The sequence below is a fragment of the Pseudorasbora parva genome, chromosome 17, assembly GCF_024679245.1.
Source record: "Pseudorasbora parva isolate DD20220531a chromosome 17, ASM2467924v1, whole genome shotgun sequence".
In the NCBI taxonomy this organism is placed as follows: Eukaryota; Metazoa; Chordata; class Actinopteri; order Cypriniformes; family Gobionidae; genus Pseudorasbora; species Pseudorasbora parva.
The window spans coordinates 27,240,577-27,312,665 of record NC_090188.1 but is presented as its reverse complement, the minus strand read 5'-3'; the positions used below and the strand labels follow the sequence as shown (position 1 = coordinate 27,312,665).

At 38.4% G+C, this 72,089-nt stretch overlaps 5 protein-coding genes across 10 annotated transcripts in view; 3 read left to right on the top strand and 2 right to left on the bottom strand.

Moving 5' to 3' along the window:
• Positions 1-2,545, top strand: part of LOC137045121 (uncharacterized) — a 7,812-nt gene extending 5,267 nt beyond the window's left edge. For 3 of the 6 annotated variants that reach the window (XR_010898696.1, XR_010898694.1, XR_010898693.1), the window contains 2 exons: positions 1-1,990; positions 2,227-2,545. The exon at positions 1-1,990 is cut by the window's left edge and continues 4,562 nt beyond it. Coding sequence is in view for 1 of the 6 variants with exons in the window: in XM_067421619.1 (XP_067277720.1) it covers positions 1-1,462 (1,462 nt within the window). In the remaining 5 variants the exon portion in view is untranslated. Of the gene's footprint in view, positions 2,085-2,226 lie in introns of those variants that run through there. The other 3 variants (XR_010898697.1, XR_010898695.1, XM_067421619.1) reach the window with 3 other exon arrangements.
• Positions 2,546-18,884: 16,339 nt separating this feature from the next.
• zgc:153911 (uncharacterized protein LOC768172 homolog) lies at positions 18,885-21,659 on the top strand. The gene is made up of 4 exons (XM_067421195.1): positions 18,885-19,097; positions 19,979-20,323; positions 20,411-20,695; positions 20,787-21,659. The coding sequence occupies exons 1-4, from the start codon at positions 19,043-19,045 to the stop codon at positions 20,951-20,953; spliced, it is 852 nt and encodes a 283-aa protein (XP_067277296.1). The 5' UTR covers positions 18,885-19,042; the 3' UTR covers positions 20,954-21,659.
• A 531-nt stretch (positions 21,660-22,190) lies between these two features.
• Positions 22,191-36,250, bottom strand: si:ch211-67f13.7 (uncharacterized protein LOC565426 homolog). Its single transcript, XM_067421108.1, has 8 exons — positions 35,196-36,250; positions 35,001-35,113; positions 28,756-28,856; positions 27,887-28,046; positions 27,688-27,805; positions 27,482-27,567; positions 27,200-27,288; positions 22,191-23,373 (listed from the first exon to the last, which is right to left on the bottom strand). The coding sequence occupies exons 1-8, from the start codon at positions 35,661-35,663 to the stop codon at positions 22,616-22,618; spliced, it is 1,893 nt and encodes a 630-aa protein (XP_067277209.1). The 5' UTR covers positions 35,664-36,250; the 3' UTR covers positions 22,191-22,615.
• Positions 36,251-36,346: 96 nt separating this feature from the next.
• On the bottom strand, positions 36,347-53,969 carry mfsd2aa (MFSD2 lysolipid transporter A, lysophospholipid a). The gene is made up of 14 exons (XM_067421941.1): positions 53,722-53,969; positions 51,228-51,365; positions 49,800-49,924; positions 42,409-42,532; positions 41,896-41,974; positions 41,631-41,800; positions 41,462-41,552; positions 41,193-41,314; positions 40,701-40,784; positions 40,344-40,427; positions 40,133-40,245; positions 38,014-38,157; positions 37,721-37,900; positions 36,347-37,591 (listed from the first exon to the last, which is right to left on the bottom strand). Exons 1-14 carry the CDS (start codon positions 53,809-53,811, stop codon positions 37,537-37,539), a joined length of 1,599 nt encoding a protein of 532 aa, XP_067278042.1. The 5' UTR covers positions 53,812-53,969; the 3' UTR covers positions 36,347-37,536.
• Positions 53,970-63,855: 9,886 nt separating this feature from the next.
• On the top strand, positions 63,856-67,554 carry mycla (MYCL proto-oncogene, bHLH transcription factor a). Its single transcript, XM_067420907.1, has 3 exons — positions 63,856-64,200; positions 64,847-65,433; positions 66,490-67,554. Exons 2-3 carry the CDS (start codon positions 64,872-64,874, stop codon positions 67,050-67,052), a joined length of 1,125 nt encoding a protein of 374 aa, XP_067277008.1. The 5' UTR covers positions 63,856-64,200; positions 64,847-64,871; the 3' UTR covers positions 67,053-67,554.
• Positions 67,555-72,089: the final 4,535 nt, after the last annotated feature.

The following is a 72,089-nucleotide window of genomic DNA, read 5'->3' as shown; positions in this document are numbered from 1 at the left end:
TTTGATCAGGCAAAGATGCTACTGGCCAGGAATGGGAGTGGAGATAGAGAAGTACTGCCAGCACTGCCAACGTTGTATACTTTCTAAAGCCGTTCAGCCAGGAGTGAAGACATATCAAGGTGTTCTTCTTGCCAGTCAGCCATTGGAGGTTCTTGCGATTGATTTTACTCTTTTAGAACCTGCTACCGACCGGCGAGAAAACGTGCTAATCATGACTGATGTCTTTTCCAAGTATACACAGGCAGTGCCTACTAAAGATCAAAGTGCTGTTACTGTAGCAAGAACCCTGGCTGAGAGCTGGTTTTATCGGTTTGGAGTGCCTAAACGAATACATTCTGATCAGGGGAGAAATTTTGAAAGTGCCCTTATTCGACAGCTCTGCAGCCTTTACGGGATTGAAAAATCCAGGACCACAACATATCATCCACAGGGCAACGGACAGTGTGAGCGATTCAATCGGACACTTCACGATCTGCTTCGTTCCCTCCCTCCAGAGAAAAAAAGGGTGTGGCCCAAGTATATTTCCCAGTTGGTTTGGGCATATAATACTACAACTCATCGTTCTACTGGCCATTCACCATACTCATTGATGTTCGGAGTGTCCCCTCGACTTCCTGTTGACTCCCTTTTGGGTATAGATCTTTCTGAAGCTGACAAGGAGGTAATTAACTCCTGGGAAGAGTGGGTTCAGCAGCACCAAGAGAGGCTCCGGGTGACTCATAATTTAGCACGAAAAAATCTTGAAGAGGCTGCAGAATATCGACAACAACAACATAATAATCAGGTACAGGATCTTGGTTTGAGCAAAGGGCAACTAGTCTATTTGAAAGATCATCGCCATCAAGGTCGCCATAAGATTCAAGATGTATGGTCATCACTACTGTACCAAGTGGTTAACGTGCCAGACAAACCTGGTGCCCCATATACCGTTACACCAGCTGATGGCACTGGTAATATGCGGCGGGTTAATAGGTCTGAGATGAGGGCAGCTCGGCTTGGAAATCAGCCTGGTGAACCAATAATACCTCAGCCTTGTCTGCAGTCTGGTATACAAGAAGGTGAACTTAATAGTGAAGAGGAGTATTGTTCGGCATGGCCTGTTAAAGAAAGGTCTATTCTGTCTGTGGATAGTTTTTTAGAGGGAGCATACCATGTGTTAACACCAGGTAAAGGAGGCCAGGAAGCAGACTCTGATATTCTGGGACATGTCAGTCCTGTCAGTGATGGATTGGAGCAAGGTGTGTTGCAATCTCATGCCCCTTTAGCCAGTGGTCAGCAGGAGAGGTTACAACTTCACGATGAGATGCTGACCGTTCGACGCACTTCAAGGCCAACAGCTGGTCAACATTCAAATCCTCACCGTCTGCCACATTCCGCAGTGACAAGCATTTCTGTTGGGGCGATAGGGGCTGCTGCTTTTACAGATCTAACTCAAGCCACTCATTTTAGACCCTGGCTATAAATTATCCCTTGCCGTCGGGGCGACGACATCTTTTGGGAGGGGTGAATGTGGGAGGAGACTAGCCAGTAATGAGTTTCAGGTGCAGGTGCTTTGTCACATGATTAAGGAAGCATAAATAGTAGTTGCAGAGACACATGGCGAGAGGTTTGTTTCGGAAGTTGTGCTTGACGTACAGCCTCCTTTTCATTGAGGTATGTTGAATTAACTGTGTGGTTTGTTTGTATTAAATGCTTGCATTCTGATTGTGCTATTTTTATTTTCAAATAATCCCCTTTTAGGCTGACTTGAAGTTTTACACTCTGTCTGGGAACACTTATTGCTGCAGTACTTTCAATAGGCTGATGGCCACGTTGGAACTGTGAATAACTGGTAAATGTAAACCGATCAGTTATGAGTTGATGCAATTAATACACAAGAGTCTTTTTGTTGATGTCAATGTGTTTTTTTTCGTTTATAGTATCATTGTATCATGTGTGGGGATTGAGCGCTGAGATTGGATAACTGTGCTGCAGTTGTACTTTCGCTAAAGTATGTTTTGTTTAGTTTGTTATTGTGTTTTTTTGCATTGACTTGTATTAATGTGTATTTGTTTTTCTGTTAAAGGGGCAGACCAGCCACTGTTTCTTGTATATTTAAGTTTCCCTTTTGAGTTACATTTACATTGAGTTTCCCATTTGATTTACTATATGTCTACTTTGATCATACTAATAATTGTTTTTATTTGTTGTTGTTTGTGTGGTATTGCCCTCCTCTTTCTGTTACAGTGCTACTGGCTTTGTACAGGGCCGGGCCTGCATCGACACCTAACCTCCCTTGGTGTGGCTGATCTGGGTGGTGTGTGGCACTGTGTGGTGTGCATTAGAAGGTTGGCACTATAATTGGTGATTTAATTTGTGGTTATTTATTTGCAGTGCATGCTGTGGGTTTCTTTCGTCTTCTTCCCCCGTCTCTTTCAGGTGATAGGTGGTGTAAAAGAGCAGGCCCGACCCTCCTTGCATTCTAGAGGAGCGCCATTTCCTGATTCTATGAATCCTATTGCTGATGCATTTTTAATTGGTTTTTAACCTTCTTGATATGGCTGTGTTGTACTAATAAAATTGTGATTATTGACAAACTACATTTGTTGCTTATAATCCCATTACTTTTGGAAGGCTCCCCCTGCCTTAAATAAGGAGGTGGCGTAGTCAGTTTCATATTTACTACACTACAGGTACTTATTTAAATGCATTTTTTTAAACAGACTGAGAGTCCATGCTTTTATTGTGTTTGGTTGTTTTGTTCATTTATTGTGGTTATTTAAAATGTTTTCCATTTTTAGTGTTAAATAGTCTTTAGAAATTAAAGTTTATTGATCTTTGAAAAGGTGTAGCTTCATTATTATGCCATTAGCATTATTTTAGATGAAAATGGTCTCAGAATGACAATATTATCGTTTATCGCAATAATTTCTTGGCCAATTTATCGTCCAGCAAAATTATCGTCCAGCAAAATTTGATATCGTGACAGGCCTATTTATTGTGTGTATTCATTACAAGAAGAAGAAGAAGAAAATAACAAATTTTCTTTGTTGTCCTTTGTTGTGTTGCGGGCTTTATGGTCACACAGGAACTGCTGAGGCTGAGCGTAAATTTTAGCAGCGCAACTCGACGTCAAGTAAGATAAATATATGCTGCTAAACTAAACATTCCTGTTTGACAGCTGCTGCTCAAAGTCAGAAATGTTAAACAAAAGAAAAACAATTTTAGGCACATGAATAAACTTTTGTCTAATTTCGCCATTTTTAACTGAAAATATGCCTATGTGATTCATAATGTAGGCCCAAACGAACAAGAAATATTAACAAAGCCATTTTCATCAGATTAGGCAAAAGATTAATAATGAATGTGTATATATTGTAAATTAATATAATTCTATTTGTAACATTCAGTAAATAAAAAAACTCAGCCTGTATTGGGCATTAGTAATGAATGTGTTCATATTGTGAATTTAATAAACTTAAAACTTTAATAAACAGTAAATTAACGTGTCTAAGAAAATTATTCATGAAACATATAAATATCAGTATGTTAATATGTAAGCCATATGTTTACTTTATTCACTGACAAAAACCAAACAAAATATCAGTCAAAGCTCCGCGTTATGAGGGGAAGAGACAGGGCAAGATAAAAACAGAGAAAAAGAGAGATGTGGACATGGTTTTCAAGCTATTGTTATCTATTTTTTTGGCCTTTAGAACATCTTAAAATGCACATATGTAGATCATAGAAATCAAAATTTCCGCGGGGCAGCATGCCCCCGATCCACCCTAACACCTGCCTGCCATTATTGGGTATGATTAATGTACAGTATGGCCATGCAGTAAGGTGTTAATATTTGCTTTATAACTAATAATAAACAGCCAATATCTTCTGGGTATGCATGTTTGAAAGCTATTAGTTAATAGCGCAATTTGAACCCTAAACTAAATAGTGTTACCATTTTTTCTACAGGCCTACCCTCACTGGGGGCTGAGCCCCCCTAAAATGAAAATCCTAGAAACGTCCCTGGGTTATTGTTCAGCATTGTATTTGATATCTTAGTGTAATGGCAAAATAATTAACTCCATCGCTTCACTGAATAAGAGACAAACATTAGCCAATTATAATTATAAAGGTTTATTTAATAAAAAAGTTTCTTGCAAGAAAGAGGCACGGTTGATGCAACCACAAGGCCACACCAAGCGTACACTGAAGTCATAACAGAAGTCACAATCTCTTATACTGTTGGCAGCATCCTTCCCTCTTCAGTACATTTCCATACAGGCCGTTGTTTAAGTCAGGATGCCACGTAGCCCATGTATAGCTCATAGTACACATATGTCATGTCCTGCATATCTCACACCATGGGAAGGTAAACATATGGCTATACCAAGATTTGCATTTTGCCACGACACTCCCCCCTTTTTATCACATGTTGATAAACAAAGAAAAAAAAATGTAAATCATGGTAAACACTTTAAAAGTTAAATGTTAAAAATCAAACTAAATCTAAACTTAAAGATTAATGCTAAATTTTATAAATGTAGAAATAAAATCAGACTTGAGCAAATGCTCTTATATTATTAAATTAATACTGATTAAATGAATTAAACTAAAAAAGTTAAAGATTAAATTGTATTTAAAATCAAACTAGTATTAAACTTAAAAGTTAAAGATTAAATGTTATTTAACTAAAATCAACCTAATTCAAAACTAAAGATTAAACATGATAATAAAACGACAATAAAAATTACAATAAAATATAAAAATTGAAATAAAATACAATCAATAATTCAAGCAAATTCAAGTCACATCACACTTATACCATTCATCTCTGATTTTCTCATAAGTGGTCACCCTCTCGAATTTGTGAAGGAAGTTAGAAAATATGCAAAAGGCTGTTTTTGCGAGATATAGTCTCTATTTTCATAGCAAGCATAGTATAGTCTAAAGTCAGAAGAAAAAGTTAATCCAAGTAATTCCCTAATCCTTAGGGTTCTCGTCATTAGGCCTATCTAAGTAGTCAGTCATATCATAAAATTCGTCCATCCATTTTCATATTCATCATTTACCGTCACTTTAGCCATTTGAGGTGATACTATTTATGTCACCAGTCTTCTTACCAGTCCTACTACACATTGAAAAACACATGGTAAACACATCAATATCAAACAATTACAGCCATGATTGGCAATACAGTGTATCCTAGCATCCCTCTAGGCTTGCTATCCGCCCAAACCATGTGTCATCAGCTTCCACAGGTTCCTTCACTGCCATTCTCATGTGATCAATAACGTTTGTGATGTTACTGCTGTAATCTGGAATGTGAAAACAACATGACAGTCCCAACATTTTTCAAACTCCCACTTTTTCTGCTGTTCACATCTAACCTAATTCACTTCCTCATTCACCATTGTTGAAACATATTTAGTGCTGTTAGCTATTGCTAGTACAGTCCACGCCAACCCATTCCTTTAGTTTATAGTCACTGCTGTTCCCTTTTGGAGTGTGTGGGCTACTTTTGAGCACACACCAAGGATGCTCGGATCTCTTATCACTAGCTCTTGAAATTGTCTCTGGTTTTCGACTTTTCACAGAAGCAGTAGCTTGATATCTTTCAATAGGCTCTAACTTGAATGTTGGCTCTCTCAATACCACTCTTGGCAGATGTTCCTGCTCCTCTATCGATCATGGCAGGTGATGTTTATGTTTGACCTCTGCCAGCACCGACATGTGCTTCCTGTTGCTCTCCTCTCGGCTCCTCCTCCTCGGTCACCGCTGGGACCTTTCTGCAATGGCTTGCTCTCTCTGCGACCTTGATGGCAGTGTGTGTCGTCAACAGCACCACGAAAGGTCCTAGCCACCTTTTCACCTTCCAGCTACTCCTCAGTGTCGAATCACCACAGAATCACCCAGTTCGATATTGTATAGAGGAATTTCTGCTGGCTTTCCCTGAGTCGCCTTTACCTGCACACAGATGTTAGATAACACAGACACAGACACAACACATTTCCTTTCAATAGTTCAACAAACACACTCTCACACAGATCATTGGTTGGAAGCTGTTGTTTACCCCCTTTCATGCCCATCAAAAGTGGTTCTCCAAAGACTATTTCAAACGGACTTAAATTTGCTTTGGGCCTTTTTCTCATTCTCATGTACATTAACACAATTGGTAGGGCCTTAACCCATGTGAGTCTAGTGTCCTCACAGCATTTTGCCAATTTGTTCTTTATTTTTGCGCTTTCTCGCTCTACGGCTCCTCCTTAGGCCGAATGGTAACTGCAGTGTGTTCTCATGTCTATTCCTAAAAACTGACCCACTTGTTTGATTTCCTCATTCACGAAATGTGTTCCGTTATCTGAACTGATCTTTTTTGGAATTCCCCACCTGGGAATGATTTCAGTCAGCAAGGCCTTTGCCACTGCTGCTGCGTCTTGTTTAAAGGTTGGGAATACCTACCCATTTTGACCACATGTCAACCATCACCAGGCAGTATTTCTTACCATCACATGGACTCAACTCAATGAAATCCATCATGAGGTACTCGAATGGCTCTTCTACCGGTGGGTGTGATGCCTAAGGCATTTTTACTCCCCTTGCCACATTGTATGCGTTACAAATCACGCATCTGTTACAAAAATTCGCAGCGTACGTTGTAAACCCCTTTGTGAACCACATGTCTTTCATTTGCAATATCATCCCCCCTTTGGCTGCATGGTCTTTCCCATGTAGCCACTTAGCATAATGATGAAAGAAATTTCGAGGTAAACAAGGCTTGCCATCTTCACTCAACCACACATCATCACAGTTGTTTTTCCGCTGTCGTGCCGAAAATCTGCATTCTCTGTAAGGAGGACAAAGCATTTGTGTTTATTTCAGATACCAAAAGACACTCTGGTTCTTTTGGCTTTGTTGCCGCCGCGGCCTTCGCGGCGTCTACTCTCACATTGCCTGTTGATATAAAATCTTTGTTGTTAGTATGCGCTGCGCATTTACAGATAGCAAGTTGCTTTGGCAAGAGGATAGCATCTAGAAGAGAAGAGACAAGAGAAGCATTCAGAATTGGACCTCCATCAGATTTCAGAAATTTCCAGTTTCCACAACGCCCCAAAATCGCATAACGCGAATCTGTGTAAATCGATACACATTTCTCTTCCATTAATTTGCACACTTCAATCAGAGCGACAAGCTCTGCCGCTTGAGCAGAACAATTGTGTGGCAAGCTGCCCGAACGCAAAGTGTCAAAGTCGGTTGTTACCTCGTAACCCACTTTGCTTAAACCTGTTTGTGCATCTCTGTAAGCAGAGCCATCCACAAAGAGGACATTGTCACAATTTTCGAGAGGTGTGTCCAAAAGGTCAGGACTCGGGGTACACACCTGTTCAAGCGCTGTTATGCATCAGTGGTGCTCCTCGCCATCCTCCTCCATTGGCAGGAGTGTGGCGGGGTTCAGCACTGTGCAACGTTTCACGGTGATGTTTGGCATGTCAAGCATAATCGTGTGATACCTCAACCATCGTGTTGCTGACAAATGGTATGTCTTCTGTTCTTGCAGTATCAAAGTCACCGAATGTGGAACCATTAGTGTTATGCCAGAGTACCCCACAAATTCTCTAGAGGCCATCATGGCCTGCTCAGCTGCTGCCACCGCCGAATTACTGCCTGCAAGTCTTGTACAAACCGCAATTCAGTTGGCTGACCTGTGTCCCTAATCTTTTCCCCAAGAAAGATAGGAGTTCGCACCGGTCAGGTGTCACATGGCACAATAATGCCTTCTTTCAACAGTGATTCAAACACTGGTTCAATACCCAAAATTGCCTCAATTTTCAACATCAAATTTGTCTTTTTCACGTGTGTGTTTGTCAGTTGTGGTTACAATTCGCTTTACTTCAATTTCATGCTCACAGTCAGAATTAAAACCCCCCAATTTCTCACTGTATCTCAAAGTGTCATTGACCTTCCTCCAGTCACACATTCCCCTGCTATCAAATAGAGAGGAAGCATGCATTTCTGACAAGCTCATTCCAATACATTTGATCAACGTTCAAAAGGTCTTTTTCTACCTCAACCCATTTGTTTTCATAAAATTGATCCCTCTTTGTTACGATATGTGATGTGCAATGTAAATCATCAGGCATCATAAAATCTGTCTCATCAGACTGCATTTTATTTTGCCCCAATTCACAAATAGTTTACCCCACTCAGGTTCAGTTATGTGCCATTTGTAAACTTATTTTGGTTCTGTTTTCAGAAAAATTTGTTCACCCTCTCTTACCAGCACACAAGAAGGGTCTGCTATCATTTCCAAATTTAATTTGCACTTGATATACATCCTCAATCATTTATGATCTAAATTTTTTAATGTTGAAAAACTTTTCATCAAAACTATGTAATTATCCATTCATTACATTCAATCAGCTCTTTACACAATTATTTTTCAAATCACTCTTCAACCCCATGTTATTTGCAAAACGTTCAAAATCTATTTATTAAGATTTCCTTTAAAGTACCCTTTATCTTTCAACGGCTCATCCATTAAACCTCTTTAGGTGTATGCTCCAAATTACCAAAATCTTTAACCTCTTGATTCCTGTCATCTGAGAGTGATACTAGACCAACTTAGCACTTAAACCAATTTTCTTTTAATTTTACCAAGAACTTACAAATTTATATGGTCTTTATAAAGTATTCAAATTTGTCATTATTAATCTTTGTGGCTCTTTCTCTTGTCCCATTATTCCTCTATCAAATACTCAGTCTGTGACTGCACCTTGTGATCATTCTTGTTTAGGTATCACTTATCTCTTCTGCTCTGCACAAACCAAAATATTATTGTCCTCATATTAAAATCCCAGTCACACAGAAAGCCTAACAGCCCTATTTTCTTTTACATTCATTTTAATTCTCTATATTAATCAAATGTCTTTCTTCCCTTCTGAGGAAGCATACAAATAAAACTTTTTAGCGGTTCTATTCTCTCGTTCGCCCTCCATTATTTCAGAATTGTGATGGACACTCTGGATAATTTCAATAGTGGCTTCAGCCAATCTGTCACTTTGTCTCTGCTTCAAGTCTATAACTTTTACTAATCCAGGATATAATTCAACATCATAAATGACAAAAGTAGTCATAACTACCCTTAACAGACAGAGCTGGATATCAATCCACTTAAAGCTCATCCCAATGTTCGTCTGGATCATCTTTTTATCTGATTCACTGACAATAATTAGCTTCTTTTCAAGTTTTTTTCGTTTAACTTAATTATCTGTAGTGCTAAAACACTACACTCAATCAGGACACATAAATATGAACTGCTCACTCTCAAAATTTGCTTTTACTTGGTCTCTTAACCAGTTTCAAATTCACTATTCAGTTGTCTTTAGAAAGGTCAGCCGAGTTGTTTTAACAGGTCAGCTGATGCCATTGTTTTTGTTTTGTCTCAGGTTTTAACAGTCACTGTGCCATCTCTGCCTCCACAACCAGCCTCTCTCTCTCTCACTCTCTGTCTCTTACACAGATAATCTTTTCAACAGCCCCTGAGACTTTTACTCAGAACAAACTGTTATATTAAATTCTATTAAATATTCTTTCAAGTTATGTTTAGTTTAAATACCTTTTCTTTTCCAGACCTTCTCTCTAAACTTCAAAAGGCGTCCTCATCTCAAAGCCATCACCATGTCTCCAAATTATCCTCTGCATATCTAATGACCTGCAGGATTTAAAACTATGATAGAGACATATTAGTTCAATATCACACAGTTTTACTGATCTTATTAATACATTTTTGTTCTGGTCTCCACAAAAGTTAATGACAATCACCTCATGGTCTCAGCTGGCTCTTGAATGACCTTTACCATCATAACCTTCACTCAGGGTCTTCCCTGGCATTCACAAACAGTGCGGTACTTGAGTGAGCGGTATGGAGGAGCCATTATTAGGGCAGGCCCCGCTGTGTCCTGTCTGGACTCTCGGCCCCTACAAACACAGCGTACCCCCTTACTGATGCTGCTGGCCTCACAGTCATCGGTTCAACTCTCATACACACCTCACATAAAAACACCTCCCTTCTTGGAAGTGCCCAATGCCGGTGACCCCCATGTCTTAGGTCGTCCCCCGCTGGCCAAAAGAGGATCTTACCCGTCTTCGGCGAATCACCCTCATTCACATTGGTCATCGCTTGAGATCTTTGACCCTAAAAATGGATCAGATGTTTTTCTGGAGCCTTGGGGGAAAGTGCATTCAAGAGTCACCAGAGCCATTTAGTCTGCTGACTATAGGTAGAACATGGAGACAGGTTAATCATAACACTACTTAATCACTAAAATCCATTGTACCTCTTCAAACCTGCAACATAGCAGTGCTTAGAATCATGCTCAGTGCATCTAGCCATAACAATTTAAAGTTCTGTGACCAAGGCCATCAGTTCTGTACATGGTGGTGGCTAAGAGTAGACATGGAAGTTACTGGTCATATAACACATTAGTCTCAAATTTCAGTTAATTTTAAAGTCTATATTTGAAAAACATCACATTGTTTCATCATGAAGATTCATCATTGCCCTCTCAATGGCAATCGTTCATTTTTACCAAATCATTGTCTCTATGATTTTTTTTTTTTTTTTTTTAACTGCTGCCCTGTGCCTTTATCTTGTGACACTGGCCCAAATATCAGCTTTGAGCTGATTTGGAATCAGAGGGAGAGAGACTCTGAGGCCTTCAGGGCTGGCACACTGCATTCTCATAAACACACTAGCTCTTGAAATATCTGGCTAGGAATTAAAAATTGTTTTCAAATTAAAACATCCTTTTCCTTTTAATTTTCTCCTTAGACTAAAATCTAATTTTTATTTTTACATGAATCTATCAATTTCCACTCCAGATTGAGTCTCTGTTCCTCAAGTTAGGCCACAGCACCAGTCAGAAATGAAATGGTGGGGGCAGATTCAGATAAGCGAATTGTTTTATCAGCTCAGCACAAGCTTATCTTTTGAAACCAAAACTTCAGCTTCTCTGGTTTCCAACATATTACTATAGTTATTTCAACAACAACCAGTATTCCAACAAGCATTATCAGAGTTTTGCAAAAGTGAGAAGAGCAAGAACATATTTATTATCCTTTTTTTGTTTGTCATTTAAACTCTCTACAAAATCAGATTCTTACAATATGTTTTATCATCTTTAATTTTACCTCATGATTAAAATTAAATTGACCACAGCTCCTTCCTTCCCAAAAATAATTACATTTATTAACCTTATTGTTATTTCATTATTTTCTTAGACAGAGTGTAAATCTCATCTCTGTTTCTTTCGCTTTACTAAGTTTCATTACAGATTTTAGTCTGGTGGCTTCATTTGCCACATTTTCAACACCTTATGGGTGCATGTACACAGTTACGTGTGAAATGGTCCTGCTGACCACAATAAAACCCTCTCTGTACTTCAGGAACCTTGCATTTTTCGGTCTGGTTTCTGGTCTTTAAGGCGGTGCCTAAAGCGGCGATTGCTCGGACAGTCAGAGAAGAGAGCTCTGGTCCAATAAAACATACAATGCCTTGCCATTAATTGTATCTTACATCTGCCTTTTCCCCAAAAACAAATATCACATTTGGTTTTCCAAATATACAATTCTTCAGTTACTGGTATTTTCCCTCCGGGGTTAAATGACACCCCAGCCATTTTAAAATCCACGAATAAGCTTTAACATCTAAAATTTGAATTTCTCTTGTTCTCAATTTTTTTATAGCCTGTTAGGTTGCTGTTTACTTTTCTTTAAACAGAATTAAAACATTGCTGCCCATTTCCTTCATACGTTGCTTATTTCTTTAAACTGTGGGCTTCAGAGCAGAGCTGCTTACAGCATTTGCTCTCTATAGTCTCAATCTTTTACCGGACTGATCACATTACTGATTTACTGATCATGTCATTCAAATTGTTAGCTCTAATTTAGTTAACACAAATTGTTATCCATAGCTTAATCAAAGTTCATACTCACCAGCGATCTTTAAACAGCTGTGGCTTCAGTGTGACAAGACAACGCTTTCACTTTTACCTGTTATCTGCTTCACATAGCATATTTCACTTTTCTCACACACATTTCCCACAACAGCTCTTCGATTTATCTCCCCTCTTCAACAGACTCTCAGTCTGGTGACACACAGCATTCCCTCTTCTGGGAATCATAATCAAATTATTTTACTTCCTTATACCTTGCATGCATTTTTTCCATATTATTTCTCATTTGCCAAAATACCGGTGCATATTCTGCTAGCTTGCTTTGAGATTTCCCCATATTGATAGTCTGTCTCTGTGATCTTTCACGTGCACGCTATTAATCTGTAGAACGTCTCTCACAGATCTGATCCTTCACCCAGGACAGACGGGTCGGACGCTTTTCCAAGCGCCCTCTATGTGATCTCAATTTCTTCCGGATGTCTTAACCCCTTAGTATCTTCCTCGGATATTAATTCTCAAAAACTCGTTCCAAGTTTAATCTTCAAATATCAATCCTCCCCAACTAACGTAGTCTCAATCCTCATGGAAATATCTTTACCACTGGCATGATTTAAATTTCTCCCGAATTTCTTAACCACTTGTGTGGTCTCAATTCTCCCAGAACATTTCAATCACCCACGTAACCTCAATTCTCCCAAAACTTCTTGATCACGTTCCATGATCTCAGTTTTCCCAGAATATCTTAGTCACGATGATCACAGAGTCAGGCTCTCACTATGGTTTTCTCTTTTACCATTAAGGTTTCCTCAAATCTTTTAACCCAAATTCTCAAATTAAACCAAGTTCTCAAATTAAACTCCCATTTAAACACATTAAAATTGCCCTGAATTTTAAGTTTGTCTCTTACCAGAAGCTTCCCGTTGCCACCTCGGGTTCGTTTTCTCTGATTCCAGTGGTCGGAACCTCCGGACCCCCCTGAGCGGTCGGCCCTTCTCCCTCAATCCTGTCGGGGTAAGGCTGTGACTCTAACGTCCAGGATGATCAGTCACCGTCCGCTCACGGGGTCCAGACTGCACATCCAAGGAATCCCACTTCTGACACCAAATTGTAATGGCAAAATAATTAACTCCATCGCTTCACTGAATAAGAGACAAACATTAGCCAATTATAATTATAAAGGTTTATTTAATAAAAAAGTTTCTTGCAAGAAAGAGGCACGGTTGATGCAACCACAAGGCCACACCAAGCGTACACTGAAGTCATAACAGAAGTCACAATCTCTTATACTGTTGGCAGCATCCTTCCCTCTTCAGTACATTTCCATACAGGCCGTTGTTTAAGTCAGGATGCCACGTAGCCCATGTATAGCTCATAGTACACATATGTCATGTCCTGCATATGGGAAGGTAAACATATGGCTATACCAAGATTTGCATTTTGCCACGACATTAGCAAATTAAAAGCAAGAGATGCGATAAATTATATCAGTCCAAAAAAAAAAAATGGTATTACGACATTTCTGTCCCCCTCACTCCTGAAAAGATGGCTACGCCCCTGAGGTGAAGTATAATGTTGCGTTACATTATTTATTTAATAAAACACTGAGAGCAGAAAGTACATTGCTCATTCTTCGGACCAGTTCAATTACGCCACATCGCTGCCTGACCTTGATGGTTTTGGAATAAAATGGCCTAACATTACGTGATCCCGAAAAGAACCGGAAAAAGTCCTTCTGTTTGGAGGTAAGTAATATGTAATGTCACTAAACGTGAATAAAAAGTTGAATGAACATGCACCTGACCTTATCTTATATATTCTGTCAACTGTCCCAGATTATGTGTAAGCGGTCATCAGACGCAAGTGTAATGAGCAGCTCACCAGAAAATTGAATATAATGTGTAATTTATATTTATGTATAGAGATGGTCAGTGGAATTAGTTCAATTATATGTTTTCCAACATCTTCCAGCGTTAATCTAATGATAGTAAGTTAATTTTGTTTAGCTTTGCTGAAACCATGTGAAACCATTTATAAAAATCGTTGGGCTTGTTTAATGAAATGTCTCTTAGTTATGTGTGTTAGATTTGATTTAATTTATTGTAATGTCCTTGAAAACAAATGCATTCAACATTGGGAAAGTAAGTCAGTAAGTAATTCATTAAAATGTAATGTAGCACATTTAAAATACTGTATTGTGTGACATGTAATTCAAAGTATATTGTACAATGTATAGCTAAGTAATAACACATTGTATTATTATTAACTACAAAGTAAGTATATTTTTAGTCATTTGAATGAGTCAAGGTAAATAAAATATATATTATATTCATAGTATATTGCTTGTGTGTTCTGAATATACTGTTAATTAATTTGTAATTTATTAAAACACAAATAAAGTATGCTATAACACAAAGTGTATAATAAAAAAATAAAGTGTACTATAACACGAATAAAGTATACTTATAATACAAATAAAATATACTTAACACAAATAAAATAAACTTATAATACAAATAAAGCACATTTAATATCACTAAGCATGCAATTAGTCACTATACTTAAAGTGTACTAAGTATTCCTAAAATTTGTTTAGCACACAAAAGTAAATACACTTAAAATTGTGCTTTAACACAATTTAATTACAACTTAAATATACTTAGTACAAAATTAGTTGTGTCAAAATAGCACACTTCAAGTTAACTAGTCATTAACACACTTCAAGTATAGCCTACTGAAAATGAGTCTGGCCGCAAGGATAGTATACTTTTTTTTCACTAGGGTATCTATGGATGAAACTCTCTCCAAAATTATTCATTGTTTCTGTTATTATGCTTGATCTGTATATAACGTAGTTTCTCATAAAACTACTTTATTTTGCTGCCGTTTATTGCTGTAAATCATGTTACTTTCTACCGGGTGTTTGTTAGATCACAACACTGGTCTATTGCATTGTTCTTCACACACAGTAACTGAAATGTTAAACTGTTAAAATAAATGGCTTATAAGAATAGGCCTGTATAGATAGGCCTACACTACGCGTCTATATCTTTTGAACTTCTCAATGCGGACGGAGGCACGGAGCGCAGCGCAGCACGGTGAGCGATAGTCCCCCCCCCCCCAAGATGGTAGGGGAAGGTACCGCCTTTTAATAAATATACTTGTTTTTCATGAATATATTTTGTGTAACAGCTACACTTATTCACTTTTGTGGTTTCCTTTATTTTTACCCCACTAAATGTTTAGATTTTATACAATTATTGTGCACTCATGAACTTTTGCTGCTGAATTATCCAGTAATCTAATTTATTCACCATCTATAGTAGGCTATTTTTGTCATAGATTGTGAATTTATATATTTTTTTATTTGTAGTTTTTCTTTATAATGAAGTCTGTATAAGTTGATTGTGATTAACACACAAAAAGTGATTTTCAATTCAACATAGAATTTTTAAACAAAACTGCATTGGTATCGGATCAGTTTAGTATCGGTATCGACAGATACTCAGAATTTTTAATATCGGGATAAGTTCTGAAAAAATGGTCCCTCCAGGATTTCGCGGACCTTTTTTGTAATTGTTGCAGCCTATAAAATGGCTGATGTCGCGGCCACTTTTCTTAAAAGTTGTGATGAAAGATGCAACGTTTTTTGGCATTTGTTTTTCTAGGTTAAAACGGTTTTGGTTTACAAAGTAAAAAAGCCCAAAGTGCACCCCAAAGGACTTACCATGTCCCACAGAAAACACTGTTCACCACCTGCTCTATTGTAGTCCAGCCTTTACAGAGACAAATGTAAGCTACTCACTTTGTAACACACATTATAATGCTCGCCTATAGCTGTTAGCATGGAACACCCTCATCATTTATTTGAATCATTAAATCATTACAAATTAAAAAGGATATTGATAAGGAGAACAAAACTTACCTTTAGTAACCTCATAAAAAGGCAAAACAAAAGCTTTAAATACACAGCAAAACAGAACAAACTAAGCTTTATTTTTAAACAAGATCTGCACCAGCAAACATGTAAATGTCCATTATAAACAATAAAGTTTAATCGAAAGCAAATAATGTCTGATTATATAATAATCAAATTGAAAACAGAGATGTATGACGATAAGTCTACAGCCAACACAGATTTAGAAAACACTTGCAATTAAGTTTGCTTAATTAAGTTTACCTCTTTATTTTTTTCAGACATACAGTATATATGGCTATTATTAGCATACTTTTGCAGAAAAAAAGCTATATTCCACCATGCACCCAGTATTTCAACAGAAATATAAATATGAGATTAGTCGACTAATTGCTTAAATTAATGACTACTAGTTGGCTAGAAAAATCTTTAGTCTATGGCAATTCTAATCTATACATTTACTAATTAGTAATTATAGCTCTTTAAGTTAAATTAGTTGAGTTAACAATTAGTTTAAAAGGATTAAACTAGTCTGCCACAATCCGGCAAAGTGCTTTATTTTTCTTTTTATTTGTAATAAACACCTCTTTGAGACATAACGACACACCCACGAATTATATATATCTGTTCAGTCATGTGCATAGTTTAATTGTAGGTGCACTTTATTTTATTTAAACCTCATCACATACATTTAAAATTAATCCATAATTGAGATTTAAATTGTGAGTTTAAAGTTATGAAGCAACAGGATTGATGATTTAAATGTAAACCTGCTTATTATTAAAACCAGTTTAAAGTTTGGTGCAACAGAATTATCAGATAAACCTTGATTTAATCTAGATTTAAGATTAAACCTTGGTGGTGCAACCCACCAAGAGATCCTTTCACTGGAACTAAGGGGCCAAGCCCAGACACTGGACAAAAACCCAATGCCATAATCCCCCTCCACCAAACTTTACACTTGGCAGTGGCACAATGCAGTCAGGCAAGTACTGTTCTCCTGGCAACTGCCAACCCAGACTCATGATTCTGAGGGGGTGGCCCAGTACTTTTGGCATTTTAGTGTATTTTCTGTGTAGCTGGCACTATTGTTCATTTCTGGCAGGCATAGCCTTTTGCATGTGATTTAGGTGGATGTTAGTACGTTTTATAGAGGAAAAGCTGTACCTTTTCCAAAAAGTATTGGTTATAGTGATGGCAGTGCATCAGAAAATAGGTCATTGTAAGAAATTTAAAGTTGAAGATCGAGAAGGCTGTGAGGGTGTCTATTGGCCTCACTACACTGACAAGCAGGGATGATCCAAAAATGACTAAGCAGGTCAAAAAATGTGGCAATAATTGATTTAGAATTACAATATTTTTAGAATTAGAAAAAATGCTTTTTGAAACATTAAAACAAGCAGCATTAAGCAGACATAAACTCTGAGGGCATAATTTGCTTTATTTTAATTTTGTTTTAGTAATAAACATCTCTCTGAGACCTGACCACACACCCACTGTTTCTATCTCTGTTCAATCATCTGCAGAGTTTCATTGTAATAATACATTTTATTTATAACGCACTTTTTATTCCATAGAATCTCAAAGTGCAACAAAGGGAAAAAATAACAAAAATAATTGTGGTGCGCTTTATTTTATTTAAACCTCCTCACAAGTTTAAAAATTAATCCATAATTGACATTTAAATCTGAGTTTAAAATTATGGAGCAACATGATTTAAAGTAATCTATTATAAATATAAATGAAATTCAGGATCAAAATGATGATTTAAATGTACCTGCTTATTTTTAAACAAGGTTTAAAGTTTGGTGCAACAGATTTATATATACTGATTGTTATAGAAAAATTGTCTAAAAACGAGCTGCCTTCATTACGTGGCAACAAGTTAACACTTGCCACAGATACGTATCTATGTTATGTAAACAATCATGTGACGTATGACGTTATGGTTTCCGTGACGTCCTTACGCAAATACCGACGATCGGCTGTTCAGCGTGTTGCTGGTTGCTATGGAGTGGATCTGAAACTAGTTTGTCCAACTCCTTAAACGATTTATTTCTTTTTTATTTTATTTTATTTTATTTTATTAAACAGTAGGCTATAAGAACAACACACAACCGTTTTATTATTTTTGTAGTGTTATTTGTTTACCTGTAGTAGGCCTAATGCTCGTCCCATGTATGTATCATATTTTAGATGAAGTTCTGTTCTTTGTGAACTGCATTCAATACATTCTTGTAGTCCAATCCTGTATTTAGTTCGTGGCTCTTGACTTGTGTGTGTGTACCCTTATGTTGGCTATAGCCTTGTGGAGGACACAGAATGAAACCTCTTTTAAACCAACAATAGGACTAACGGGTAAATTAAGTGGTTCGTGATATTTCAAAGGTTTGCAAATCTGCACCTTCACATCACCATAATATGTCCCCCTTTAATTGCCTACAAAAAAATCCGTGCATGTGTGAAAGAGCTATAGGCTATATCGAGAGTTAAATGGTTCTCCCAAAAATGAAAATTCTGTCATTTTGGAACACAAATTCAGATCTTTTTTAGATGAAATCCAAGCGCTTCCTGACTCCTCTATAGAGAGATATTTAATGAATACTTTCAAAGTCCAGAAGGTAGCCTATTGATTGTTAATATAGTCAATGGAACTTAGTGGTTCAGCCTTAATTTTACGAAACCACGAGAATTATTTTGTGCGCAAAAAAAAGAGAAAAAGTTCTACGCCAGCCAGAGCTGGAGACCTGTTCACGTGAGAGCTGATCCAACTAACCGCAGACTGACACTGACACCGGCTAGAAAGAAATTGTTGAAAGTCGTTTTTGTTTTGTTTGTTTTTGCACACAAACTGTATTCTTAAGAATAAAGTTATTAAAGATTAGAGTTTAAGGATGAACGACGTCTAGTCACAAACTGTGGATCACAACTATTGATTTATTTAGCAGTTATTTGATCTGATCTTCAACACGCCCAACCGGTGACGCGACATTATTGAGGCGGCGCCTGCAGTTGAATATATGGCGAGGTTTGGTGGACTGATGTCTCAAAGTACATCAGGTGTGATCGGGTTGGGATCTCTCGTCTCTGCTGTTCATTGCTCGAATCGGACAAACCACAGAGGACAGTCGAAGTTCATTTGGTGTTATTCAGGGACTTCGAGGATTCACTGTTACCGACGGCCGTGGATCGGGATATGAACTTGAAAGTGATCGTCCTGTCTCTCCTTCTTTTTGAAGCCTCCTGTTTCAGTGAGTAGCCTAGGCTAAATCTGATACAATTTATGAAACTATTATGAAAGTTATCTTTATAAACCCAATCAAAAACCAGCATTAAGAGCTGATATATTCACAAATGTGAAATTATCGCTTATTATCATACATGATAATTAGTTAATTTAAAAAAATGCCTTTATTAGGCAGTAGGCTATCAATCACTAATACGTTTTTTATATCCATAGTATTTTAAATGTTTGAAAACGTTTAAAAGGATTCAGTAACATGAAACATGGAAATTCATGTTTTAATAGGATTAACCTGAATAGGATAATAAAAGGAAAATTCCTAATAAACTAGGCCTACTATGAACACATGCTTGGATACTTTTTTTTTTTTTTAATTATTATTTTTTAGCACTTTAAATTCTTTTAAATGTATTTAAATTCTTAGAGAACTATTCTATCTGATGGACTGGGCTGATCAATCAGACTAAATTGAGACTATTGAACCTTTATATCAGCTTACAGGGAAATAAATATTTTCCCTTTTGTGTTGTTCTGGTGGTGTTGGGGCTTTTTATTACTTATGTTTATAAGGAAACTTTCATCTAGAAGTCAAATGTGCTTTCCTTAAAATAATCTCAACCCCATTTCATTTGTCTCTGACTTGAGGCAACAGCAGCTGGATCAGTCCACTGTTCCTCACAATTTAATGGCATACAAAAAAACTGTGAAATACAAAAAGGTTAGGTTACAAAAATGTTGTGGGAAATGAAATACTTATTTCATCAACCATAAATTAATCTTCCTGTAAATCCTTTTGGCAAGCCAAGATCTGCCAACAAAATCATACCGCAAGTATTGATTGATTGTGAAACACAAATGCTGATATATTTTCTCTCCTTCACTTTCTAGCTGAGTTTGAGATCACTGTGCCCAGAGGTCCTGTCAAAGGTTTTTACGGAGAGGTACTGATCCTCCCCTGCACCTTCCCTGTGGACTCGTGGGATCTGAGTAGCACCGTTATTACCTGGCAGCGTGGACTGGACGTTGTTCACAGTTTCTACTACAGTCGGGACCAGCTCGACCGTCAAAATCCTCATTATGCAAACCGCAGCAGCCTGTTTATCCAGGAGATGGCAGGAGGAAACGCATCACTTAAACTGGACAGAGTCACTCTCCAGGATGCCGGTTTGTACACCTGCTCCATCAGCACAAACACGGGCAGCCAGAAGAAGAGCTTTAAAGTGGATATTGCAGGTAACAAAGCAACATCGACTCTCATCGGCCTCACAATGTAAATGAAACAGTTCTGTGATTTAATGCCTGTGTTCTGATGTTTTTCAGCGTTCTTCTCTGAACCTCGTCTGCAGTTCTCCATGTTAACTGATGGAGTCAACCTGTTAGTGACATCAGATGGAGGTTACCCTTCTCCTGAACTGCAGTGGCTGATGGAAAACTCAGACATCACTAACCAGACACAAACACACCTCATGCAGGACACACAAACAGGACTTTACATTGTGTCGAGTTGGATAAATCTCACAGAAGTCACAAACTCCTCTCTGACATTCATACTTCACAACAAACCCCTGGGACAAGACATCAGGAGAGAGATCCAGCTGTACTCAGGTGAGGACAGTCAAAAACATAAGCATTTTAAAATGCTTTTGAATATTCAATAACATTTAAGACACTAAAGCTGTTTAATTTCTTCATACAGATAAGAGCGAGAGGCAAGAAGAGTCAGAACACAGATGCCACGGATGCTTCTCATTGATCCCGGTTATTCTGATGCTGATTGTGATTATTTTATTGTGTGTGTTCATTACAAGAAGAAGAAGAAAACAAACCAAACAAAATGGCTTTACTAATAATGGAAAAGTTTAGTATGTTCATAATGGTTATTCTGTTACAAAACCATTTCAACAAACAGTAATCTTATTTATTAAACTTAAATATTTTCTGTAATTTTTTACACAATAGCATTATTTATTTGTACATTGAATGTTATTTTCTAATTGTGGCAGCTTTTAACTAACAGTACATAGTTTTTCAGTTACATGACATTGATTATTTACACTAGGTAACATTTCAGTCCATCATTCTAGTGAGCTATATAACACACGGATACATTTAGTGTTTCTCCCAGCCAAAAAGATCAAATCTACCCAGGTGCTAAACGGTCTTAATAGACCCAAAATGAAATGTATTATTCTTCCATGTGTGTTGTTTACAATTTGTGTGTTGAATATGTGCACTAAAACATTGCATTGTATCCCTAAATTTGTATCCCATATGTTATGAAACATTGCATTGTATCCCTTTTTCATTTTTACCTGATGGCAAAATGACATAAATCAACTACGTTTTTGTTACACTATTTATCGAACTAATACTTTACACTAATGAAAGTGTTTTTAGAATTAGGATGTTTCATTTTTTTTTCCTTACTGTGAAGTACACTGTATTGAGATATTCAAGTAATGAGGACTGTGTGAAACACAGGACAACTGTAATAGGTGTACCTTATTACATTCCGTAAGAAAACACTGCACAATGATCAAGGAAAAATAAAATATAAATTTCTATAGCATCTCATCAGTGTTTAATATTGTTTCACAAATCATGAATGTACTGAATAAATATTTCATGCACCCTTTAGAAAACTATTTTGAATAAAGCAAGAAATGTTTTGAAGGCCTCATGGACATGACAGAGATAAGTCATGGGAAAGGATGGGATTTTAGATGAAGTTGCTTGCAGTTGGCATCTACACTGATACAAAGTTACTCTTTTGGTTCACATGGCCTTCAAAATATTCTCTTGATTAAAATGAGGTGAAAACAGTGAATAATCACTTTGTGGGACAATGTTTTGTTGGCAGGTGGCCACCTTATAAAGATAATCTATCCAATCAATGAAGCAACAGTACCTTATTTTGATTCTGAAACGCTGCCTCGAGCTTTAGTTGCAAGAAATTAAGACATTTCTACAGGACGGTCCTCTCCCTCGATATATATATATATAGACCTTTTCCAACATGACGTCTGTTAGTTCTAACTGAAAACCACATAATCGGAAGGAATTGTTTCAGGAACAATATGGCTATACACAACTAGTTCTTTCCTGTCATAACAGGAAATCATGAAAAGGCCAATGTGGGTGAGGAACACAGTATTTATTTTATATTCACAAGTCACAATGATAAAGTTTTTTCCATCTGAATGAAAATATTTAGCCTGACTTTGCCCTAAAGCCTTGTCATTGTACAGACAGCAAGACCTAACATGTGACTAACCTTACACACAGAATGAATAACTTCTTCTAAAGATCACAATTAACAGGATGTGCAATTCAAGCACTGAAATGGATTTTTTTTTAAACAAAATGAATGTAATTTAAAAGTAATTCAATCTCTCTCAATACACAGCGTATCGGTCAAAAACAAGACTTTCTTGAAATACTAGTTTTATTTATTCAGCAGGTGGTTCTTTGGTTTATTCATCAAAACGAACTAAACAAAAAAAAAGTCCAAGTGACTCACACTCCTTATGAAAAATAATCATCTGAGTCTTCTGTAAGATCTAGATTTCTCACAAGACCCTGCTCTGCCAGCTCATCAGATCCAACCAGAAACTCTGGTGTCTCTTCAAACATTGGAATTAACCGGAAATCCAAACCTTCCTTTCCATTTTCAGAAGAATTTCCATCTCCCTTATTCTCTTCCTCAGAGATTAAGGATGGAAGAAACTCCTCATGGTGTTGCCTGTCACCCAGTACTGATGCATTCATTGTGGAATGCTGCTCCATGGTTTCATTGACCATCATATCTGATGTATTCATGGAACCTTCTCTCTGAACATTCTTTGGCCAGAAACTCAGACCCTTATCTACGTCTTTCATCTTCCTCTCTCCAGACCAGCCCAATAATTCAACCTCAAACGGCTCAATGGAGTTTAAACCTGGCCTTTCAGATTCCACAAAGCTCTTGCTGATAGCCATCAAAATCTCCACCTCTCCATGTTTTTCTTCCTCACTATCTTCCCTTTCCTCCTCCATGAGTTCCACTGTGCTGGCACGAGACTCATGCTGACTCTTAGCATGGTCCTCCTCAGAAGATATCAAGGTAACAGAGGCAACAAAGTCCTTGTGTGTGTAGGACCTCTGGTGCTCTTTGGTCAGTTTGGCTTCAAACCAGATGGCGTCATCATCTCCATGAGCCATGAGAGTGGAGTTTAAAGTTGAGGAAGCCATAGTTGAGAGAAGAGACAAGTCAGTGAAGAGTCCTTGATCACTGCTTATGAACCCTGATTCACAGAAAAAAAAGAGAAAAGTCAAGACATTTGATATCCCAATAACCATTATAAGGCACAGTAGCACAATAAGGCACAAGTCATTTCCTGTGTACTCATTTTACTGTTAACCTAAAACCCTAACATTTTACTAAGTACTAATCCAATGCTAAATAGACTGAGACCAAAATAGCACAATTAAAGGAAACAGAGAAAAGTTCAGCTCATGATATCCACATAAATAAATTATTAAAAGATATCAAGATTTAACGTTGTATGCCAAAGATGATGTCAATCAAAATCAGTGTTATGGTTAATTAAACCTAAAACAAATTGAAAAAAAGCTCAAATACAATGAAATATAACTATTGGATGGAAAAACTCGACAAATGCTGCCTTGACTGAAATTAATACATTTAAGTTGAAGTACTAAAATGACAAACTGAACAATTAAAAAATAATTATATTAATACAAATTGACAAATATTACAATATTACCACAAATTAAGTTAAATAAAAACTGAAAATATAAAAATGTGAATTAAAAATATTAATAAATACCTTCTTTTCCCCTGATTTATTAATAGGAAAAGTTATCCTACCAGTTAGAAGTGATTGTATTGTCAGTAATTATTATTACTGTATTTATGTATATTTAAACCTTTATATTCAACTTTTATAATATTTATTACTGTATATATACTTAGTTATTATTGTAGTGGACAGCAAAATTCCAGGGCCCAGTTTATGGCCGGGCCCCTCTTTGCCCATAACAGTGGACAAAGGTTTGCTCCATTTTGATTGGATCTTGTTGGACTAGCACAAACAAGATGTCCAACCCATCAGATAAAGATGCTTGGACAACATCCAGACACCTCTTTGAGGGCAAGAAGAAGACCTCTAGTACCAAGCCCAGGAAGGACAGGACTTCTCAGTGGTCCACATGCAGTTTCTGCCCTTCACCCATCTAGAGATGGATCCCTAATGACCTGATTTGTGACGGCCATAAACATTCCTCAGGACCTCAGCAGTAGTGGGTGAAACAAAGAAAGACCAAAACTTATCCATCCAAATCCATTCACAACTATATTTGGAAACCTTTAGACTGATGCAAACTACACACATCCATTTCATACTTATTCAGAGAAATAAGTATTATCAGTGACAGCTATTTGTAATGCAACATCTTCCACAAACTCAGCTGTTAATGAACAGATGAATGAACACATGACAGTTCAATCTTTTTCCAGCATGTTTGGTGTCTATTTGTTTAGTATATTGCCAAGGGTATTCTGATGATGGTTTGGAAAGTGAGAAATGCATTGATGAACTTTAAAGACTTCTAACTGTGTACAGTATGCAAATGAGTTCCACAGGGGAAAGAAGGGTGGGCCACACTGTGTGCCCTCTCTGATGCCAGAAGCCAATAGCAACACTGGAATGGAGAAGCGCCAAATTGCAATCTCCTCCTATTCGGAAAAGGATAAAGGTACCCTTTCAATAGACACACCTTGTTCTGAGTCTGCCTGCCGAGGATTAGACTGTGACAGAGCAACCAAGTTCTGAGCCTCTGGTTTAACCAGAGAGACAACACAAGATCCGAGGATCTGAATCTACAGCTTGTGAGGCAGTGACAGATACGACAACGTTCTGAGCCTCCAGCCTGTGAGGAAAGAGACATTAACCAACACTACGTTCAGAGTTTTAGTCCAGCGAGACGACTACAGCACGTCCCGAGTCTCCATGCTAGAGACCAGAGCAGATTGACCAACTTCTGAGTGTCTGGTCCAAAGAGGCAGAAGACACACAGAGACATTTGCAACAAGGTTAAGCTCAGGAGAGCAAACCTTCACTTCAAGGTTCCTTCGTCTGCGTGTTCCAGGTTAAGGACCTTCTGCACCTACTTCAGGGCCTCATCTGCGTGTTCCAGATTTTAGGACCCTTTGGTGCCCCAGGAGATCAGCATCCCACAGATCTTCGTGTTCAAGGCTGTTGAAACGGATTCCAGCTCCTTTCTTCACTGCACTGTCTCCCAGCAAAACCAGTGGAAAAAGTCATCACCATCGGACTGCTTACTCAACCACATGGAACGTAAATATCACTTAACCAAACCTCTTTCTAGAGACCTTGGCATTGTTGATTATTATCAGTATATGATTTTCTAATTTACATTAGAGGTAATATAACTGATGCTAGTTAATAACAAATAATCTTTCGTTTATTTGTTTAATGCATAATAAGGTTCTTCACCTTAATTTTAGAGAAACAACAGTTTATCTTTCCATAAGATAACGTAACTCTTCTATTGCCACACTTAACTTACTCACATGTATTTTATGCATTTTACGCACTTTATTCCTTTATCATTCATTGTATTCATTTAGTAGTTGTGTTAATTGTTCTGTTTATCTTTTGTTAATAAAATCTATTTTATTACAATTGTGTCTTCCTTGTGCTGATAAGGCAGAAAAGGCTCTACAAGTTAGAAATCTCACCAATCTTTCAGATAAATCAGCTGACCAACTCTCCCCCCTTTACATTCATTATAAATGACTGGGCAGCCTCCTGTGCGGAGTGTTCTCATACAGCCAAGGTAAAAGGCCTTGAAGTGTCCCAAACTAAGAGGGGGGAAGGTGGTCATCTGATGTACTCATAACCACACCTTAAGTGACGTGTGATCCAAATTCACAACGTCAGCGGTGACGTGAGTACCAATCACTCTCTTACTTAGTGTCCTTGGGTGGACAAAAGTAAAAATCACTACATTATTGTAGTAAGAGATACTTTTTGTCCGATCTGATCAAAATAAATGTTGACTTTTTTTTTTGTCTTGTAATATTTATTCTTAAAGTATTTTTACACAGATATCATGTGCAGGTTTTCATTTTTCCAGTAATTTGACGTTGAGCCTACACACCAAAGTTAAGGCTAGACACTACAGGCAAAAACTGTAGTGCTTAAAAAAACTTATGTTTTTCCAGTGGAAAGGAAACATCCAAAATTATACTTTTAAGTGCATCTTTTATAGCACTTTATCTATTTGCGTCTGTAGATTTCAATTACAAAACTTAAAGGCCATTTTCTCTCCTGCACTGAAACAAATCTCTTCAGTACTGATTATAAACACCATCTTTACAGTTTTATCAATATTCTGAAGGTTTTTACAGAGGGTTTGTTCACCCCAAAGGCATATCCCTTGCCTTTAAGGGATAGTTCACCCCAAAAATAAAATTTGATGTTTTGATTGTGTGAGAAACTGACCAGTATTTATATAATTGTTTTTCTCAAATACAACAATATGTACAAACGCAAGTGAGGTCAAATGTACAAGATACGTCGTATCTCAATGGGATACAAGCAGCAGAAGTGATCTCTTGCACGCATCTTTACGCCATATCGTGAAATTTGACCTTACTTACAGGTGCGGGGACGGCTAACGTATATATTGCTGTATTTGAGGTAAAAAATTATATAAATACTGTTCGGTTTCTCACACAAACCTACCGTTTTGTCTTTAGAACATCAACATGTTTCCATGAGCCACAGCGTTTAATATGGATTTGTACATGTATGGTTTTTACTCTCATAGTGGCTCTCATAGAAATACACCCCATTGACATGCATTATACGGCAACATTTGGAGTTAAAAATCTTCATTTGTGTTCTACTGAAGAAACAAACCTACATCTTGGATGACCTCGGGGTAAGCAGATAAACATCAAATTTTCATTTTTGGGTGAACTACCACTTTAAGTGAATATACCAGGTTTAATCTTAATTTAAAGAAAAAATATATATTTGCATTGATTAATCATGTTCATGGTTATTTGCGTTTATTTACCTTCAGAAATTATTCTTTTGGTTTTAGTCTGATTGCAGACAGAGTCACAACAGTCACAGACAGAATCTTGCCCAAACACAGAGATCCATCTAGTAAAGAGAATGGCAAAAGAGGAAAAAAGTGGTCAGAAAAGAATCTTTAAAGTAAACATCTGTCATGGAAGCCTATTCTGGTTATAGCCTCATCAGGCTATTTAGAGGTATGGAATGGAATGGTAGTGTTTAATGTGAGAGTGATTCATGATCTTTTTTAACACAGAGACAGACGTTTAGTGTTGTTAACCTTTTGTCTGGGTGCCTGTAAAAACATAACTTCTGCATTGGACTAGGGCCTCCACCGGACACAGAGAGCTCACAATGGAGTGAGACCTAGGGCAAATCACACAGAGAATATGATGAAACACACAATGAACACATCACAATGCACACTACCACATGGCTTTGTCTTCAAAATGTGTCACCAGTGAGAAAAGAATCAAGCGTACACACCTGGGCATCTGGAGCCTCAGTGAATTGGAAAGCAGCAAATGAGAACTGAACAACATTGTCTGCCCTGGAGAACCTGAATCTCGAAGCACCTGGATTTATCCGGCTTTCCCGTAAACACCTGGATGTGTGTGTGAGAAAGTTGTGGGTCTGATAAATGTTAACGTATTGCTCCACAAAGTTAATGTATTGCTCCACTCACCCGAAATTTTCTATGATGCTGTAATTGGTGGCTTGACTTGCCACATAACAGCTGTTAATAATTAGTTTGACTCCAGTGTAATGATGACGAGTGGAGATCTGTACATTCACATTCTGACCCGGGAGGAACACAGCAGACGTGACTGGAGAAGACCAGGAGTCTACAGCACAGGCAAACACACAATATAGATACATAAGACCACCAGCATCGTTTTACAGCGACTAATAAAGAGAACAAGTTTACAGATTAAATCAAGGTTAGGGTTAGGTCTTTGTAAGTAAAAAGGAGAGTAAGGAAAGTAAAAAAAAATGCTTCTAAATAGACAAGCTTAATTTCACAAATCACTGCATGCTGCATTCAAAGCTTTGCGGATCAAAATTTGAAGACAATATTTGAGAAAGTTAGTTTATAGCTTAATTATACAAAATATCAGACTATTCTATACTGATTTGATTCATGTGGTTGTGTTTTTAAGCTTTACACTTGGCACAATGCAGTCAGGCAAGTACCGTTCTCATGGTACCACGCTTGAATTCATTGAGATCCTGAGAGCAACACATTTTCACAAATGTTTGTAGAAGTAGTCCGCATGCCTAGGTTATGAATTTTATACACCTGTGGCCCCCTTTGGAGGGGTGTCCCAATACTATACTGTATGTATGCATGTATGTATGTGTGTATATATATTATATTTCACACACACACACACACACTTTCAAGAAATCAATTTATTGTATTGAAGATATTTGATTTTTTACTTTCAAATGACACAGACTGGTAAAATATGTGATATAAGCGGTTAATGCATAATGACAATGTGTTCCTTTTTTTTTTTTTTTACAGCTTTTTTAACAACAAAAACAACTCACCATCCATCAGCTGTATGCGAAAGTCAGCAGATCGGCTCCTGATGATTTTGCGCAATGGTGTCCGCCACGTCGGGCTCATCAGACTCTGCACATGATGTTTCCTAAAACACAAACAACAGAAAAGTCTTTTTCCTCAATCTAAACTGGACTGATAGTGGGCAAAATAGTAATCCAAACATAGACCTCTATATACACTTAATTATTAATCAGATGTAAATATGTTTTTGGACTATTTTTTGTCGTAATATGAGCAGGATATGTATTCAAATAAAGGGTTACTTCAGTGATTTAGCATTAAGCTTTGTATTTAAACTGGGTCATTAAAGGGTTAGTTCACCCCAAAATGAAATTCACCCTAACACCCGTTCATCTTCAGAACACAGTTTAAGATATTTTATATTTAGTATGAGAGCATATCCATGTGTATGCACACTATACTGTCCATGTCCAGAAAGGTAATAAAAACATAATCAATGTAGTCCATATGTGACATCAGTTGGTTAGTTAGAATCTCTTGAAGCATCAAAAATACATTTTGGTCCAAAAATAACAAAAACTACGACTTTATTCAGCATTGTCTTCTCTTTCACGTTTGTTTTCAAACCTCAAATAAAGATTAAAACGGTCATGAATCAGCTTATTGATTCATGATTTGGATCGCCAATGTCATGTGATTTCAGCAGTTTGACACGTGATCTCTGATAAATGGGGGGGGTAGCACAATCATTTGAATATACGCCCGGTTTCTACTGATGCATATGCTAAATCAAGAGCATAGATTTGGCAGGCATGTATTCATGATACTTAGCGGGGCAGCCACTCTCTGAGTCCTCATCAGCTCTACAGCGCCCCGTAAATTTGGTGAAAAATGGAACTGCACTCCGATTTTAGATTTCAAGCTGCCCCGTTTATTCACGGCGATATCAATCAGCTTCAGATGTGTGTATATTAGTCTGTCTGCATCAGATCAGTAACTAGTTGGCATATCTGTCAGTTCTTCTATGTGGAGTAGCATATCAAATTATTTTAACATGCTCATGTGAATAGCCTTTATAATACAGTAGTTTTGTTGTCCTTGATTTATGTTTATTTTGCGCTTGCCTAAACACATAATGCTACGTGCATGCTGGTACCATTCTCCCAGATTCTTGTTTTTCTTGAAGTTTACACAAAGCAGGCATTGTTTCAAAACCATTTTAAAACCTGTTCATGGGTTTTGTTCCCTAACCCCCGGGCGCTATTGCCATGCAGATTAGCAGCCAGAACACGATGGTTCTATTTTCGTTTCGGTGTTGTTTAAATGGCCCCAAAGTAAAAGGGTTTGTTCGAGAAGCAACAGCAGTCCGCAGACCAATCGTCGTATGACATCAAACCACGAGAGCGATTCAAAAGCATAATGAGTCGTTTGCTCTTGGGGATGGGCATACCCATATGAAGTATCGATACTGATGTGTGCGTTGAAAAGTTTCAATACTCAAATAAAAATATCGATACTAAGATTTTATTTTTTAAAGTCATTTTGTTTATTTAAAAATACGATTGAATGCACACAATACGAATAACCTTTGTTACTGATTAGTTGTGTAACAACTATTTTCCTGCTCATATGCAGCATGCAAATGCTGCAAGACAGAACTAATAAATCACACAGAGCATTCGCTCCCTGATGACACTGTATTCAAACAGAGCTACGTTTCCAAAAAATATCATAAGAAACCATTGATGCTTTTGATAACGCAGCCTAGAATAATGCTCGTCATAATATGTTGAGTTATTTCACAATAAACAAATAGAAATTGTAACCTAAATAGTGCAATTACACTCTTTAAATTTAATAATAATAATAATAATAATACATTTTATTTGTATTGCACTTTAAGATTTGTTCCATATGTTAAGTGCTACAGTCAAGATAATAAAAAAAGGCAAAATACTAATAGATTTAACAGTTAAAAGTCATAAGTTCTCCTAAAAAGAACTGTTTTAAGTCCTTTTTTAAAAGTCTTAAGAGCTTGAGGTGCTCTCAGATGATTGGGTAGGGCATTCCAAAGCCGAGGAGCAGCAGAACAGAAAGAGCGATCACACCCATAGTGCTGAGCTTAGTCCCGGGAAGATGGAGGATTGTTGAACGGAGTGATCGAGCTGTAGTTGAAGGTGTGAGTAGTTCTTTCAGATAGGGGGGGGGGGGGGGGGGGGGGGCATTTCCATAAATGCACTGGTGGGTTAAAAGGGAGACCTTATATTCAATCTTGGCAGAAACAGGAAGCCAGTGAAGTGAATGGAGAATGGGTGTGATGTGATCGAATTTTCGAACTCTCAACAGGATTCTTGCTGCACTATTCTGAACATACTGCAGTCTCTGCAAGCTTTTGTTAGGGATCCTGATAAGAAGTGTGTTACAGTAATCCAGTCTGAAGGAGACAAAGGCGTGGACCAGTTTTTCAGCATCTGCTAAGGTTAGTGTTGGACGGAGATTAGCAATATTTCTGAGATGGTAGAAAGATGTCTTGCAGAGGTGTTTGATATGGGCTTCAAAGCTGAGATGTGGGTCAAATCTTACACCAAGTTTGGTGACAGTTGTGGAGAGGGGAATGTCCTAACAAGAGATAGCTATACCAGTTATGGAGGAAGACTGTTTGATGTGGTATGCCAACAAGAATTGCTTCAGATTTAGAGCTGTTTAACTGGAGGAAGTTGTGCTTCATCCACACCCATATCTCCTCCAGACAGGCAGTGAGTGTTGAAGACAGAGATGATGTTGGTGAAATTTCAGAGGTGTGTGTTTCTGATTTCATATACAGTTGCGTGTCATCGGCATAGCAGGGAAATGAGACTCCATAGAGGCTAATGACATGGCTGAGGGGAATAATGTAAATGTTGAAGAGAATGGGGCCAAAGACTGACCCCTGAAGGACCCCGCAGGAACCGTGTATTGCTGGGGCCTTGCACCAGTGGTTTGATGCAGCCGGTTAAGGAGTATGCCATGATCCACTGTATCGAAAGCAGCTGACAGATCGAGGAGTATGAGGAGGGATAGTGAGCCTGCATCAGCTGTCATCCGTAGGCCGTTTGTGACTCTAACCAGGGCTGTTTCCATACTGTGTGCAGAATGGAAACCAGACGGAAATTGTTCGAAAAGATTGTAGTATTTGAAATGATCCTGGAGGTGTGAAGTTACAACTTTTTCCAGTACTTTGGAGATGAATGGGAGATTGGAAATGGGCTTGTAATTTGCAAGCAGATCTAGATCAAGGGTGGGTTTTTTGAGAAGTTGTCTGATTATTGCAGTTTTTAGGGCAGATGGAACATTGCCAGACTGGAGGGAGTGCTTTTTTTATAGTGGTAATCAGAGGACTTAGGACAGAGGTATTTACTTTCACTAGAGCTGTAGGAAAAGGGATGAGCGCACATGTGGTGGGTTTCATCATTTTAATTAAATTCTCAACCTCTTGCTGTGTGATTTCTGTAAAGCGATGTAGGTGCTCCAAAATTGCAGGCTGTGAGTGGATAGTCAGGGTGGATAGTGGTGAAAATCCAGGTAAGGTAGAGTGAAATGTGTCCATTTTTGTTTTAAAAAAGTCCAGGAATTTATTACAGAAAGGAGATGCTGGATATTGGATGCTATAGTCTCTAGGTTAATGTTTTTTCAGATTTTTTCCTTGGGCTTGATGAGGCTGGACAGTGAAGACATCTTCATGGAGATGGCCTTAAGATCAGAAACTCCCAGATCATACACCATAAGATTACTGAGATACACAGAGTTTGTAATGACTAGATCGAGAGTGTGGCCTCTGGTATGAGTGGGGGTATCAAGTTGTGTCAGATTAAAACAGTCGAGTAATTGGAGGAATTCTGCTGTGAAATGACAGGTATTAGCAGACATTGTACAGAAAGTTGAAAGAAGATTTGAAATCTCTGGGATGAATGATGAGCTTGGTTTGGGTGGCCGGTAAATAGGAAGCATCGTAGTGGAAAAAGGGTGCTTACATTTAAATGCTAGGCATTCAAACGAAGACAAGTCAGGCAGGGTTATAGGGGACAAGATCAGATCACTTCGGTGGATGACAGCCAGACCACCACCACGCCCTGGACTGCGGGCTTTCTGTAAGTAGCAGTAATCAGGGGGACAGGTCTCATTTAAAACAGAATAAACATCTGGTTGATGCCTAGTTTCTGTAAGGCACATCATATCTAAACACTTTTCTAGAATATGATCATCTATGAGGCAATTTTTGTTTGTGATGTAGGCCTACTGTGCATTAAAAAGTTCAATCTTGATATCCGATGCAGCAGTGTGTCTCTGTATTGGCCGTAGTAAACTGAGATCCACTCCATGTTTTCTCCGGTTTCCTACTAGTCCTAGGAGTGACGGCGCCCTGATGATGTGTTCGAGATACGATCTGCGCACTCCAGACCAGATGAATGAGATGTGATCAGACCATGAGAAAAACTTTCGACGGCAAATTCTTTGAATGTAACGGGGCCGGCGAAGGAGTCCAAGTTGTTTGATGACTGATGTACACGATGGAGTCGTATATTTGTTGAATTTCTTAAGTTCAATGGCTGAATAGTTCAGCATCATGCCAGTCGTGGAAAGTTGTCTGTTAGCCGTAAGCCATGCCCGTGATGCACAGAGGAAGGTCAACAGACACAGCAACATAGGGTTTTCAATTAGAGAAAACAGAGAAGCGGCACAAGTCACGCCAGCATCCTCTCCTCTCGAATACAACAATTCACCATGACGTCATAACAGTAATAGACGTTCTTCCGGGTGGCAAAAGCCGAAGTGTTCCTATGCTAGTAAATTGCTTGGAATTCAGACATAGTAAACATGATTACTGAGGGACTGATTAACTAATTCAGGATATAGTGCATGAAATGCCTAACCTTGGTCTAGTAGACCTTTGGATTAGTAGATGAAGCGCTAGTCTACTTCAATAATTTTTAAATGACCCTCAGCCTACCATTGAGTAGTTATTTTATTGACTGTTGCTGTTGCTGTTTGACTTACATGTTAGGCTATGGTAGTTGGTCTGTTTCCCTGTTATTTAACTAAAACAAGGCTATGATCTGCATTGGTGCAACATCCTGTCACTGGCAGACCCTTGTAAAAATGAACCATGGTAGAGTAAACACATTTTAACCATGTGTAAACAAAAATATGATCTAATAAATTGCAATTAAGATTGATTGTTAAAATGCAAAAATCGAAACGCGTCGCATTATTCAACGTGTTGACGTAATTTCCCCTGAAAGGCTCCAGCTGTTAGAAGCTCCTCCCCTTTTTGAAACAGCCAATAGCATTTAGTTAATATACAGTTTGACTAGAGACCTTTCTGTTTGGTAAAGCCAGTTTCCTCTAAACATTCATCATCATCTCCTACATATCGCTTTTAAACGCAGCATCCTGTGCAGAATTCAAATGGGTCCGATATGTTTGTTGTTTGCGCCGACTTGCGCATATGATCTGCGATGGGCTCTCATGTCTGTAGTCTAAATTTAGACCAGAGCCATTGGTTATATCTCCTAAATGCAAATTGTCATTGTCTTGAAACACAGCAGCTTATTCATAACTTAAGGCTAACACAGTCATACTAAAAGCTAAAAAAAACTTCCATTTTGATTTCAGTGGACCTTTAAGTAGGCTATGTATCTTAACCCACTTTACTCTTAGTAATTTTAATAACTTAATAAATTTAATCATTTAAGTTCAGTTATAAGTATTGTATCGATATCGGTGACACTGTATCGGTATTGTAAACAAAATAGTTGGTATCGCGCGGCCCATCCCTATTTCCTCTCCAATCTCTCTCGCGGTACTTTGATGTCATACGCCAATCGTCATCCGTGGTGTGTGGCAAAGCAGAGCAAGATAAGCAATTTAGGTTAAAAAGTATATGTTAATTTTGTCTTGAAAATTAACTAAAGTTTTGCTAGATAGACCCTTTTCTTTTCCTTAGCTGGGATCGTGCCGAGCCAAATGAAGCCCTTTGAAACAGCATTTGGACCTTCAACAATTTAATTAACACTGCTAAGTCCATTGTGTGGACAAAAATCCTGAAATGTTTTCCTCAAAAAAAAACTTAATTTCTTTTCCACTGAAGAAAGATAGACATGAACATCTTGGATGTGGGTGAGTAGCCTAAATTATAGGGGAAGATATCTTCATCTAATCTAGCGTAGTTTAAACCATAACATATCTTCGGTTATTTTTAAGTGAACCGATTCAAAACCAAAACAATTACCTTTTATAGCGACACTCCACGCCCACATTCACTTTGTGACTCATGAGCTGGTTTCGGTGTGATAGTGGCAGGTAGTGAAGAACATACTTGTAAACTACGTGATCAGGAAACACCTTTCAGTTGGAGATGAGTCACGTCATTATTTGGTAAATATTATAGACAGGTTCAACAAGATTCTTTTGAAATGACGATCACCTGCTGTTCACCCTGACAGTCCGCGAGCTTGTATGTGAAGAGCATGTCTTTATGCGGCTCAAGGACCCCGTTGCTCTTGCAGGTTTCTCCGAGCGTCAGGTCCTCTGCGACGGCTGAGAAACCGTAGAAAACCTTCTTCACCCTTAAGACGAAACTGGTTTTCAAGCAAGTCACCGACACGTCCGGAAGGCGGGTGAATTCGGACAGTTTATGATCGCCAGGTGGGATCCTCCTCCCAGGTGCTCGGCCATGGAAACGCAGGACAGGCGCCGGTCTCTGGCGCGTCAAGTACGGCTTGTTTGTGAACGAATGGAGCACTAGAAGTTTCCCTGGGCGCATCTCGCGTGCTGTTCGTGGGCGATCGACCGTCTCATCTGACAAAGATGGTCCACTATTCATCAATGTATTCAGCATGAATATGACAAAAATCGAACCTAGAACTAGGCGAGTAATGCTGTTCACTTTCATATCATTAATTAGGCCTATCTGTTTTGCTTATGCTTTACGTATCCTTTATCCAACAGGTGGAAACTAAACAATCTAAAGGCCTTTTGAGAAAGGGTCGGTTGATCACGTGTGATTGGTCTAATTTGTAATTGATTTCCGCTCGCACTGCTCCGCATTGGTCACTAGAGGGCGCTACAGGGTTAAAATGCATTAAATTACCTCCATAGCCTCATGGCCAAAAGTGGTGTCCGGTTTAGGAACACTTATTTATTCCCATTTTATTAAAATATTATATGTAAAAAAATAAAGTAAAAATATGTTGAAATAGTTAAAAATAGTAGTTGTGTTTGGAGTCGATTTTATTTGTGACAAATGACAACAACGAAACATGTCACAAGAGAACCATCGAAATATCAATAGGCTAGTTGATTATATTGTAAGTCAATGTATGCTTTTTTTCATGAGAGCTTTGGTTTTCTATGCATAAGTTTCGTTTTCCCCTTATAGCCTATTTAACATATTTTAATTGGATTGTTTAATCTATCTTGTAGGGCTTACATTCTGGATATCACTGTTGGCCACTATATATACTTTAAAAATATCAGTGAAGATTATATATATATATATATATATATATATATATATATATATATATATATATATATATATATATATATATATATATATATTTGTAAAAGGGAAACTCCAACCTCAATCCAGTTACATAAATTGTAATAAACATAAAACATAAAATGTTTTTTGAACGTTTTTCAGTATTTACAACACATACATATTTAATAAGCACAACATAAATACACAATGACAGTGTATTTATAAAGGCCACATAATAATGTATACACATAGTATTGTGCATTTTGTAGTTCTGTAATGTTCTGGTGGTGTTCTGCGGTTTTGACAAAAAAAAAAATGTATGTTCCAATAAAACCTTTTAAGTCTACATCGTCTTTGTTGCATTTCATCTTAGCATTTACAGAGAGAAGTCAACTGGAGGTCTATAACATTACAGACAGCTATTTAGCACATGACCCATCACTCAGATCACTGGATCTCAGTGCATGGAAGAAAACCTTACAGTACCATCTTTAAATTCACAGTCACTAGTATCCACAGTCTGCTTCTTTATGTGCACAATCACTTTTTTTTTTACCACAGAAAAAAACAAACGTACAGAAATACTGACATTTAATTTTGGAAAAATGCACCAATGCACATATTTTTCATCTTAACATTCCTTTAGTCAGTCACTGGCTCTTTGGCACAGCTGCACATATGTAGGTACCAGAAAATCCCATGAGCTGTGACAGTTGTAGAGTTTTGCTTGTGCAAAATACTATAATCTCATTTGATCTGGTCTTCAGAAAATCTCAATTTTCTTACTCAATATAAGGCACTATAAATAAATACAAAGCCATACAAAATAAAGTATCATCTTCCTCAGGCTAATAAAGGTCCCCACACAAGCACAATGTTTTCAGGACTTTTTTTTAAAGAAATGGAAAGATTATTTTTGTTCTGTTATAAATATTTGACCCCAGTGCAAAAACATACCAATAATTCTTCACCACATTGAGGAAATACATCCTTGAACAACTGCAACTCAACATTCCCTTTACATTCAAAAACCAAAACACAAATCCATCTCAAATGAGAAATACATGTTGCAACAAAACAATGTATTAGTATCATAAAACATGTAGCTATGATAACAGTAGTGCAGATATACAAGGGTTCGCCTTCATCCTTCATCGGTCCGGTTAAACTGAGTGAGGAAAGTTCCTCTGACAGTTCAGTTGATAGACTTCCTTCATTGCAGTGGTTAAGATGTGTGTTGGTGCCCTCTGCAGGCCAGAGCAGGAACAGTCATGCTGGTATTTCATGCAGTGATATCAGGCTTCAATGCCTCCATCTCAGACTCTTGTTCTTCACTCCTTCATGTGATAAACAATAAATACTCTTATTTTCAACTGTAAGAATAGCTGACATGACTAAAGTGGCATTCATTACTCCCCCCCCCAAACCCTCCCACCCGTTCTCATAATCATAAGTGCATGTCCTACCGCAGCAGCAGCTGTAGCTGTTTGTTGTTGTTCTGCCTGCGTTCTTCATCGATGGGATATGTAGTAAAGATGAGCAGCCCCAGAGCTATCAGTAAGACAGGAGCAGCCGACACCAACATCTTCAACGTCAGATTCACAGAATCAGACTGAACACAAACGTTCGTCACATAACCTGCAAAGCTAAAGAGATGGAAAGCAGAAGAACCTAAACATGAGCAGATGAAATATGAAGACCAGGAATGTAAACCCAGATGATGATCCGTTTTCAAAAAAACCCAAAGAGGAAGAGCTACCTTAATGCTAGTGTTGATACTCCAAGCGACACTCCAGAGGCGAATTTGGTGAAGAAAACATAGAAAGAGTAGAAAATAGCCTCATGGCCTTGAGTGTTAGGATTCTGGACTTTAAAATCATCTACCACATCTGGAAGCATGGACCTGAAACAGAAGCACCTTTATGTCGGAAACAATGTACTTGGAATTTAATGCTTATATTCACACTCCGTATATCCAGCTCCGTCCACTTTAGGCTTCAAAAATGCACTTCAGAAACCTTTTTTTAAAGTCAATGGTTTGTATGAATGTTCTTTTTGTGTTTAACAAAGTTTGCTGTTTTGAAACAAAAATATTAAATATTTTCCTGGCTGATGTTTGAATACCGTACAGAAAATGTGAATGCTTTCCAGCCGAATAAGACATGAGATGGGATTGGGTATTGTTATTTGTATAAAGAACTCATTTATGTTCATATTAGAGAATGCCACTAGGAACATGTCATGAATTTGATTCCCATGTATGACCACCTGCAAGCGTCTGTGAAATTAATACATGTAAATAGGGCCTAAAAAAAACTTGCCAATGGCCAGTGACTTAGAGTGTGTTCACACTTGTAGTTCAGTTCTCTTGGTTCTTTTGGTCAAATGCCAAACCTACCTATATTTCTGTCCTCTGTTCATTACAATAGATTAAAGTTATTTTTGTTTGTTTAAATACTTAGAAATATTAAAGGGGGGGGGGGTGAAATGCTGTTTCATGCATACTGAGCTCTTTACACTGTTAAAGACTTGGACTTGGATCCTAAACATAGACAAAGTTTCAAAAACTAATGTTGGACGTTTGATGGAGTATTTCTGTGTCAAAAATACTCCTTCTGGTTTCTCACAAGTTTCAGAGGTTTTTTTGAGTATGGGTCCGCTTGACGTCAACAGAGCGGAAGGTCCTTGTATGGGCCGTACGGCTCTTCTCCCAGAAGGGTGTGCGCGCGCGTGACTATAGCAAATGCACGCCCATAAACACTCTCAGCTGCAGATCCAATCGTCCGTGAACACTTATGTCGTTATAGTCCGCGCTGCGCTCCACTTTATTCCTATGGGTGACATCAAGCAACTTCAACGCTTCAGCACAGCATTCCGAGAAGGCAGCGCTGCATTTGAACCGATTTGAACGCAGAAATGACGGGAAGCTTCACAACGTCGCTTCAGTCGCGTCACAAAGTGGATTTCCACGGTCACTGCTGTCACAGGACTTCACCAAATCATACCAAAGAAGTGTGTTTTTGACGGAGCGGTCCCAGCGATAAAGGTTTGGTCCTGCTTTGGAAGCAGGCAGTGAGTAAAACTGCTTCAAATATCTATGTTGGCTATCGTCGCGTGAGTAAACATCAGTAAACAACACGATCGTGTTGTAACGTTAGTTAATTTATCAATCGAGCATGCGATCTATGGTGTGTGTTTAAATACATTTGTTTAGCTGACCAATATAGGTGTCAGTTTGTTTATTGTAAAACCACCCAAAAATAAACCTAGCGTTCTCACAAAGCGTGCTTTGTCATTCAAATGCGCTAACGTTTACTCCATTGTTGTTCTCTGTATAACGTTACACTAGTCTGACGTGCAAACCCGTTTTGCTTGCTACTGCTAAGGTTTAGTCGCATACAATAGTCCATAAACCAAATCATGTCCTCATAAACTGCGAGTAAAGACACAAATGTTGACAGGCCACTAAATACAGTACATACCACAGAGACGGACGTCCTGCTGTTGTTGCTTCTCCTGTTCAATTTATTTCAGCCTCCGGATCTGATTCTGGATCATATATGTATTAGTTGAATCTGATTTAGGGTAGTGTTCTCCACGCTTGAGGACGTCACCGATTTGTGCGCACTCGTCATTCTTTAGCTCCGCCCACACGATACGCCTCCAGCCGCTCGTTTTTTTCCGGAAAGACTCGGTACAGCCTATATTTCTTTTATAAATATAATAAAACTAAAGACTTTTCGGAGATATGAAGGATGGAATACTACTCTATAGGTACTCAAGATTGACATGAGAATGACTGAAACTGAGTGTTTCACCCCCCTTTAAGCATCCAAACAGAATATTTTCAGTTATGTGCACCACAGACAAACACTCACCAGGGCAGGAGGAAGGCCACTGCCACACTGGCACCAGCTGCAATGGATACGATGTATGACACGATGAGACTATTGTTTACGAACACCATCAGGATCATGAAGGGCACCGCCCACTAAAAACACACACACATAAACACACACTTTGTTGCGATTCATCATAACTGCCATCACACACACACAGCTCTCACTAACAGGAGAATCAGATACCCACTGTGATGCCGATGTATACAGCAGTCTTTTTCCCAAACCGGCATAGGAACCACTGCCACATGGGAATAGTAAAAGTGGCAGACAGCTGGGAAGACAAATCGCATAAACATTTGTTTACATCTGACCACTACAAAACCTCATTACCATATTATGCAAGACTGCACACACTTAAAAGTTAAAACCAGTCTTTTCTTCGGTCGCCTCAGTCATGCTGCTTTATAACTAGAAATGCATGTCTTTCATCACTATGGAGACTGCTAACCTTCATCCAAACCCGAGAGTTCTGTTCTAACAAGAAGCCAAGCAATTTAGAAGTGTAAAAAACACTTATTCAAGTGGTTGGTGAAAAAACACTCACCATGATGACCAGTAAAATGTTCTGATAATCCTCTCTGAATCCCAGCGTGTACTTGATGAACAAAGCAAAATTTCCCTCCAGCAGCTGAGAAAGTAAAAGCAGACAGATTAAATGAGATTCCTTTAAACGATTGATGATTATTGTCCATACAGTGTCTTCATTTCAAACCCAACTTCAATCTCAAACCAATTCTGAACATTACTTTCGACCGCAGACCTGTCCTAATGCTGACTGTGATTCTAAACCTAATCTCTTGCATGGCAGCCTCTCTCTCTGTCTCCCTCTCTCTGTGGCTCTCTTTGTTTTAACACACATAGTCCATCTCTTTAACAGAGCTGTGACGTGGTCAGTTCCAGAAACTGTTTTCACTTATACATATTAGAATTCATGGCTTGAGAAATTGTCAGTTAAAATGAATATCTCTCATCATAAATGAGGAGTAAGTAAAATAAGTACAGTTGAGCATTAACATCCATAAAGTGCTTTTATTACCATAAAGGCCAGAGAAGTAAAGAGGAAGGCCAGCACCAGTTTAACATACGGCCCGTGACCCATCACCAGCCGCAGACCGGTCCGAAATGACACCCGTTTCTGTGCTTTTAAACCCCCCTGATCTGAAAAAGATGGAGGAAAAATAAACAAAAAAGTATCAATGTAAATCTCTGTAACTCATGGCCATAATCATTTATTCAAATGTTTTATATTCCCTATTTTGCACTGTGAGAATAATGAGAATGTGTAGGCAAAGGGAAGTAACTCACTGTTCTGCTCTCTTACTCCAAAAAACAGAACAACAGCACACAGAATGTAGATCAAACTTATGACTGCAGATGCAATCATGTATGCACACCTCTGTAAAAAAGAGAAAGATATGATTAATCATTTGCAGAATGTAAATGAGATTTGAAACCACCCTCTGCCTCTCCTCACCTCATTATATATTCTGTTGTCCCTTAATATCTGAGAGTTATTGCCATGCACAGAGTGATTGAAGCTGTTGTTTGGGAATGTGTTGTTAATGCAGGGGACATTGGCCATCCCCACAATCTGACCCTGGATGGCGGTGCCAATTACTGTACCAAACAACTCTACAGTCATGCCTGAGAGAGAGAAAGAGAGAGAGAGAGAGCTTTGCTGTTTTAATGTATGTAGCCGATTGCAACAGTAAAGCATCCAAATGTGTAAATGCTCTTACGGTATGCTGTGGCTGAATCCCGTTCCCTCTGCTCAGTGCTGATGAACATGGTCAGTGCGGAGTATGGCACATGGAAGCACTTCACACACAAACACACAGTTACTCATTACTGCTCATGACAGAATGCCATAAATATGCACAGTTACAGTTAAATTATTATTCACTAACTTTTCTATACAACAAAATTCATTACAATTATAAAATACATGGAAGCATGAGTATGTGATTTAAACAGAAAAGAGATCCCATGTATGTGGCTTTTCCTTCATTATACAGTCCTACTCATCCATAATTTAAGTAGTTAAATTATTAGTTTTAGAATTAAAAGGTGAATTTAAATGGCATCAATAACTAATTTAAAACATTTAAGTATAAACATTTAGATAAAGTTATTTTTTTACTATGAGAAATGCATAAATTAGTTGTCATGCATGTAAATAGTATATTTAGCATCACAAGTTGCATTTAATTCATCAGTCAGCAATTATACATGCGTGTACTAAATGTACTAACTGTCTGGAGAGTCTGGAAGAGACAGTAGAAGAGCAGATACCACACTATCTTTCCCTGCTCTATAGGTGGAACCACCCATATCAGGAAATAACACAATACAGCCGGTATGGTGGACACCAGAATCCTGCAGAGAGAGAAGGCCATCAATCATCATCGTCATCATCATCATCATCATCATCATCATCATCATCATCATCATCATCATCATCATCATCATCATCATCATCTAATGGGTACCATTATACCCATTACTGAGGCCTGTGTTACAGATGTTCATGTTTCATTTTTACAGTAGAACTGATACAAAAACTCCACACAGCATCAGTGCTTATTTGAGATTTGAGTTGTGTATGTTTATTAACTCATCTGTATGAGGTTAAGTGAGGTAAGGAGTGTGAACCTCATCTTTTTGTCTAGTTTGGTGGGGCATGAAAATTATTTCTAATCACATCATCTCATTCCAATGCTCTGGCCATTAATCCCATCAGAGTCTACTAGGCAAACACAGACCAAGAAAATCAGAAGCTAAATGTTCAGACTGACAATGACAGCAGTGTGTACAACAGGAGAGAAAAAACTGATTTGGCATTGGGGACATTGCATTTTAGCTATACAATATATACACACAATCTGGACAATCTTTTGTATACTCATTTTCACAAATGTAGTAGGTTAAATACATACAGTGCAACCATTACACTTGGCATAAACATGCGATCACCATGATTTGATCAAGCAGACCGAATCATTAGCCAATAAGGACACTGTGTGTTTACACTTGTTAAGTGGCTTCTATTTACATTTTATATATTCAAGGCTCTTTGATACCAATTTTTTACTTGCAAGCCACATTTCTAGCATATGTAAAACTGCATTCTTCTTAAAAATCTTAAAAATATATCTAAACTACGACATTTGCTTTCAATGCAAAATGCTGAACAGTTCAGTCGTTCATGACCTCAAGGCTAGATTATTGTAATGTTCTACTGAGTGTTTGCCCTGCACGCTTAATAAAAAAACTTTAGCTGGTCTGAAATGCAGCACCTTGAGTTTTTTACTACAACCAGGAAATAAGACTATATTAGCCCGGTTCTGTCAACACTGCACTGACCATCTTTAGTAAACATCGTATACATTTTTAAATAGCATGAACTAAATGGTTTAGCTCCCCTGTACTTGAGCAAGTTCTTAACGCATTATACTCATTTTTATGTCAATTGAAGTCTCATAATTCTGGCCAGTTGATAATGCCTAGAATAACAAAATCAACTGCAGGCGGTAGATTTTTCCCAATTAGCATCTAAACCAGGGATCTCAAACTCGCAGGATGATTTGACATCAAATTTTAGTGTTAGTGCGGCCCGCGCGCTGCTCTGAAAAACATATTTTGCAGAATCGTTGAATGTGCCACACTTGCCACACTTTCTACCTCACTTTGTGTGTGTGTGTGTGTGTGTGTGTGTGTGTGTGTGTGTGTGTGTGTGTGTGTATGAGAGAGTTAGCTCGGCCCTCCCTCACGCAATATAATTGGTTGACACTGCGTGATTGACAGGAACAGAGGCTGATCAGACAGTCGAAATGAATGTGGTCTAACAGCACTCAGATGGCCAATCAAATCAAAGTAGGTGGGGTTTACATTCTCGTGCAGTCAACCCACAGAGACGAGCGAGTCAAACTATTGCTGTTGCAGAGAGAGACTATTCTTTCTCGTGAAATCACAAAACAAAATGCACTCACACAAAATGCAACGTGTCCATGCTCTTAATATACGATCGCCGATGAACATTTTAATGAAGAAGAACTATATGATAGTGGATTATAACTCGGAACATTTGAGACGATTTACTGTCTACTATTAGACTGAGGACCTCAAATATAAGCACCAGATGTAAGTATTTATTCACTCATACGAATAATCTCGGGACTAATAATATATTTGATGCAAATTAATGCAAATATTGTTTGCAAATAGATTTTTTTTGCTAGATTATTTTTTCAACTAGAAATAGACCAAGAATTTAGTTCAGTTCTGTTTGACCTGGCTACGGCCTTGCTTTGAATTAGTCTGTGGCAAGCAGCGAGGCGAGGGACCGTGAGAGCGGGCCGGTGGCAGGTGATAATGAGCACCAGCTACGCGACACACCGGTCTCGTCTCACCACGACAGAGTGACAGGAATATAAAAGGAGGAGCAAAGACAGTGGAAGACGAGAGAGGACCAGGCCTGGACTTTACGTTGAGTTTTGCTTGTGTTTTGTTGTGTGTGTGTGTGTGTGTGTGTGTGGGGGGGGGCAGTCGTCCATGAGGGGCTGCCCGCGTTACTTTCGTTTTGTTTATTGTTTTGAAATAAAGTTGATGAGTGTTCGCCAGTTCCCGCCTCCTTCCTTCCATCTATGAACCCCATTACATTGGTGCCGAAACCCGGGAGGAAGGAGGGACACGCTGTCGTGCGTGGCAAGCAGCGGTGCGACGGACCATGAGAGCGGGCCGGTGACGAGTCTCGTCTCGCGGCTGAGTGACAGAAACATAAGAGGAGGAGCGAAGGCAGTGGAAGACGAGAGAGGACCAGGCCTGGATTTTGTTATTTTTTGTTTACATTTTGTTGTGTGTGTGCGGGCAGTCGTCCGTGAAGGGCTGCCCGCGTTACTTTCGTTTTGTTTATTTATTTAATTAAAATTTGTTGAATGTTCGCCGGTTCCCGCCTCCTTCCTTCCCATTTAAGAACCTTGTTACATAGTCTATTATTTTAAATAAAAAATAAAAAAAATCGTTGAAACTTGTTGAACATTTTTAGAAAGGAAAGTTCAAATTCAAAGGGAGAGTTAATGTTCAAAAGAAACATTCATATTGAAAAACTGTTAATAATAAAGATTAAGAAACGACTGATTGTGCTTGTTTTTTGGAATACTTAATGCGGCCCATCCTGACCCAGAGTCTACCTTCACCGGTCCCCATGTAAATTGAGTTTGAGACCCCTGATCTAAACTTTGCAACAGCCTTCCTAGCCTTGTTCAACAAGCAGATACACTTTCAGTTTAAATCTAGACTAAAAACGATGGAACTGGACAAATATTCTGTATGTTCCGATTTAGTCTGACTTCTGACCTGTAATGTTGCCTGAATCATAATCATACACTGTTCATTCCAGAGGAGAGTGGAGAACCTCTAGTCTAAATGCCACCCTGGCAAAGCCTGATTTTTCTCAACATTTTTTTCTCCATTCTGTCACCTGATAGGGTTTTGGTTCCTTGCCACCATCGCCTCTGGCTTTTGGCTTGCTTAGTTGGGGACACAAAATATTCAACTGTAATACTGATCTGTCTGGACAAAAATGCCATGATCAGAAATGTAAAAAGCATCATCCTTTTTAACTTTCAGACACGAAAGAAAACTTTTAACTATGTGCATTCTACCCTCCCCTTGATTGTCTCGCAAAAACACCCAGGTATGTGCTGCAATTCCTGTCACGTTGCAATGTCGACTTGTGAATGCAGATATACAATGGCTAGACAGCATTTGCATTACACAGATCCGATAACAACGCGTCCTCGACTTCCTCAGAATACATGGTTAATTAGGCCTGAGCACAGATGCTGTGAGGACCCTATTGGAATTGCTCAGGCAATTAGTTCTCCTCCCAAATGAATTGCATTATTAGCTCTAGCTACCTAAATACATCAATTAAGCACAGTTTGAGCTACAATTCATGCATGAGTATGAAATTTGGTACACACGTGTAAAAGCTCAATACCTACAAAAAAGACCATGGGTACAAACTATAAAAAACTAACAAGAAATTAGATATTTTGAATTTTCTCAAATTTTTTCAAAATTGTTGCAGTTTTTGCCATTTCCAGAGGTTGTACTTTAACAAACTCCTCCTAGAGATTTAATCAGATCAACATCTATACATATATCATTCGAAAGCTTATGAACTCAAGATTCAACCTGTGAAAACCGTTTTGATATTGGACCTTGGGTTACCATGGAAACGGTGCCCTAAATTATTCCAGCAGGCTCCTCCCCAAGTAGCGTTGTCATGGTTCATATTTATTTAACTACTTTATAATAAAAACCTTTTCTAATCTTGACAAAACACATATCGTCGGAAAGGTCTGAATCTCACGATTCTATATCTGCAAACTGTTTTGTGATATTTGAACAAAAATATATACATTTGACACAGGAAACTGCATTAAAAAAAGCAATGGAATTTTAATGACACCCGGTGGCTATTTGTGGTACAACACCTAAACAAAACCTCATGGGAACTTCAATTTTTGTGATATCAACTTCAAATTTGGAAGACAAATTTATTAGACATATGGCTTTGATTTGATAGTAATTTTAGAGTACAAATTATTAACATATATATTTTATATTAAATATTAAAAATCTAGTACAGTATATTTGATTTACAGTAAATTTAAATTTTTTATACTTCATGTTTTTGAAGTGATTTCACGATTTGAAGTGTCTTCTTTAAAGCCGCACTTGGCTACTTTTGCTCTCGGGGTCCCCCTCCAGTTTGGAAAAAATAATGTCCTCAACTACTGTCGTAAGCTGTCATCCTACAACAGGGGATGCCATCGCGCGTGCATTTGTTGACATGACAACCCTGATAGCCCTGAACTAGTAATGCGCGGGTCGCCTCATTACCCGCGGACCCCGTATGTCTATTTAATGGTTGTGGGTGCGTGGCGGGTTGTAAAAATATATACAGTGGTGCGGTGCGGGCCAAATAACTTCATAAAAGCGTCCCCGCGGGTCGGTGCAGCACTAATAGTTCCCCTGAACACTGCAAGAGGAGTTCAGAGTTCTTCTGGCGTCGCGTGTAAAATGTCTTCATCCCAGGTAAGTAACGTTACAGTCAGTGGCATATGTTTCAGCATGTCATATGAATATAATTTCATGTTTTTTTTTTTTCTTCAAACGCCAAATAATCACGATGCTCACGTTTACAAGCCAGCGTCATTATAGTAGTCTATTGGTTACCGTTTTACAGAATCTATATGATACTTCAGTTCAATCTTTGAGTGGTAGGTAATCACCGTAACAAGCATGACAGCATCGGTCGGGCACGCCTCCTTCAGCTCACGCCGACGAGCAAACGCTGGTCACATGTTGATCCTCGTCCTGCCTTTAATCCCATCACTTTTTCGTTTCCTCTTATTGCTTTCCTCTAACAAAACCTTTTCTTTCTTATTTGTCTGTGCTGCTTCGGACATGACTATATTATCCGACGAACAAAGTTGGGCTCGCACGTCCGAATTTAAGGAAGTGTGGGTGTTGGTGGAAGTGACGTATATGCCGTAAAAGAGTCGAATTTTGTAGTTCTTTTTGTTCTCGGGTTACTACCCGAAACCCGAAGTTTAAAAGTACGATTAAAAACGATACAGACCCCATCAGGCTATGGCAGACGTGTCATTCAACCTATTGTAAGTCAATATCATCACAAGAGTCTTAAAAAATATATTATGAAGGTTGAGAAGTAACCTAGTGCTGCTTTAAAATGAGACCAAACTTATGTATATATTCCAAAGCATTCTTGAATGGCAACCATTTAAGTTTGGATAGTGAATTTTAATGTATATGTTTAAAATGGGGGTGACAGTTAACAGGTTAATGACCCAGTTTAAATACAGATTCATCTTCCCAGCGCTGAAGTACCCCTTTATAGTGGTGCTTCCCCCAGGGTGCGAGGGCCCTTTTTGGTTTTCGGCTAAATAACTTTAAATGTTGTTTCTGGTAAAAATAAAAAAATGATTTTGGTGCATCACTAAACTGTCTGATAAATAAATAAATGTAAATGTATTATTACTTTCAGTAATGTCAGTCTTGAAATTAAGCCAATTTTGTGAACTAGAGGTTCGGGACACATCTCCATATGAACCATTACTGTAAAGCATGATGTTTAGTTGCTAACTGAACAAAACCAAGCAGCCACCAACAAGAGAAGGCTACCTGTGATACGTAGAGGGATACTTGTTAATGTTTGATTCTGTTTTACAGATGCATCACAGTCTGGTATTGCAGCTGCTCTGTCCTTCATTGTAAGTACCCTACAGGAAGTTGTAAAATCCTCCCAGGCTATTACTGGGGTGGGGATGGCCAGTGGCCACCCTTGAGAAGTCGGTTATAGTAAATATAGTCCTTCGTTTTGCTCTACTTCCTTACCTTACTTTCATAAACTGCACTAATATCTTCATGCCATCAAGCTTTAGTGCACACCCTACAGATATCTGATGGTTAGCAAAGTGGGAAAACTGCACTTCAGCATCAAAATGCATGCTTGTCATAATACTACATCAATACATTGACAAAGTATTGATTTTCAGTTTCAGAGCTAAGTGAATGGGAAGACTGACTTATTTTTAAAAATTATAAAAATTATTAAATAAAATGTCTAATTTTTTAAAATAAAAAAATAACAATACAAAGTACAGGATACATAGTAACAATGTATCAGAATTGATTTAAAATATACAAATCTTTGCAATTTTTCATATTAATAAGCCTCTTGTCATTTATGTGGCTGCAAAATATTTATACTTTATTTTTGTAATCATTTTCTTATTGTGATTGGAGAAGCACTGGTCTGATCATCATGTGCACAGACAACTCAAAACTGAAACTCTGACACAGCACCAAACCGCTCTCAGATATATCCCGCATGCTGCTGATTTGTCCATTCTGGTGGTGTGGTTGGCTGAGCCAATCAGAAAGCAAGAGGTTTTTTTCTGCACTCAACATCCGTTTTTCCACATGTCATTAAAACACACATGCACACCTCAACAAATATAACAATTGTATTTCACTTGAACTCCTTGATCATATTTCATTTTGCATGATTGTATTCATATGTCATAAACTAAATATTGTTGACAACACTAAGTCTGATTCAATCAATTCTAATTTATTCCATTGAACAAGTATCATTTTCTCAGTACTGGATAAAGTTTCATAATAAGCGTATAAAGAGAACCAGTAAGTCCACACTAATGGAGTGTGACTGTGAGGGTGTGTGTATTGCCTTTTCTTTTGTAAACTTTTTATTTGCATCTTGGTTTATAGCTTTCATTACACATCTGAGTGCATGCATGGGCAGTCAGCAAAATCCCAGAGAAATGACAACATGTGGCGTTCTTGTACACTCTAGTAACCTCCTGTAGCAGATTGACTTGGTTCTATCACCATGGCTACTGCTCATTTCTTTCTTTGTCTCGAATAAGTCTCTTTCTCTCAAGAAAACCCGGCCATTCCCACAGTTTCAGCTTAGTAGATAAACAGTTTTGGTTTTATTAGTTAGTTTAGAAAATAGCACCATGGATATTTCACATTCAGTCTGCATTACAGGACCATTTCAGTGTGTGCATTTTTAAAAGCCACATACCAGGGCATCATGCGTCCGTGTCGTGTCCATGGAGTTCTGCTTACTAAAAACCCAACTGTAGGATCAGTCACAGCATCCCAGGCCCGACCCACAAACAGGATCACAGAAGCACTGAGGGGATCCAACTAGAAAGACAGTATAGGTCATTAGTCACTGTAGGATTTATATGCAACATTGCTCTCTAAAAGTCTCAAATACTGTTTCCTCTGTGAAGGAATCAACATAATTGCTACGGAAATCCCACAGGGATGGACAGAGTGGTTTGTGTAACGCATGTCCTACAGAAAGTAAATTATATTATACACTCTGCAATATAGTTTTAGTACATCCAGCATACATATGTATCGGACATAGGCCAGTAAGAGCTGTGCATGTAAACCTCACTCCCATAGCCTCTAGAGGCATGCCACTTAGTGGCCTTTAGCATCCTTGTTAGCGCTCCTGCCTCCCACAATGGAGACTCCAGTTTGAATCCCGCTCGAAGTAGGTCAAGTAGGACCATTTACATTGGTGCCTTGACCCGGATGGGAGTGAGGTTGAGTGCAACGGACAAAGGGCAGTAAGTGCTGAGCGTGAAAACCTCACTCCCTTGACCTCAAGACGAGGCAAAAAAAATTGGGCTTTTTTATCCAATTAATTCAATAAATAATTGTCCAATTAACCTATTATCAAAATAATTGTTAAGTGTAGCCCTTACAGGAGTCATACATTAGGCATCCGCAAGTCAAAATGATGCACAAACGAAACCGTACATGTGTGCTCTTGACTTACTGATCGCTATAACATTGTATTTCTGCATTCTGCACAGTTCAATATATTCGCGTTGTTGCACTGTGTGTGTTTTATAACGGATGCTCATCAAAGAAGTGTTTTGGTAAAGTTTGGTGAAGTTTTGGTGAAGAACATTAGTGATTATTTTTTGTAAAGCTGCTTTGAAACAATGTGTAGAGTAAAAAGCCATATCCAAAAAAAAAACCTTGACTAAATTGATCTTTTTTTAACTACATCCCACTAAATCTGATGTCAATCCATTCATTTGCTCGGCCGACTTGGATGAGGAGATCAGATTACCTATCGCTATGGGAACTGTCACAATAATGAGGCAGCAGGATTTTAAATAAGATAACTGAAGCGGAGGATTGTTAGTCACACAACAAGACAAAAAACTTTCTGCCCTCTTACACGCTTTCTTTCTGTCTCCCTCACTCTCGTTTCTGCCCATGACCTCGGGCTCTGGGTCACTGTTCACTTGCTTTGCTTCATGATTGTAAGGTAGAGATGATTTTCTCACCATTCTATCTAGTCATATGGAGTGATATGACAGAGCAAGAAAAACGATAGCTGAGCCAGTTTATTTTCATAATCGGAAGGTGTTGAGGTCTTGCGGTATAGATCCTCTGCATTCAGTTATCCCACATGTATACTCACCAGTGCCACATCAAGCAAGAAGATTTGCAGAAAGAAGCCCAGGGCGGTGCCTGTGATCTGATACGGAGCCCCTCCGATTGCAAAACACACCTTACTCTCCACAGTCAGGGCTCTTTTCCTCTCCTGCTGTTGTGAGGGCTGAAAGGAGGACAAAAAAGAGAGATTATGGAAGGACGGACAATGACGGGAATTGTAGCTAGTAAAATAAGAGCCATGGGAGACCAGTGAACTTTTCACTGCAAGATGACGCGATAAAATCCTGACTGGAAGAGTCGATTTATTTTGGATTCTGTTTGTGTTTTTGCAACATTCCATCTAGTGTCCATTATCCCAGTGCTCAGCATCAAAGACCATTCAGAACTGCTTGGAGATTTTTAGCATTTCAGTCGAGCAATAATAAGATCCTCAACTTCATTCTGCTCTGGCTCTGCAGGGACATTACAGATAAACTGAACTTTTCTACCTGCATTTTAAGGTCCTCCTTCAAATGAACACAGTAATGCCACCAATCTGACTGCTTGCATATTTGTCTGATAGATAATTGCTTTAATTGATGGCTTTTATATGTTTATGGAATCATCAGTGCATTTAAACTAGCAACCAAACTTTGCTACTTCCACTGGAATAAGCTGTAACGGTCTAACATTGTGAGAATTATTCTAGTTAAAGGGATAGTTTGCCCCAAAATTTAAATCATTAATTACTCGTCCTCATGTCCTTCCAAACACCTAAGACTTTTGTTCATCTTTGGAACATTAATAAAGATATTTTAAATTAAATCTGAGAGATTTCTGTCTCTCTATTGACAGCTATGCAACTACCTACATTATGAAAAAAGTTCATGAGATCGTAAAACTAATCCATCTGAATCGAGTGGTTTAGTCCAAATCTAAAGAGACTCAGTCGCTTTATATGATAAACATTTTTTATTTATTTCTTTATTCACATATTAACATTGATCAGCAAACATAAACAGAAGCTTAACCGAACCTGCTTGACATGCAAGAACAAAAATTGGTTCTTGCGGAAGCTCAAACGTCCTGTGTAACACAAGAACAAACCTCATTGGTTATTGAGGAAACTGAACCTCATTGGTTCTTGCTGAAGCTCAAACGTCCTGCGTAACACATAAGAATGAACCTCATTAGTTATTGCGGAAGCTCAAACGTGCTGTGTAACAAGAACAAACCCCATTAGTTATTGAGGAAGCTAAAAAAACGTGCTGTGTAACAGATGAGAATTAATCTAATCGGTTCTTGCTGAAGCTCAAACGTGCTGCGTAACACCAGAATGAACCTCATTAGTTCTTGAGGAAACTTAAACGTGCTGTGTAACAAGAACAAACCTCATTAGATATTAAGGAAGCTCAAACATGCTGCATGCATAACACGAGACTGAACCTCATTGGTTCTTGCTGAAGCTCAAACGCACTGCATTAAACATGAGAATGAACCTCACTGGTTCTTGCTGAAGCTCAAACGTGCTGCATAACATGAGAATGAGCCTCATTAGATCTTGCGGAAGCTGTAACAAGTGTAACAAGAACAAACCTCATTAGTTATTGAGGAAGCTCAAATGTGCTGAGTAAAAACGGGGCGGCAGTGGCTCAGTGGTTTATGTAGATTGTCTACCGGAAGATTGGGGGTTCAATCCCCTGTTTCACCGGAGCAAGTGTTGATTTGTCCATGAACAAGACATCTAACCTTTTGGGTGAACTATCCCTTTAAAATGTAAACTATAAACAGAGAATTAGAGAAAGAGAATTGATGTAGTGCCAAACATGATTTACATATGACTTAGTATGCCTTGCAATGGCATTTGTTAAAGTTCAGTCTTCTTTGAACTGTGATCGTGCAGGGAGTCATATCTACCGTACAACATCATGGACAGGATTAGTTTATCAACATTTAAAATTTTGAATTTAGTTAGACAACAACAGCAAGAAAATAGCAGTAAAATATTCATTCAAATAACGTGCAATTTTAAGGAATAGTTCAACCACAAAGTTTTCATGCACCTATCAATTGTTTTGCATAGAAAAGAAAAAGTTAAACATTTCAATAGCAAATGGCTGTAAATAATTAAAAAATAATCATTAAAAAATACATATATTGGGTTAACTATCCCATCAATCAAAAAGAACATGTCCCCTTTAAATCCGGCTTTTCTTCACGGTGTTCACAGACACGCCTCATTAAAGCTAGTGTATATAAGAAACAAATATGTACATCCAAATATATAGACCATCGGCTTAGCTTATATTTACAAATATGACATCAATGCCATTCGTCGGTAAGAAGTAAGCTCTTTCGCAAAAGATAATTACACGCGCCGACTTACACGTGCTGCTGTAATCATTATATTAAGCATCAATCTCTTACTCACGTCTTATCAATTAATCCCACCATTTGCTCTGACTAGAGTACGTGTGTTAAGCCAAAAATATAGTGCTAAAATATATATCAATGTTTTAATTTCTAACCAGGTAACTTACCATAACAATTTTGATTCCATCTCGATTCAGGGTTTTGGCTGTAGGTAACAAACCGGATGAGTACTGCTCGGCTCCTTCTCCTCTTGCCATAACACTGATCAGATGTCAATTTGATTGCAGGAGCAAAGTGCACTGCTTTTTTCCTTGTGTTCTGACTAAGTAACACTATTTGACTGTGTGCTGCGTCCACGGTCGACCCGAACGAGATGCTGTTCAGTCTCCACTTCTGCCTCGGCTCGTTTGAACGCTGAGGTGTCCGTGGCGTGTCCACGCCCACGCGCCTCTTTTTTCCTCCTGTCACGCATCGAAAGATGTGCGCAGTATTCAAAGCTCCAAAGAAGATTTTCTCTGTAGCCTACTGTAAAATACAAATGTTTAAAAAAAATGTTTTGTTTTTTTTAATGCTGTTTGTGCACTTCATGGTTTGCATGATTTTTTTTTTCATATTTCAGCCGCACAAAGGGACTCAAATGAAGAGAGCCATCAAAAAGGTAGGCCTACCAGAGTGAGGGTGGATGTTTATTACTTTCTGCTTTTAATTTTAATAATCTAATGAAATGCCTCTATTTTCCTATATTCCTATATGCCTCTAGTTACCTTTTCCCATTGGTAACTACATGTGGTTTTTAATTGTGGACTAACAGGAGAAGTGAATATAGACAATTGGTTATTGTGAAATAACAGGACTAGATGGAGGCAGATGATGTCGACCCCTGAAGGGAACAGCCGAAAAAACAAGAAGAAGGTTATTGTGAAATAAATCTCGGCTTTGTTGCTTTGTTCAATAAAGTCTTATTTTGACTTCTGGAACTCTAACTTAGTCTAATCTTCATTTGCGAGAAAGAGATGACTTTTCTCCACAACAGTTTTCAAAGCGATGCATAGAAGCACTCTCCGCCCACTTTGAGCTTCAAAAATGCTCTTCATAGACCTACGAGTGATGTCACAGACACTATGTCCAGTCTACAGTGTGCCATATCATACCGTCCACGATGATATGGTATAATTATTTACATGATAAAAAAGTGTCATCAGTGTGCGACGTATGCCGCATATACTTTGCCTAACACAACAACACCTGTCTGAGTAGGAGAGCAGCATGTCAGCCTCCGATGACGATTTACCTAAAAAGGGAGCTACTTGGTTACAAGAGGTCAGCTTTCTTGACAGCTGAAAAAACATTGAAAACTTAAAGCTGTTATTAATGTTTGCAGCACAATATTTGACCGGAAGGGTAACATTGACGGTAAAAAGGTTATGGCTCGTTAGGTCTAGCATTCTTTCTCCTTTGAATCAGACACAGAGATAGAGTAGTACTGTGTATGAAGTAACGTTTATTTGAAATAATGGATTATACCATTTATTTGAATTCGGAGAGAGCGAGACGAGGAGATTTGTAGCCTACATGCGTAGCCTACTGCAAAGATGTGCATTTATTACTTAAAAAAATAGCGATGTATAACCCCATCATTGCTGAGAAATATAATGTAGTGATTCAGTAGCTTGAATTGCTAAAAGTCGTAGGCGACAAGTTATGTGCTTTCAGCTCCCATACGATCGGTGAGTGTTTGCGTTTCATAATGAAAACAGCGCATATATCTACAATGATTCATCTGACTTGGAACTACCTGTGCATTAAACGATTTTATTCCCCAGAGAATAAAAAGACAAAGCAAAAATGCAAAAGTTTCATTTCTAAATGTTTCTCTGCTTTCTTGCCATACATACTTTCCATATTTGTATATGTCTGCTTTGTATCTTTTGATTGAGTTTTTCTTACTATACTCCTCTTTATCTCACTCACTAGGAATGTAATAGTGTTCTTAACGCAGTACATAAGCTTACATTTATTGTGAAAGTTGCTTATTCAAATTATTTTAATTGAAAATGTTCACCAGGTTTATACATCCAACATTAAGCAGAGCCAATTTAAGTTTGGAAACAATATGTTGTATTTATAATGTCACACTTATATTTATCTAACAGTTTAAATGTTTTTTCATACATAAATATATATAGATGGATTTTAGTAGGAAGGGGGTCCCTCATAAAAGGTTCATCATATTTGGGGGTCCTCGGCATAATAAAGCTTGAAAACCCCTGAGTTAGAAGACCTGATTACCTCATGCAGAAATGCACTGAAAATGTCAGTAACTGTTCCACCGTTTATGTTCAAACCGGAGTCATGGAGAGACTCCGAAGTGGCAACGAAAGAAGTGATGACATGTAGAATGCCACAGGAAGTTTCTGAATGGTTAGTTGAAGAATGTATAATGTGTTTCCTTAGCAGGAAAGCATCATCTTGATTAATCACGTTCACTACCCTTGAAAGCCATCCAATGTAAAGATCTGGTATTATGAGGGCCTTAAACAATTTCAACGTCTGATTTGACTCCAAAACTCACAAGAAGAATGCAACAATTTCAATTTCAATTGAATTTCAATATATATATATAATATATATATATATATTATTATTATTATTATTATTATTTTTTATTTTATTTTTATTTTTTGAGAGAGAGAGAGAGAGAGAGAGAGAGAGAGAGAGAGAGAGAGAGAGAGAGAGAGAGAATATCCTGATTTCAATCCTACAGAGCCTCAGTGGAATGACTGTGGAAAGTTATTTTGTTATTTTTTTAAAGAAAGCCTTTATGGAGCTTGAGTAAAAGCATTGCATAAAGTATTGGGGATCACTGTTCCATTAACTAAAGAGCACATGCTCAAGTTCAGATCACAAAACTGATCCATCAACTATATTACAATGTTTTGTTGAATAAGACCCTTGTCCGACCCTGAGTTTATCCATATGGAGACAGACCATTCTGAGCTGATTTGGAAGGCATTTGCTAATGTACAAGGAAGTTGCTATTACTTTTCTAACAGGAGAATTTGCTACACTTAAAATACTTAAAGAGGTTGATGCCAACAGAGGTCCCACCTATTACCTGTGTATATCCATTTTGAATTAATGAGGGTGTACAATTTGTCAAATCTGTGTTTTCGTTGAAGAGGAAGTTTAAAAAAAGACAACAGTCTTATTTACTGAAACATGTCTACTTAGGGCCAGATTTACTAACTGTTTGCTCCCGCGTAACCCATTTTGTAGCTGTTTGCACCCATTTTGGCATTTAAAAACTACTGTCAGGACTTAACTAAAGACTTTAGTGATAAATTAGCACTGAAAAGGCATACGTTTATTATGCAGCTGACCTTAGTTCTTGCATATGCATTTGTAGGCATTTCCCTTTCAGGCACGAAATTGTTGGGAGGAGAATTGCCTATTTAAATGAATCACTTCTCAGTCGGTCTCAATCTAGCCTAGAAATCTAGACGCACTATAGTGGCAGCAAATCTAATCTGCCCGCGAGTGTCTAGCAACTCTCAATACACGGCTGAGCTGTAAACGCCAAACTCTGGTCGGGCCAATCACATCATTTATAGAGTCGGTGGGCGGGGCTTAAAATGATGAAGGCCCGAGTTGCGCTTGCTTGCGTGCTTCTAGTAAACACAGAAACTGGCAAACGCAGGTCTTTCGTATCAGCTTTGGCCGCAACTCTGGAAGACTTGGAGTTAAGCTTTTCTCTGAGAAAAGAACGGCACTGAAGTCATTCTTAAGAAGGGAAGATGTGTTCTGAGTTTTGCCGACCGGATAGCCTACTGCGAAAGTTTAATCTTTCAACCATAGACTGTAACTAGCTCTGCTTCACCATCGTTGCTCTGGTTGGTTGTAGCGCTATCCAATTGCATGCACGCCTTGCAGAGGTTGTTTGAAAGACAACCGTTTATCCCGCCCCTCGGATTGAGCCCTGTCAATTATGAGGTTCCAGACCAAACATCTTGATGTGGGTCTGGGTGGTCAGGCTAATCTCAATCAGCTCCTAGTTCCAGGCAGTCAGCCCATTGAAACTTCTGCTGCAGTGCCGCGGCGAACCCTTTTCTCTGTGAGCATGGCTAGCCACACATGGTCATGGGTTTGATTCCCATAGAAAGCAAGAACGTGTTTTAAAAAGGTGCACCCTACATGCAATGTGTCGCAATGTCATAATGTAGAGTATGTAACTTTAGACACAAGCACACGTTCTAAAATGAGTGCTGTATATGAACCTGATAGCCTACTGTGAACATCATAGACCGTAAGGTGAACATCTGTCGCCTATACTCGCATCGCATGTGTTTTCATAAGCACATCACATGTAGGCCTAGGCTATGTTTATTCATGCACTTATGCACACACAGTGTAATTTCTAATTTCGGTATCAATTTCTTTTTTTTCCTTCTTAATTTATTGTGTGTGTGTGTGTGTGTGTGTGTGTGTGTGTGTGTGTGTGTGTGTGTGTGTGTGTGTGTGTGTGTGTGTGTGTGTGTGTGTGTGTGTGTCTGTAGAACTGTTCTCATGATCTGCTACAGATATAGGCTATTCTGAATTCTTGTTCTCTATAATTATCATATTGTTTTGGACATGGTCAGCATTTAAAATATTAAACAGCTCAACATGCACCAAGAAGAAATTGTCATTTTAGAGTAGACCGTTTACGCTCTGTTCATATGATGAATGAATTAAAGGGTGTGGCGTCATCTGCTGGACAGCAATGCAATTACAAGCAATGAATAGACGAGCTGGAATTTTGTTCAAATGGAAATATGGCTAATCAACCCAAACTATGTTTTGTTTTGTATGTGCTTTGATCAGAGAATAGTACTTAATGAGCAAAAACAAAAAACTACATTTGTAAATAAAATGCCACCTTTAGCGAGATCACACCTTCTAACCTGGACTGTGAAAATCAGAGAACATTTTCCTCAAAAGCTATTGAATGTGTAATTGCACATTTCATTTCCATGACAATTACAATGACAGTTACATTTTAAACTGGCTTCTGTGCTCTCTGTAGTTCACTTATCATGTGAATTGTGCTGCTCGGCTTGTGTATGGCCCATCCTCCTCCGGAAACAATAGCATTTGTGCAGAGAGGTTTTTTCAGTCTTTTCATTTGAAAGGGTTACTATTTAAACTTAACAAATGACACATTTTAGTGTTACACATAGGTACAAGACCATGAACAGAATGTGATTATATTACAGATGTAAATAGTTTGAAGGTACGGTTCTCTTATGGTGTATACAGTAAAAACAGTAATATTGTGAAATATAATTACAGTTTAAAAAACAATTGTATGTGTGTGTGTGTATATATATATATATATATATATATATATATATATATATATATATATATATATATATATATATATATATATATATATATATATATGTAGTTATATACTGTATGTGTGTGTGTGTGTGTGTGTGTGTGTGTGTGTATGTCTGTCTGTATGTATGTAGTTATATACTGTATCTGTATGTATGTAGGTATATAGGCTACTGTATAATGTAGGAATATATGTATGTATGTATGTATGTAGCAGTATGTATGTACATACACTCACATGGCAGTTGCATTTAGGGGTGTGGTCCTGGTCAAGACAATCTCCTGAACTTCAAACTGAATGTCAGAATGGGAAAGAAAGGTGATTTAAGCAATTTTGAGTGTGGCATGGTTGTTGGTGCAGTTGGTGCCATCTGCTCAGTTACTGGGATTTTCACACACAACCATTTCTAGGGTTTACAAAGAAAGATGTGAAAAGGGAAAAACATCCAGCTTGCGGCAGTCCTGTGGGCAAAAATGCCTTGTTGATGCTAGAGGTCAGAGGAGAATGGGCCGACTGATTCAAACTGATAGAAGAGCAACTTTGACTGAAATAACCACTCATTACAACCGAGGTATGCAGCAAAGCATTTTTGAAGGCACAACACACACAACCTTGAGGCGGATGGGCTACAACAGCAGAAGACCCCACCGGGTATCACTCATCTCTACTACAAATACGAAAAAGAGGCTACAATTTGCACAAGCTCACCAAAAATGGACAGTTGAAGACTGGAAAAATGTTGCCTGGTCTGATGAGTCTCGATTTCTGTTGAGACATTCAGATGGTGGAGTCAGAATTTGGAGTAAACCGAATGAGAACATGGATCCATCATGCCTTGTTACCACTGTGCAGGCTGGTGGTGGTGGTGTAATGGTGTGGGGGATGTTTTCTTGGCACACTTTAGGCCCCTTAGTGCAAATTGGGCATTGTTAAAATGCCACGGCCTACCTGAGCATTGTTTCTGACCATGTCCATCCCTTTATGACCACCATCCTCTGATGGCTACTTCCAGCAGGATAAGGCACCATGTCACAAAGCGCAAATCATTTTTAAATTGGTTTCTTGAACATGACAATGAGTTCACTGTACTAAAATGGCCCCCATGTATGTATGTATGTATGTATATGTGGTTATTTTAATTGTAATATTTCACAAGATTGTTTTCATCTTTAATCAAATAAATGTGCAAGAAACATTTCTAATTATTATCAATTTGAAAACAGTTGTACTGTAACTTTTGTGGTAACATGATACCTTTTTCAAGGTTTATGATGAATGTAAAGTAAATAAAAACATGTTGTGGAATTATAAATGTATTTACTGTTCATTTTAAATCAGTTTAATAAATCCTTTCTGAATAAAAGTTTTAATGTCTTTCAAAGTTTATAGTTGAGGGTAGAGTAGAGGGTTGATTTTTAGAGTTTAATGTTAAATAAAGACAATTTGGAAAAAATCCCAATATATTTAAAATAATGAATTATTTGTAAGATAATGTAAAATAATGTAAAACATGAATATGTTAATTACAATAACAACAAGTCTGTTGAAAGTGACCCCAAAATTTTGAACAGTATAATAATAACACGATAAACATGCAGCATACAGGTTTATCACCTTTCAGCTCAAACTAATTCCGAGTTCTCCCATACAGTCTTTAGTGTCTGAACCCCATCTCTATACACGTCTTTCTGAGGTCATTGGGGGTCGAGGGGGTTAAAGGTAAGATGAGGGGAATGGGGATTAAAATAAGAAACAGGAGTTAGTCTGAAGATCAGATTATTCTCAAACACCCTTTTGAATAGTTGAGCGATTATTTTGGCAGATCTTTTGTCATCATCCATAGCTTGCGTTTACTTTAACTCTGAATATACTTGGTTTTTTATGATCAGTTCATTTCCATATGTAAAATCAATTAGTGTCCATGTAGGCTAAAGCATCTAATTTTCACCTAATGGCTTTGTATGCTCTTTTTCCACCCGATTTTTGTAGAAGATAGTTTAACTGGTGAAAGGTGTTAAGTCTACAACCTTTCCATGCACATGCGCATATGAGACTGAGCCTCAGAACAATACCAGCTCCCAGCACATGGAGTGGCAGCTAGCCCACGGCGCTAACCCTCCCTTAACCCTTTGTTTGGTGCTAATCTGTTGCCTTAACAAAGACAGTGGCCTTCAAGTTTTTGCTTCCATTGAAGAGGGGGAGGGTGGGGTAAGGAAGCAAGGGAGTGGGAAAAGAGGAGAGAACGGAGAAGAATCAGAGAGAGGGATTTGGATGCTGTCATGTCTTTGGGTGACTTCTTTTGTGTTAGTAGGTTGTGGTGAAGCTCAGAGAGGGTTAAATAATGAAAGACTGTGAAAAAAACTTAGATATTTCAACTAATTAATTTAAATATATATATAATTAATTACAATAACAATAAGTCTGTTTAAAAAAAAAAAGACTTGTTTTAGTCGGAAAAGACTTTACTAATATATACATAAAATGTAAGTAATTACATTTATAATATAGGCTATATAATGCTGGGTTAAAAACAACCCAAGTTGGGTTGAAATGGACAAACCCAGAAATTGGGTTGTTTGAATAAGTCCATTCCCTGGGTTCAAACAACCCAATTTCTGGGTTTGTCCATTTCAACCCAGCATTTTGTAGAGTGTGTGTGTCTCTCTCTCTCTCTCTCTCTCTCTCTCTCTCTCTCTCTCTCTCTCTCTCTCTCTCTCTCTCTCTCTCTCTCTCTCTCTCTCTCTCTCTCTAATTACAATAAGTGTTTTTAAAAAAAGACTGTTGTTTTAGTCTGAAAAGACTACTGTACTAATATATACATAAAATGTAAGTATATATATATATTTGATTAGATTTTATTTTATTTTTCGGAATAGGTGCTGTTTTATCTCATTGTATTATTTTAATATCATGCAACTGTCTGTATACAAACACTCCAGGCAGGAGATAAGATAATAGGAAATTTCTCCCTGAATAAAGAAAAAAAATCTTTTGTTTCTTTCATGAGCCAATATGTTAGGACGTGTCATGTATCCTTTATGCAGAAGGGGGCGCCCAAACGCAGTCTGAGCTGAGTATAGACATGTGCTTGTTGAAAGGTGTGTGGGGGTTCTTTGTTTAAGTTGTAAGTGCTTCCTATTATAAGCACTCTACTGCGTGTTTTAACTGACCAGACTTATACAACAGATGTTCAGGGCAGTTAGTAGAACATAGCAAGCTCAAATGTGTGTGTGTCCCAGGCTTTTACTTTTTGTTAAAATAATCTGAACATACTTCTCATAAGAAAATCCTGAACTGGTTGTTTGGACAATCATTGTACCAGAACTCTCATTTCTCAGCCTTTCCTGTGTTTGTGTAGGGGTTTGATGATAATGTTATACGCCCAGTTTCCATATTAGCTGCACACGTTACAGAAGTAGCCTAAAGATAACTATTGCACTAGGCCTACTGGACACTCTCTCTTTGTCTTTTCTATTATCCAGAACTATACATTTACCAAACATTTCATTTTGAGCACAGGCACTTTTTCCTGTAATAAACTTTTTTTCTTCCATATCTACAAATGATCTGTACTGTACACATATGTTGCCTTGAAACCACAGTATAATAGAACTGTCAGTGTAAAATGATCCGATAAACCTAAACTTTCTCCACTCAGTGCTGCATCTGCTCTGGTCATTTGCGTAGATGTGTGATGCCCTGCATGGTCAAACTTTCGATCACACTTCTACTCAACTATAGCATTCACACTCTGCGCTCAGTAAGGAGGAGTGTGTTGGGTTCATGGACACACTCTGATGTCAACCGTTAACTGCACTAAACCACAAACCTTCTCATGATGTGAGTACATAATCTAAATGAAATGGAAAAAACATGGATAACTTGGCTCCACATGAACAATGTACAATACATACACAATAGTGTATAGTTAGATTTCCTGATTGAACTCATATGGGCTAAACAACAAACTTGAAATTATATAACCTTTTCATTGGATTTTCTCTCTCTTGCATAATAATTGTTTGGGACTTTTTTTTGCAATACCTATTCTTTTTAAGTGTAGTTGATAGCAACCAGAAAAAAATCAGGTAACATTTTTTTTACAGTGTTATTGTTACATTTGTTACATGTACTTACCATAACAGTAAGTTATGTATAATTACATGCAACTAACCCTAAAAACCCCAACCCTATGTTGTTAATTAATATTATGCAGTATTTAAAATAAAGTAATCACAAATCTTTTTTTTTCAGGCAAGAGCTGCAAAATAATTATTGTATGACTTGGTGACAATACAATTTAAATAAAATAAAACATTTTGGGCATATGGGAGCGGAATAAAATGGATGGGTTGTATAGAAATTGATACAAAATATTCCTTGATATAAAGTAAACCCTTTTTTTTCTCATTTGGCTTTGTAGCCTTTCGTCCAAAGACAATAAGAATCAGTGACACCTCAATTTTGGTAATGATAAAATAAACATATTAGTTTTTATTCTAGTTATTTTATTACTGTATCTGGAAATTTATCAGTACTATATGTGTTTGCGTTTCCTGTCTGCAACACTTTGATGGTGTTTAATAGGCCTACATTTATAATGCTATTAAAGCACACTGCAAATATCATATAAAAATATGTTGCATTTTATCAACAGATGCTTTAACAAAACAGCACAGAGGGCGGAAACTCTAGCGTTGCATCTTGGCTTTCGGGGATTATCGCGTGCTGTCCGCCACTCAGTTCAGACGCAACATATTGATCGGTGCGTCGCATCAGAAGACAATTAAAAGGACGCATCAGCTCAATCATGATTAAAGTGGAGCAATGACGTAGACGCTTCTATTTTCATTCAAATACTTATTTTACTGCTGCGAATTGCCTTCGCATTCACATTAAGCGCGGTTCACACGCTCTCCCCGCCCCGCGATTCCGGTGGGTGGGTCCACGCTGCGCTCTCGCACACAAAGACGCAGATCTGGCGCGAAAGCACTTTTACCGGCAGTGGGCTGGGGGAGGGTGCGGCTGCACTGCACCACGCGGATCGATCGTTGCTGCCGTTGTAACAGGACACCCGCTTTATTTCTGCAAGGGGAAAAACTTTTCTCGTTGTGCAGGTTAAACGGTCGTAAAACAAAGGCGCCTGGTGTCGCGCGCGTTATTGTTTAGTGAGCGCGTGTGTACCGGAGTTCCACCGGACGCTGCGCTTCTTTGTTCTGCGCGTCCCGTAGACTCTCCCTGGACTTTGCAGGTCTGCGACCCCATGGTAAGTGCGTTTTACATGAGTATTTCATAATTTGGTCGAACAGTAAATTTCCTGGTAAACTTTCGTATTAACCCGTGGGCCGTTGAACATTTCCTGGATCCTTTAATCGGACAGGGTGCTGACTGCTGACTTTACCCCCTTGTTAGTGCATCTAATCTTTATAGAAGTAATAGAGCACCATATTTACACCACATCCGAATGCTTCTATATTACTTTTAATCAGTGTTTTAATCCTGCTATTGTGTTTACAAGCTAACTTACTTTCATATGTTGTTTTGTGGCTGCACGAGCGCTCACTAACGTTATAGGAACCCCTGCAGATATGTGTGTGCTACAGAAATCAAATGTTTAACAATTATAGTCAGTGTATTTAATTAATGCAGTTGAGTAAAAAACGCAATTGTTGAGCATATTCAATGATATGTAAATATTAATTAATTTAGTGAGTAGGCTACGTCTGCATGTACATTATTTTTTTGCATTACAAACTTGTTATAAGTATAGCTACAGTAACGTTATGTGATCCAAGCAATCAGCACGAGTATGCATGGCGAGAGAGCGTTTTGCTTGTAATGTGCATTGCGTCGCATTTGAACTCCACGTGGGTAGTCACATCACTTGCTCTAATGACCCGTTGTCTTCACAGATAATCTTGCTGAAGTTCTGCAGCAATGCTTGGAGTAAACACACACCCACTGTACGGCTGGGATATGGAGCACTACTTTTACGATGAGATGGACACCGAGGAGGACTTCTTTAAGTCTACAGCCCCAAGCGAGGACATATGGAAGAAATTCGAGCTGCTTCCCACCCCGCCCATGTCGCCCTCAAGGACGCTCGACGGGGACTGGTTACTGGCGCTATCGGGGGACCGGCTCGGGTGGGCGCCGCCGAAGGTATTAACATGTGATGAGGAGTACGATGGGCTGCACAAGTTCGACCCACTAGACATTTTTGGTAATCTTGGCTCTATCGTTATCAAAGACTGCATGTGGAGTGGTTTTTCCACGAGTCACCGGCTGGAAAAAGTGGCTCATGGCGAGCGAGCGCCGGTGGCTGCACAGATTCAGACCTCGACAGCACAGAAAGCTGCTCGTGCTGCATCGGGCACGCCCGTGATTGGGACCCAAGCGGCACAGTGCGTGAACCCCGCCGCAGTCCTGGAACTCCCTGTCCCGCATAAGAAAGTAGCTGCGGGCTCTTCTGGTTCCGAGTGTCGCTCAGATTCATCCGGTAAGATATGTGATTACTTCACATGTGATTACTGGCATGGGTCCATGTGTACTAAAGAATAATGCTGCGCCAAAGAATTGATAATCTCCTGTTACTGTGCTGCTAAAGATGGATGTTATCAAAGTGATTAATATAATAACTTGCAATTCAGAGCAGCTATGGCCGTTAATTAGTGTAATAATTCCATTCCAAAGAAAATTGTTCCAAAAGAAGCCAAAGCATCAAGCTTTGCCTGTGACCAAGCCACTCACAGACCGAGTAAAAGCGGATGTGGGGCGTCAATTAGTGGATCGGATTCCCTTGTTCTGCTTGAAGTTCTGTAGTCCAGTCCGCTCCACCCCAAGTTTTCTTTTTCCACACCCTGCACACTAGTAAAGGGGGAACATTTTTTAAAAACCAATTGTCACTGCAGACAGCTCATGTAATGTTTTCGTTCATCAAATAAAATCTTCTGTCTTTAATATACTAATATAGCTTTTCTTTTTGTTGTTATTTATTATTTACAATTTTTACTCGTAATTGTACTTTTGACATTTTAGCTTTAGTGGTCAATATTTTATTTTTGTAATTTATATTTTTCATCTGTATGTTTTAGTTTAGTTTTCAGAAACCATTTGTAATAGTTTAGGATAACGATTAACTCCACTGCCCAATAATCAGAATAAGTTTGTATTATTTATTTATATGTTTGAACTGTTTGGCCAATAAAATTACTATAGAAGCTGGTATGGCATTAAAAACAAACTAAATGTGGCTCTAGAGGTGGAATGCAACTTTCTTGCCAAGAACTGTGAAATATTTAACAGATTGGCTTTTATTAGTTGGGTGACGTGTGAAAGTCATGACACATTGGTTAACTTAACAGTTATACAGTGGATGCATTGATTGAAATCTTTTTCAGTTTTCTGGAAAATATCGAGGTAATCTACAAGTTGTGTTGTTGTTTTTTTCCTTTTCTTTGACCCCCGTTAAAGTATATCATGCTGGAAAAAATGTCTTAATTTATGAGATGTTAAGTGCTTTTAGCTAAATGTGCCAAATGTTTTGTGGTCTCAGATGACGATGAGGATGATGACGACGTGATTGACGTGGTGACTGTGGACAACCGACCGAAGCGTGGTCGCCCTCCAAGCCGCCGAACGCCGGTAACCATTACAGTGAGTGCCGATCCGTTTGGACCATGTCCGAAGCACTTCCACGTGTCTCTACATCGGCAGCAGCACAATTACGCTGCTCCCTCCCCTGACACTGATCCTGAGGATGACTTTGATGAGATTGAGTCTGAGAGCAAACGGCCACGTCTGGAGCCTTCATCCTCTCCCTCGTCACCACTTTCTTCACCTGCCACATCGGACTCTGAGGACTTCAGCGAGCAGCGCCGTAACTTCCTGGAAAGAAAGCGGAGGGACGACCTTCGTTCGAGGTTCCAAGCACTCCGGGAGGAGATTCCAGGTCTCTCTGGATCCTCAAAGACCTCAAAGGTGGCGATTCTGACGCACGCAACAGAATACCTGCTGAAGCTGCATGCCAGCCAACGACGCCAAGCTCAGGAGAAGAGAAAACTGAAAGCCAAACAACAACAGCTGCTCCGCAGAATCAGTGCGTTACAGAACTCCTGAAAAAAAAAGTCTGCTTTAACACTGCACAATATTTCCAAAGCTCATTATGGACAAGGGAACTCATTGTTTGTCAATCACTGAAATGACACTTAAAACACTGCAGGGAGATCACATTGAATTCTGCCCTCCTTGAAGGGATCTGTATGTTTGTTTGTGTGTGTTTGACTTGAGTTGACACGTGGAGAACTTTATGTGAGGAGACCATGACACCAGTGTGCATATGCAATGCCATTGTAAACCTCAGCAGATGGCGATGAAGAGGAAGTTGATGAATTTACCTCCATAGCAAGAAGGGTGGGTGGTGTTTGTGTGCATGTGGGGGTGTGTAGGATAGAGTGTGGGGAGCATGGTGTTGTGTAGAAAATATGAAATGTCTTGTTCATAACTTGATCTGTACAAAACTTGTTGTAAATACTGTATTCAGAGGATGTTGTCCTCTTGTATCTACTCATCAACTGCACAGAGATTCTATTTTGTTAAAGAATAAAGCATCTAAAATGAAGTGGTGTTTCCTATTTTAATAAAAAAAATTATTTGTGCCAAAGCCACGGTGGAAAATTACCATATCAAGTACTCTTCAGTCATTTTGGTCATCAAACCTAATCAAGAATAATGCATTTTAAACTCTGTTGCAAGATTCTAGATTCCCCTGCCATTGGTACATTTGGTAAAAAGTAGATTTTTTTTTTTTCCCCCATCTTGTCCAGAATTGACATTTACACTTAATTTGTTCTGAAACTTAAGAAGCAGCAAATTGATTATGGCTTTCAGTTTTTCAGATCCTTTCCACTGTGTTTGCTGTTAAAGCTGAAAGAGGAAGTATTCTGAATATTTACTGAAAAAACAGGTAGTTCAAAAATCACCTTTACCCCCATTATCCTGAACAACAGGTTAAACAGTGACACTGTAGAGGTGTGCGAGCGGATTTGCATTTATGGGAGGCTTCTTTATGAACTTAAACTGTGGAAGTGGGATGCAGGAAGCAGAAAGAGGAAGTGATGCAAGTGTGTCACCAAACTGGGATTAGTTTAGTCTGTCAGATTTAACTTCATGATTGTCTTAAAAAAAAAAAAAAAAACTTTTCTCCAAGGACACATTAAATAGATCAGATGTAATGGCTGCTGAAAATTCATGTTTTACTGTGTTTTTAATAAAATTAATGCAGCCGTGGTGAGCATAAGATAAACAATTGTTTCAATCTGCAACTGGCTTTTGTACATCCCCTTTGGTACACAGTTGTAACTTTAACTTAATTTTTGTTACAGTGCAGCTATTTTTGGTGTCTGGTGTGTTTATTTTCCATCAGGTCTAAAGAGGCCATATCACTCTCTTTCCCTTTATTCCAAGTCTATTACATAAGAATACACATAAACAGTTGCTTTCTCTCAGACATAAAGCCAGGTCGTACCAGCACCATCGCTGCCAAGTGCTGACCCAGATTCCATTCCCATAGAATCACAGGAAGTCAGACAGCTCCCAAACAACCAGTGAGAGGACCCACTGATCATAATGAAGCTAATCTTTGCCACACATACTCACTTATTTAGTTCCCACTTCTTAATCCGTGTGTGTGTGTTTCTCAAATATCTTTCATTTCTCCTTTTCTCTGTCAGAGAATTGTGTAACTACTGCAGAGTTACATAGAAAACAGGCTTCAGTATTTATGTCTCTCCCTGTCTGTCTGTGGACGTTATGGTCTGGGTGTGGCACAGAAGCATGTTTATTGCATTGTACTTGCTCTGAGGCTGAATATGTCTGTCCAAGCATTTAACTAAATGAGTAACAGCTTTTATTGGGTGTGCTTTTGGTTTAAATCTCAGATTTTAAGTAATCTTAATCCCACAGGTTAAACAACAGCCATATGTGCAAAGAGATAGATCCACAGGTCTCCACTTTGCCACCCAAACATATAAACAATATATGGGGGGTAATGCATTACAAGTAACGCAAGTTGCAGTAGTGCTCAAATTTGTACCTACCCCTTGCAGAATCTTTGAAAATGTGAACAATTTTAACAAATTAAGAGGTATCATACAAAATGCAGGTTATAAGGGGGCCAAGCACCAAAGGTACACTTGTGCATTGTGGCATTATATTGTTATTCTTTTTCCGTTTCTTCTTCCGCTTGAGTCTTTGGCCACCGATAGAACTGCAAATTTATAAAATTTGGCAGATAGATAGAGGACAGTCTGTTGACAGTCTGGCAGTTACAGGGAGAAGAGGCAAAGAAGGTGCCGGATTTTAAGTACTTAGGGTCAACAGTCCAGATGAATGGGGAGTGTGGAAAAGAGGTGAAGAAGCTTGTGTTGGCAGGTCGGAATGGGCGGAGAAACGTGTCAGGTCTGCTGTGTGATAAAAGAGTACCAGCAAGAATAAAAGGAAAGGTGTACAGGACAGTAGTGAGACCATTGATGTTGTATGGATTGGAGACAGTTGCACTGAGGAAAAGACAGGAGGAAGAGCTAGAGGTAGCAGAGCTGATGATGTTGAAGTTCTCTTTGGGAGTGACGAGGATGGATAGGATCAGGAATGAGTACATCAGAGGGACAGAACATGTGAGATGTTTTGGAGACAAAATTAGAGAGGCCAAGTTGAGATGGTTTGGACATGTTCAAAGGAGGGAGAGTGAATATATTGGTAAAAGGATGCTGAGGTTAGAGCTGCCATGCAGGAGGTAAAGAGGAAGACCAAAGAGGAGGTGAATGGATGTAGTGAAGGAGGACAGTTGGTAGTTGGTCTGAGAGAAGAGGATACAGAGGATCGGACTAGATGGAGGCAGATGATTCGCTGTGGCGACCCCTGAAGGGAACATCCGAAAGAAAAAGAAGATGATAGAGGACAGTCTGAAATACCACCATAGCAAATTTGGAATATCTTACTCAATCCCTCTAGTGTCCCCTACTGTCCAAAGTTGCACTTATGTTTGTGGTAATAACTTTTGAACCGTAAGGGGTAGAAACAAAAACTTTTTTCCTCTGATTCCTTGGCTCAAGACGTTTCGATTGAACCATATGTCAATAGATGTCAATAGTAGTGCCAATTTTCCTGCCAAAATACCTACTTTTTCTATACCCTAGATAGTTTATCCAACATGTGTGAAAACAGATGTAAGGCTTTATCTCCACATTGCTATATTATTTTCTGACCAAACTTGATCCATATAAAAAGGCTATACATGTTGCGTTTCGGCAAAACCCCATCTACTGGTCCATATAACTTATGAACGGTTTTTCCAAAAATCATAAAAATGGTCTTGTAAGAATCGCTGCAAATGATATGACCGAATTTTGTTGGACATTTTGAATTTCGTCATAAAAGGCTGCATTTCATGAATGCATTAGCTTATGGGTATAGGTCATAGACATTGAAAATTTCAAGCCAGCAACATCTAGTGGTAAAATCAAATTTTCACATGCTTATATCTTTGGATTTGGTTAAAGGTTCTCTGTGTAACTTTTTTAGTTTATTCTTAGCTAAAAACACTTAGTTCTTTCAAAAATATATGTGCTCATTAATGTATATTTTCTTCTTTCAAGTATTAAAGTATTCTCGTAAGTTTATAATATGCCATTGAAAATACATACACGTGAGGGGTTTTGTTGGCCCTCCATCTTGAAAGTACATTTGCCAAAGAGGAACATACCCGTAAATTCAAGCTTCGTTTTTCGCGTTTTAACACTCAATGGCACCGTGCCAAATGTGAAGAGGGGGATTGCCATGTTAATCTTGGACTAAATCGGCCACCGTAGGAGTTAAAACAAAATCAGAATTGAGAGGAACAGAAACTATTATTCACTGGATGGTCATATACCTTTTCACCGCTAGATGGGGGGAAATATCACACAGTGTTGCTTTAACTTATTTTCATGGAATTCTTGAATCCTTGCCAAGTCCAACTAACATGCTAGGTTTCGCCTTATGGGTCCTTTTTCAACCTTTATATTTCAGGTCTTTTATTGTTTTAATACTGATTATTTTGGCATACAATGTTGAAAGGTTGAAAACCTAAAAAAATTAGCATATTTCATCCAACCAATAAAATAAAAGTTTTTAATACAAAAAAAGTCAACCTTCAAATAATTATGTTCAGTTATGCACTCAATACTTGGTCGGGAATCCTTTTGCAGAAATGACTGCTTCAATGCGGCGTGGTATGGTGGCGATCAGCCTGTGGCACTGCTGAGGTGTTACGGAGGCCCAGGTCCCCCAAGGTCTGGAATTGGTCCTTCTCCACAATCTTCCTCAGGGTCCGGTCACCCCTTCTCGTTATGCAGCGAGACACTTTTTCCTTCCCACAGACTTCCCACTGAGGTGCCTTGATACAGCACTCTGGGAACAGCCTATTCGTTCAGAAATTTCTTTCTGTGTCTTACCCACTCGCTTGAGGGTGTCAATGATGGCCTTCTGGACAGGGTCGGGTCGGCAGTCTTACCCATGATTGCGGTTGAGTAATGAACCAGGCTGGGAGTTTTTAAAAGCCTCAGGAATCTTTTGCAGGTGTTTAGAGTTCATTAGTTGATTCAGATGATTAGGTTAATAGCAAGTTTAGAGAACCTTTTCATGATATGCTAATTTTTTAAGAATTTATTTTTTAAGAATTCATGAGCTGTATGCCAAAATCATCAGTATTAAAACATAATGCAATGAATGAATCTAAAATATATGAAAGTTTAATTTATCATTCCATTATGGAAAATAATGAACTTTTATCACATATGCTAATTTTTGGAGAAGGATCTGTAAGAACATTATGGCCTATGAGGGGTCAGAAAGCTCTTGGATTTCATCAAAAATATCTTAATTTGTGTTCCATAGATGAACAAATGTCTTTTGAATGACATGAGGGTGAGTAATTAAAGGGGGGGGGGGGGAAATGCTGTTTCATGCATACTAATCTTTTTACACTGTTAAAGACTTGGAATCCCATACTAAACATAGACAAAGTTTCAAAAGTTAAGGTGGACGTTTGATGGGAGTATTTCTTTGTCAAAAATACTACTTCCGGTTAGTCATAAGTTTCGGCAAGTTTTTTTCGAT

Bases quoted from the DNA above. Each gene is read 5' to 3' on its own strand.
- zgc:153911 (XM_067421195.1), top strand. From the start codon at position 19,043: ATGAACTTGAAAGTGATCGTCCTGTCTCTCCTTCTTTTTGAAGCCTCC. The intron at 20,324-20,410 runs GTAACAAAGCAA...GATGTTTTTCAG, and splicing joins CTTTAAAGTGGATATTGCAG to CGTTCTTCTCTGAACCTCGT. The intron at 20,696-20,786 runs GTGAGGACAGTC...TTCTTCATACAG, and splicing joins AGAGATCCAGCTGTACTCAG to ATAAGAGCGAGAGGCAAGAA.
- si:ch211-67f13.7 (XM_067421108.1), bottom strand. From the start codon at position 35,663: ATGAAAGTGAACAGCATTACTCGCCTAGTTCTAGGTTCGATTTTTGTC. The intron at 35,114-35,195 runs GTGATCGTCATT...TCCAACTGAAAG, and splicing joins ACTGTCAGGGTGAACAGCAG to GTGTTTCCTGATCACGTAGT. The intron at 23,374-27,199 runs GTAAATAAACGC...TCTGTGAATCAG, and splicing joins CAAAAGAATAATTTCTGAAG to GGTTCATAAGCAGTGATCAA.
- mfsd2aa (XM_067421941.1), bottom strand. From the start codon at position 53,811: ATGGCAAGAGGAGAAGGAGCCGAGCAGTACTCATCCGGTTTGTTACCT. The intron at 40,428-40,700 runs GTGAGTGTTTTT...TTGTCTTCCCAG, and splicing joins ACATTTTACTGGTCATCATG to CTGTCTGCCACTTTTACTAT. The intron at 38,158-40,132 runs GTGAGTGTTTGT...CTTCTGTTTCAG, and splicing joins GTGGCCTTCCTCCTGCCCTG to GTCCATGCTTCCAGATGTGG.
- mycla (XM_067420907.1), top strand. From the start codon at position 64,872: ATGCTTGGAGTAAACACACACCCACTGTACGGCTGGGATATGGAGCAC. The intron at 65,434-66,489 runs GTAAGATATGTG...TTGTGGTCTCAG, and splicing joins GTGTCGCTCAGATTCATCCG to ATGACGATGAGGATGATGAC.